At 39.9% G+C, this 72,089-nt stretch overlaps 1 protein-coding gene across 2 annotated transcripts; it reads right to left on the bottom strand.

Annotated features, from left to right (window-relative positions):
- Positions 1–3,168: 3,168 nt before the first annotated feature.
- On the bottom strand, positions 3,169–37,872 carry LOC100673322 (organic anion transporter 7-like). 2 transcript variants are annotated; one of them, XM_010599100.3, is made up of 10 exons: positions 37,461–37,872; positions 36,629–36,732; positions 17,754–17,908; positions 17,499–17,667; positions 15,425–15,548; positions 7,538–7,653; positions 6,748–6,962; positions 4,810–4,918; positions 4,149–4,352; positions 3,169–3,226 (listed from the first exon to the last, which is right to left on the bottom strand). In XM_010599100.3, the coding sequence occupies exons 1-10, from the start codon at positions 37,860–37,862 to the stop codon at positions 3,169–3,171; spliced, it is 1,656 nt and encodes a 551-aa protein (XP_010597402.2). In that variant the 5' UTR covers positions 37,863–37,872. The 2 variants fall into 2 exon arrangements, with proteins under 2 accessions (XP_010597402.2, XP_003419683.2); XM_003419635.3 differs by having other exon boundaries at positions 3,169–3,229.
- Positions 37,873–72,089: the final 34,217 nt, after the last annotated feature.

Below are 72,089 nucleotides of genomic sequence, written 5' to 3' on the forward strand. Positions count from 1 at the left end.
CTTCCAGATAGGAGATGCCAACATAGTCTCAAGTGTTTACTTGATCCAAGAAGCTCATTCTTCACTAGCATCTTTTTCTATCCCATTGTCCAGTCCAATCCCTGTCTGAAGAGTTGGCTTTGGGAGTGGTTCCTGCCTTGGGCTAACAGAAGGTCTGGGGGCCATGACCTCCGCGGTCCTTCTAGTCTCAGTTAGACCATTAAGTCTGCTCTCCTGCTCCCTCAGGTGTTCTCTGTTACATTCCCTGTCAGGGCAGTCATTGGTTGTAGCCGGGCACCATCTGGTTCTTCTGGTCTCAGGCTGAGGTAGTCCCTGATTTATGTGGCCCTTTCTGTCTCTTGAGCTTGTACTTACCTTGTGTCTTTGGTGTTCTTCATTCTCCTTTGATCCAGGTGGGCTGAGACAAACTGATGCATCTGAGATGGCCGCTTGCTAGTGTTTAAGACCCCAGATGCCACTCTCCAAAGTGGCATGCAGAATGTTTTCTGAATAGATTTTATTATGCCAATTGACTTAGATGTTCCCTGAAACCATGGCCCCCAAACCTCCGCCCCTATTACACTGGCCTTTGAAGCATTCAGTTAACTTGGGAAACTTCTTTGCTTTTGGTTTAGTCCAGTTGTGCTGACCTTGCCTATATTGTGTGTTGTCTTTCCCTTTACCTAAAGTAGTTCTTATCTACTATCTAATTAGTGAGTACACCCTCCCTTCCTCCCCCCTCTCAAAACCATCAAAGAATGTTTTCTTCTGTGTTTCAACTTGAGTTCTTATAATAGTGGTCTTATACATATTTGTCCTTTTGCAACTGACTAATTTTGCTCAGTATAACACCTTCCAGATTCCTCCATGTTATGAAATGTTTCAGATTCCTCACTGTTCTTTATCGATGCACAGTATTCCATTGTGTGAATATACCATAATTCATTTATCCATTCATCCATTGATGGACATCTTGGTTGCTTCCATCTTTTTGCTATTGTAATGAGTGTTGCAGTGAATCTGGGTGTGCACATATCTGTTCGTTTAAAGGCTCTTATTTCTCTAGGATATATTCCAAGGACTGGGATTGCTGAATCATATGGTAGTTCTATTTCTAGCTTTTTAAGGAAGAGCCAAATCAAGTTCCAAAGTGGTTATACCATTTTGCATTCCCACCAGCAGTGTATGAGTGTTCCAGTCTCTCCACAACCTCTCCAACAATTATTATTTTGTGATTTTTGGATTAATGCCAGCCTTGTTGGAGTGAGATGGAATCTCATTATAGTTTTGATTTACATTTCTCTGTTGCCTAATGATCATGAGCATTTCCTCATGTATCTGTTAGCTACCTGAATGTCTTCTTTAGTGAAGGGTCTGCTCATATCTTTTGCCTATTTATTAACTGGGTTATTTGTCTTTTTGCAGTGGAGTTTTTGTAGTATCACGTAGATTTTAGAGATCAGGCACTGATGGGAAGTGTCATAGCTAAAAATTTTTTCCCAGTCTCTAGGTTATCTTTTTACTCTTTTGGTGAAGTCTTGAATGAGCATAGGTGTTTGATTTTTAGGAGCTCCCAGTTATCTAGTTTTTCTTCTGCATTGTTAGTAATGTTTTGTATACTGTTTATGCCATGTATTAGGGCTCCTAATGTTGCCTCTATTTTTTCCTCCATGATCTTTATCATTTTAGATTTTTTATTTAGGTCTTTGATCCATTTTCAGCTCTATTTTGTGCATGGTGTGAGATATGGGTCTTGCAGATGTATATCCAGTTATGCCACCACCATTTGTTTAAAAGACTGTCTTTTCCCCATTTAACTGCTTTGGGGCCTTTATCAAATGTCAACAGGTCATATGTGGATGGATTTATGTCTGGATTCTCAATTCTGTTCCATTGGTCTATGTTTCTGTTGTTGTACAAGGACCAGGCTGTTTCGACTACTGTGGTGGTATAAAATGTTCTAAAATCAGGTAAAGTGAAGCCTCCCACTTTGTTCTTCTTTTTTCAGTATGCATTACTTATCCTGGGCCTCGTTCCCTTCCATATGAAGTTGGTGATTTGTTTCTCCATCTCATTAAAGAATGTCGTTAGGATTTGGATTGGAATTGCATTAAACCTATAGATCGCTTTTGGTAGAATAGACCTTTTTACAAGGTTGAGCCTTCCTATCCATGAGCAAGGTATGGTTTCCCACTTATGTAGGTCTGTTTTGGTTTCTTGCAGAAGTGTTTTGTAGTTTTCTTTGTATAAGTCTTTTACATCTCTGGTAAGATTTATTCCTAAGTATTTTATCTCTTGGGGGCTACCATAAGTGGTATTGATTCGGTGATTTCCTCTTCAACGTTCTTTTAGTTGGTGTAGAGGAATCCAATTGATGGTTGTTCAAATCAATTTTTCACTCATAGTGACCTCATGTGACAACATAGAACTGCTCCATAGGATTTTGTAGGCTGTAAATTTTATGGGAGCAAATTGTGAGATCTTTCTCCCATGAAGCATTTATTTCCAAATATTCAGTTAGTGAGGAGCCTTGTTGGTACAGTGGTTAGGTGCTTGGCTGCTAACTGAAAGGTCATCTATTCAAACCCAGCAGCTTATCTACAGGCGAAAAGACCTGATGACCTGCTCCAGTAAAGACTACAGGCTAGGAAACCCAATGGGCAGATGTACTCTGTCACATACAGTCAGCATGAGTTGGAATCGACTCTATGGCAATGGGTTTGGTTTAGGTTTTGTTTACCTTATGCTGTCACTTACATCATCCAGCCGTTTCCTCACTCCATGATCCTTTTTTTTTTTCCTGAATTATCTTGTCTGTTATAAATTTTCAGTTAATTTTGCACTTTGTCAAGTTCTCCCAGTGGTATGGTATACTTCATTGTAAATACTCCACCAATTAATTGTGAAGCATTGATATTTTTAACACAATTTCATTTACCTATCCAAATACATGCTAAGTATATATACAATCATACAAAAAATATTCTCAGTGTTATGGTTTTCTTCATATTTCTTATGATAATTCATAAGTAGTTTATATTTATTAATTAACACAATTGTCACACAGATCCATTTTCCCACTATATCTTTACATTTATTTATTTTCCAAATTTGCATATACATAGGGATGATCTTGCTTTTTTTCTCCCTTTAATTTGCTCTTTGATCAGCAGCATTTCCTGGAATTCCTTAAAACTGCGTCACTTTCACGCAGGTATGGTCCTGCTTTGATTTTCTTAACACTTTTCTCCTGGGACAAATAAAAGGAAACCGACAAACACATAGAAGAAAAGATATGCAATAAACATACATGTCTGCATTCTTTAAGCTAGTTTATCCTCTGTCTACCAGCTTTGGTAAAAAACTATGACTTCTACATGAGAATTCAGGTAAATCTTGTGAAGTAAAACACCAAATTACTAAGGCAGGATTTGGGTAAGTAGCTTGCACAGTTGCTATTTTCAGCTTTGGTCACCATGGCATTGGCCAAAGGAGTCTGTGGAGAAGGTAAAGGAAGCCCAGAAAAATTTTAGAATCCTTTCCCATTGTGTATCATTTTGAATACCCCTTTCCTTACTGTGCCCTTTATTTATTCTCTTAACCTTTTCATTTCCAGTGTAACCAGACTAACTGAATCTCACAGGCAACACAAGAGGGCTCCTGCCTTTGGATATACCGTCATTTGCACCAGAACACTCTTGTCCTCCACATGATCTTCTCCCATTTCTTCAGAATCCAGGGCAGTCATCAGGCCTATAGCTAAGGGCAGTCACAGCCAGCTTGGGGGCACTCACTGCGCTGGGTGGTGCCAAGGGTGGGGGATGAGAATCTGGTGTTTGGGTCTGTGCATATTTGTGAAAAACCATCAGGGGTGTCTGTCTCACACTAGGGAACGGAGGGCAGAGGAGACCCAGTTGTGGTCTCTTTACCACTGAAACTGCTGGTACAACTGGGGAGAGCTGGTCTGTGAAATCTAGAGATTCTCGGATGGAGTCTGCCATCACTGTGGATGGGGATGGGGTTGCCACTGAACTCAAGGCACTGTCACAAATGGAAACAGCCCAGGGCTGAGCCTGCCTAGGGAGACAGTGCCCCTGATGGCTGTTTACCTTCTCCGTCAAACCAATAGCACATAGTGCCCCCAAGGGAGAGGTAGAAGTTTTACTCACTTATTTTCTATATCCTGGATGGTGTCAGGCAGAGGCTGATTCCTGGTTTCTGGAAGGGGAAGGACAACAAGGCCAGCCAGGATGGGGAAGACTCCATAGATGATCCAGGGCAGGGGGACAGAAAACACTGCTAGGGTCATCAAAAGGGGAGCGACGGCTGCCCCACTACAAGCGGCCACTGTGAGGATTCCTGAAATTCTTGCCCTTGGGATATAAATAACAATACAAATAAATCTGATAAAATTCACACATGAAATTTTCATATATTATTTTGCTTTCATTATTGGAGCCACTACAGCAGAGTGTTTGCACACATGGAGATTGGCTGCATTCGCTTGCTTTTAAAATGTGTTTTGTTTGTTGGTTATTAGCTCCAAGCTCCTAAGTACATCAAGACAGAATTTAATCATTTAAAAAATAATGATGCCCATAGCAGCTACCCTTTGAATGGTTGAGAAGATTAGGTGAGATGATGCATTAAAGGGCTCAACATGGTGCCTGACAAAAAGTCAACTTTCAATAAATTTTGGCTATAATTTGTTATTATTATTACTATAAAAGTGGACTGCTTTTGATAACTAACCAGCCTCAGTTTTCTTTCCTCCATGAGGCCCAGTTAGCTGGGAAAGTTCTCTTTTGACCCTGACAGGGCAGTTTGTACCTGATCACCGTGGGGAAAAGTTCATTGGCGTGAGCAATGGAGCAGGTGGTAATGGCAGAAGCAGCGCCCATTCCCAAAGTTGCCAAGACCACATTCAGGGTCTGCATTTCTGGGGAGAGGAAGACCAGTCAGATCAGGAAACCTGAGCTGAAACAATCAGCATCCCCAAAATAAAAGTGAGAAAGCCCCCATCAGAGGTGTTTGCACACATAAAATACATCTTCTAGAAACTGCAGAGAAGCAGAGAATGTGGAGTGGCTGGTAAGCTGAGAAATGTCACTTGTCTACTTATTACATCTGAAATAGTGTGATGGATAATTTTACTTGTCACCTTGGCTAGGCTATGGTTCCCAGTGGTTTGGCCAAACACTAGACAAGTTGCTGTTCCATAATGTAATCTAATGCCAAGTAGTGTTATCACCTTTCACATGGTCTGCCTATTTTTCCAAAGAGTTAATTTGTAAAAAACTGACTCTCTGTCTTGACTCTGCTCTCTTCCCATTGCCTGATCGATGAGTCTTGGGATGCAAGTTTGCAGAAGCCTGCAGCCTGCCACTTGACCTACAGATTTTGAATTGGCCAGTCTCCTCTAATCTCATGAGCCAGGAAGAGGCTCCAGACTGTTACCAGACCTATGAATTTTGGGCTTCCTATCCCCACAATACCATGAGTGAATACCTTGAAGTAATTCTCTCTTTATGTATGTATCAATCTCACTGGTTCTATATTTCTGGAGAACCTTGATGAAGACAAGTAGTGAACAAAAAGACCTGAATAATTATACCAACTCTGCCTGCATATTCAAGATTTTCCAGAGGATGAGAAGGGAGAGTGAGTCTGGCAGGAGTTTCCTCCCATCGTTGTGCCTAGTGCTTCCTATACTCTATAGGACTGTCATGTGGACAAATTCTGAGCAGTCTAAGACTCATCCATGTCCTTGAGGAGTTGAAAACTTAGGTGAAGATACAATATTGACCAGGGACAAGTATGGTACAAGAGAGTAATAAAAGGAGAAGACTTCAATGCTAATGGACAGGATGAAGAATATCTTGACTTAAAATAATTACTCAGCAATCATTAACAATGAACTCTTGGAAGGAAAACAAAGATGTTGTGAACCACAGAAGGGAAGCTTAAGACAATCAGTTTTCTACCCAGCTTAAAAAAAAAAAAAAAAAAAAAGCATGAGAGCTTTGCAACATTGGAGTGCACTCTAGTGTAAGGCAGCCAACTTGCATCACTGCTGACATTCAATAAAATTAGAGCCACCATCTGGTCCTGTAAAATATACTACTCAGCTGGGAAATACATGCAGTATGGTGAGCACGTGGGTCCTCTAATCATTACATACCATCATTTTCTACAGTAAAATTAAAATTCTAAGAGAGGATCTTAATATGCTTAAGCTCTTAATCCCATTGTATAATTCTTCCTCACCTGAGACAAAGGATTTTTACTTCCTTAAAGCCGAAAAGCCTCCCCTAACCCAGGTTTGTAGTCATGGTGACCTAATACCAGTGGTGACCTAATATCAGACACAGAAGTGGACATACAGAGATCAGGGAGTAAGTCGTCACTGAAGCTGTTGTAATGAGAGGCCAGAAAAGGAAACGACAGTATCCTGTCTCCATGCTGGGATACAGTGCAAGATCTAGTCCTTCAATCATTGTGATTGAATGTGTGATTGCAGAAAAGGCAAGTGTCACTATTTTCCAGATATTTCTCAGTGATGAAGAAGACAACCATATGTCTGGGCCGACTTTTGCTGACCTGTGACTCCATTCCTAACAACTTAATGGCAGAATCTGTCCTAAACCTGCAGATTGGTTTCAGGGGATCCTTAGGCTCTTTTACTCCTGACTTAGGTGGGTGTGACAGTACAATCCCGGAGCAACGGGGAGAAGCCACTTCCTTCCTCTGACCTTCATTGTTTCTCACCTTGAGGCATAAATGTGAGGAGCAGAATACAGGCACCCAACAGGAACATGAAAAAAGCCTGGCTTCCTCGACGTCCGGTATGTTTCATGGCCAAAAGTGCCAGACCTTGGCCTGGGAGGGAGACGATGCCAAAAAGAACTTGGATCAGGAAAACATTGCTCCCCAGGAGCTGGATGTTGAGCAACAGGCCAAAAAGGGATATAGTGGTTGCAAATCTTTGGTGAACAAAAGAGGGAAGACACGTTATAAGATTTAGAGCTTATGTTCTACAGCTGACCATGACTTTGGCCCAGTCAACCAGTGACTGGTGGTACAGTATTAAGTCAAAGTTGGTTTGTAAAATATTTACTTTCTTGGTGATGATTTTAAAACTATCATAAAAAAATGTATGATAATGAAGATCAGAATGGCTAAATTTATTTTTTGGATTGTGGGGGGCATGTTGTAGAGGATACATGATGGAATGCCCTAGGAGTTAGAGTGTTTCTATATCTTGATCTAGCTTTTGGTTCAATATTTACTTATGGAAATATTCACTGAACTGTATTTTTTTAATACATTTTACTGTTTTAAGCTGTACCTTTAAGTGATGTGACTTTCTTAACTCCTCATTGTATACTTAGCCTGTGAATCTTTTCATAACCCTTTGACCAACTCCAAACATAGCAATTATCTTGTATGTTTTCCTCACCATTTATCTTCAAGTCTTTGCCCCACAACACTGTTACATCCTTTGAAATAAGAAATAGGCTCACCGTTTTAATATAACCCATGGACTGTGTGAGCCTACCTCATAAAAACCATAAGGGAGATCCATTTACATAGGATGGGTGTGCGGAACACATCACACACAGAAGGTTTGTTCTGTGCTGCCTCCAGCTCCTCCTGCATGGTGGCTCTCAAAACCTGCAACAACAACAGCAACGACAAACTTTTATCAGGTGCCACTAAAGTGCTAGGCTTTGGGAGGCGGACTGGGCACCCAACAGAGGACAAAAGAGACAAGTTCCCTTTCCATAGTGAAATACATAGACAGGGAACATATGTTTACAGGTGGGAGTGGGGCATGATCATTTAATTAGGGAGTTAAAGGAGCCTCAGGGAAATGATGCAGCAAGAAGGACACTTTAAATAGGAACTACAGAAGGCTGTGAGGCATCAAAAAGGCTGCACAGGTTAGAGATTCGGATCAGGAAGTGAAACCAAATGATGAGTTAGTTGGATTATATCAGCCAGGCACGGAAGATTTGGAACTGAGCTTGGTTCTCAACTGGTTGCCCTTGGTAGCAAAACAGTTTGTCTCAAGAAGGAGGAAAATTTCTTGAAAGCCTTGTTTTGGTTCTGGGCTCAGTTTCTTCTAGATGAACACTAGAATATATGTCTTCATGAATGAGATGCCTAGAATTAAATCTGAGGGCAAAAACAGTGAGATCTTGGTGTAGTATGCTTTATATCCAGTCCTGTTTACAACCTGGTGGTATACTATGGCTCTGCCACTTGCTAGCTGTTTTCATGAAGAATAGAACTGAACATCTCTGAAATTAACTTCTTGTCATGTAGAAGAAGGAGAGGAGAGGAAGGAAGAGGATGACAAGCATAAACTGTAGGAAAAAGAAGAAAAGAAGTATTAAAAGAAAGAGAGGGAGAGGTATATGAGGAGGAGAAAAAAAACAATGCTACTCTCAGAAGGCTTTGTAGGCTATACAGGAGATCAAAAAAAATGTGCATATGGAACTCTATGTAGCACAGCTCTGGCACTTATTAACTATTCAAATAACTATTCAAATAATTTTCACTTCATTCTCTTCTCACCTACATAAGTGAAACAATATGTAAAAATCCATTTGAAATTTGAATGATGAAGAGAATTCAGAGGAATGAAAAGCCACTCTAACTGCCAAATCCTACAAAACCTATATCTCCATCTGGCTTTTGGTTCCATATTTACTTTTGGAAATATTCACCAAACTGTATTTTTTTGAACACAGAGCTGTGTCTACCTCTAGAAACTAGGGTACAGGAGGCCTATATTGGGATCATGCTGGAGCTTCACCTGTTTTGTGAATCTTTCTCCTTAATTTTCACATCTTATTCATTAAAAAGTGCTTCAAGTCCTCTTCACTTCCAGCAAGCAAGGTTGTATCATCTGCATAATGCAGGTTGTTAAGAACTCTTCCTCCAATCCTGATGTATATAGTCCAGCTTCTTGGTTTATTTGCTCATCATACAGATTGAATAAGAATGGTGAAAGGATACAACCGTGACACACACATTTCCTGACTTTAAACTATGCAGTATCCCCTTTTTCTGTTCAAAGAACTCTGCCTCTTGATCTACTTTCAGGTTTCTCATGAGCACAATGAAGTGTGTTGAGGAATTCCCATTCTTCCCAATGTTATCCATAATTTGCTATGATCTGCACAGTCGAATGCATCTCTATAGTCAATAAAACACAGGTAAACATCTTTCTGGTATTCTCTGCTTTCAGCCAGGATCCATCTGACACTTACTGACAAAGCACTTGCTGATGAAGATCAAAGACCAGAGCCTTCAGCATGGATTACACCTCAACAAAAACAAAAATCCTCACAACTGGACCAATAGGCAATATCATGAAAATGGAGGAAAGATTGAAGTTGTCAGGATTTCATTTTACCTGGATCCACAATCAACACCCATGGAATCAGCAGTCAAGAAATCAAAGGAGGCATTGCTTTGGGCAAATCTGCTGCAAAGGACCTCTTTAAAAAGCCAAGATGTCACCTTAAGATTAAGATGCACCTGACCTAAGCCATGATGTTTTCAACTGCCTCATATGTGTGCTAAAGCTGAACAATGAATAAGGTGCCATCTTTCGGTTCTGATTCATAGTGATTCTATGTATAACATATCAAAACACTGCCTGGTTTTGCTCCATCCTCACAATCATTGTTTGGTTCAGCCCACTCTTGCAGTCACTGTGTAAATCCATCTTGTTGATGGTCTTCCTCTTTTTCACTGACCTTCTACTTTACCAAGCATGATGTCTTTCTCCAGGGACTGATCCCCTCTGATAACAAGTCTAAAGTATGTGAGACATAGTGTTGCCATCCTTGCTTGTAAGGAGCATTCATCATCCAGCTTTGGCATGCATACGATGGGATTGAAAACATCATGGCTTGGGTCAGATGCACGTTAGTCTTCAAGGTGACGTCTTTGCTTTTCAACATTTTAAATAGGTCTTTTGATCTATGTACCAACAGACTGTCCTGCTTAAACCAGGCCTTTTCCACCTTATTCTCTAAGAGCTATTTTAGATATTGTTACCTCCAAGGTACAACCTGTCTCTCAATTTGTTCTATTTTGGTGACTTATCTGTTGCTACAATGCTGGAAGCTATGCCCTAATATTTCCAGTATCAGCAAGGTAACCCATGGCGGACAGGTTTCAGTGGAGCTTGCAGTCTAAGACATTCTAGGGGAAAAGGACTGGTGATGTATCTGAAAATTAGCCAATGAAAGCCCTATGGATGACAACAGAATATTGTCTGATATAGTGCTGGAAGACGAATGAACCCCCTAGATTGGAAGGCACAACAATCAGCTGCAACAATGGACTCAAACATGCAATGATAATGAAGGTGCTGCAGAACATTTTGTTTTGTTTGACATGGGGTTTCCATAAGTCAGTGCCGACTTGACAACAGCTAACAGTAATGACACCACCTCCAAAAAGCATTAGATGTCTCCATTCCTGCAATCTAGGTTAGAGCGCCCTCCTCCGTGTTCCCATCCACCCTTGCTTTACTTCTCAGAGACTTTATCAAGTCCATTTACCTGTGTGAATACGACCTTCCTGAAGAGAGAAGCTGTGGATGTTTTTTTCCTACTCTCTGTCACAGAATCTGTCACCAAAGGTCATGTAACGAATTTGTAATGGAGGAAGGAAAAAAAAAAAGAGAGAGGAAAAGGAGGAATGGTGGAAGGAACAGATGGGGGTAGAATGCATTAGAAGCTGAAACATATGAAATTCCAGAACCAATAAAGGAAGAAAGCATATAGATTCAGAGAGTTTTCAGAAGATGTTTGAGAATGTGTTGAAAGATAGAAGAAGATTTTTAGGAAAAATAAAACTTATTTATGTTATTTGCATATCAAAATTTATTATTTCAAAGGAGTTGGGAATGTAACAGAAACCTGAAAAGATTCAGTAGAGAATTTTGCACTGCTGTCTCATACTTATGCAGTCACTCACGACCACATAAGTGTGCTATAACTCACTTTCTAAATATATAGTCTGCATTTAGTGCTTTCCTCATGTGATTTGGTGGGGAAATGAGCCTTGGGATTAGGGTGCTTCTAAGAAAGTATATGGAGAATATAACTCAGACTGAGTCTCTGTGAATGAGTTCTAGGGTTTCAGAAACACTTACCAGAATAGAGATGAAGAAAGAAAAAAGGCTGGACAAGTCACAGTGGGATAGGATGAGAGAATAGAGCAGATCAGTGGAGAGATGTGGAGAGAACATGAGGGTGTTTGGTGTATATGGAAATTTAAGCAGACAGGGATAGATGAGACCCTAGTTACATCAATGAGTCAGAAACAACAAACTGTAATGAGCAGAGCAGGAAAGAATATTGTCAGAAGATGCAGAAGGGTTTGCCTCAAGGCTGGAAAGTAGGATCTTCCTAGGGGCTGACTGAAACAAGGCTGGCTTCATAAAATCAACCAAAAAGAAGTCACCTAAGAAATACTGGGGGGGTGGGGGGGCATTTTCTCTCTAATCTTTATGGTTCCATGTCTAAGGACTTTGAATATTAACACTCTCTGCCCTCTCTACTTACCCTAAGGGGCCCACGGAGGACTGTGTTGATGGATTATTAAGTTTGGGAGAACACAACAGGCCTGCTCATACCTCTCAGTCTACATTTTCATGACAGCTCTAGTACATCTTTGGAAAGAGACTGCATTCTCTGGGTCATGCCATGTATTTAGCAAAATAGGCTCTTCTCCTGCGAGGAAAACCTGTGAATGTTTGGGCAAGATCAATTCTGGGACAAAGTGAGAGCAAAGCTATGGCTGCCACCGATTTAAAGTCAGTCTTCACAGTAGTAAAAAATATCAATTTTGATCTCCATCTGCTATGGATTGAATTATATGCCCCCAAAATATGTGTTTTCAGTCCTAACCTCTAAACCCGTGGTTATAATCTCATTCAGGAATGCATTGTCTTTATTATGTTAAGGAAGCAGGACTAGTGTAGGGTGTATCTTGAGTCAATCTCTTCTGAGATATTAAAGAGATTAAATAAACCAGCAGAGTAGACATGGGGGAAGATAGATGCCAAGCCACATGAAGATCACTCAGGAGCAGGAACTAAAAGATACAAGGGCTTTCCTCTAGAGCTGACAGAGAGAAAGCCTTCCCCTGAGTCTGCATTTCTAGCCTCCTGAACTATGAGAAACTACATTTGTGTTTGTTAAAGCCACCCATTTGTGGCATTTCTGTTATAGCAGGTGCCAGATAACTGAGACACAATCTTTCTGCCCAATCACTGCACCTATATCTCAACTATCTGTTACTCGGGCAGAGGAGTTGTGCATTATTTACTTGGCCAACCAAACTCCTATACTGGAACAACCAAAAGATTGATATTTGCATGGATGTGATTTGGAGTAGCTTTCAATTAGACTGTCTGAGCAAGGTGTGTCAGGCAGTCTATAAGATTTAGGTAAAAACAAGACTAAGACCACAAACTTAGTTGATTCAGTAATTGGTCGCAACAGCCATGGCAGTTCTGTTGAACATGAAGCTGAGAAGCAGGTAAGAGCTTTGAAAGGGAAAAAATAGAAACCAGACTGGAAGACCTAATCTTGCCTGGCAGGCTAAATCTGGCCCATGAGTGTGTGAGATTTGATCAGAACAGTGGTCTTAAACAGTTTGACTTAGTTGCCAAATTTTTAAAATACAGTTGTCTGTTTGGAGAACGTCAAGTCACACACACATCGGTGGTCACATGAAGTTATACAAGCAGTCTCCAGACTATGGAACAGTTCTGTTCCTAAACCTGTCTTAAGGTCAGGTTTGTACTTAAGTCGGAACAGTTAGGCACAGTTCGTAGCTAACTTGAGTTAGTCCAATGTTTATCTTAGTATATAGTGTACCTTTCCATGCGTATAAAACATTAAAGAAGCACTTCTGGATAGGCTAAAACATCTTTTATATAATAATACAGTAATTATAATAATGTCCTGATGAGTGTCACAAAGTAGTGCCCGTTTGTTATTACGAACCATTGTTTGTACCTGAAATTTTTGATATAATAGGCTCCACAAGGATCGGTTCATAACTGTGGGTTGTAAGTAAGTTGGATATTCCTAGCCAGGGGACTGCCTGTATATAATATGGTGTCCCCACAACATCTAAATCACATAATGTCCTATTTCAGAGACCATATCAGAGACATTAAGGATGCATGTCTGTCCTTATTTTTGTCATTTAATTATCCTAAAAAGATCAAATATGGCACCAATGAGTACTATATTGGAAACCCTGGTGGCATAGTGGTTAAGGGCTGTGGCTGCTAACCAAAAGGCTGGCAGTTCAAATCCACCAGACGCTCCTTGGAAACTCTATGGGGCAGTCCTACTCTGTGCTATAGGGTCGCTATGAGTTGGAATCGACTCGACGGCAGTGGGTTTGGTTTTTGGTTTTAGTGCTACTGTCACTGAAATACCACAAGTGGGTGGCTTCATCAAACAGAAATTTAGTTTCTCACAGTTTAGGAGGCCAGAAGTTCAAATGCAGGGTGTAGTCTCCAGGCACTGGAGGAAGGTCCTTGTCTCTTCTGAGTTGCTGCTCCTGGGCAATCCTCATGTGGCTTGTTATCTCTCTTCCCCTATCTCCGCTAGCTAGCTTGTTTGTTTAATGCCTTTTATTTCTCAAAAGAGATTGACTCAAGATACACCCTACAGTAATCCTGCTTCATTAACATAACAAAGACAACCCGTTCATAAATGAAATTTCATAAATTATATCAAATTATAACCACGGGCATAAACTCATTGCTATTGAGTCAATTCCAACTCACAGTAACCTATTGCACAGACATTAGGAATTACAACACATATTTTTTTTTTTATTTTTTGGTGGACCCAATTCAATCCATAACAGGTACTCATTCTTGCATAGGATCTATAGCCTAAGCCAAGCTTCAACTGCTCCTCATTTGCAGTGCTCTCTTTCTTCCACCTGACCCTGATGTGATTTTCCATTGTGATAATGCATTATTCTTTCCTAGTATCTGGATTGTTTCACTTGTTTTACTATCTGCTTTTTTCTACTCTGGAAGAATTAAAACTGTCATTCTGTGGATTAGGTCAGCCTGGCAGGCAAGAGGCTAGGTGTGGATTTGGAATCTAAGATATTTCCTGAAACATAGTTTTTCCAATAGGATTTTATATCCATCTGGCATGTAAGAACACAGTCTAAGGCTCCACCTAAATTTAAAATATGTTTAGAGAAAGGCCATGCCATGGTGTCCCGATCAAATCAGTATCCGCAGTGCCACTGACTCTGCAATGACTTCATCTCCGGGGAAACCTTGAATCCTTCCCACCATCTTCAGTGGGATCTAAACTCTCAGGAGCATTTTGGTTCTTCTTCATTGAAATGTTCTTCTAAACGACCTCTGCTTTCTTCTGGGAGTAGATAATCTTTTATCATATGTGCCATTGAACATGATACAAGGAATGTTTTATTTCCTCCTCTTTGACTGGCTAATTCCCTGTCTTCTTCTTTCTCAAGGAATTGAGAGTACATATTTCTTCTCGTGCTCCTTTATAATTCTTGCCGTTGTCTTATTGAATCTGTTTGGATTTAAAATTGTCTATTATTTTTCTCTCTCAAATTACTGTGAAAGCTCCTTGAAGGCTGGGGCCCTGAGCTATTCTGTTATTCATGGTCTAGCCCCCTGCCTGGCACACTATTGTTATATTGTTATTCAATAAATATCTCTAAATGTGCAAGACAGAATGAATAGTAATGGACCATAGCAACAGATTCCTTTTATACCTGGGGTGAAGAAAAAAAGGGAGAAGGTCTTCTTTGAAATATTTCTTTCACAAACTCATGCTCTTAGAATGTGTAACACACAGAATATAAACTCTATAAATAGGAAATTATGGCTGCTGTGGTCACTGTCATATTTCTTGGACTAGAACAGACCTGGCACATGGTAGGCACTCACTAAATATATCTTGAATAAAAGAGTACATGAGTGAATGAAGAAATAAGTGAACCTCTCTTACACTTTCTTCTGTATGGTCACTAACCCTTCTTTTTACTGGACTTAGCATCCTGCGTAAGACCTACAGATTATTAGTTGGAAGGGAATGGATTAGTTTTGGTCACTAGAATTTACACAGTTACAGAGACCAGTACATAGTCTCTCCATTTGTAAATACTTAGTGCTTTTTTTTCTGTTGAGTCAAAATATCTGCGTTCAGTCTTGTCAGCATATTCTCCTTCAATGCCAGCCCAAACAATGTCGACACCCTTTGATAACTAGGGCAGTGAGGGAGGAAGACCCATAACCATGCCTGCACTCTACCCTCTGTTCGCCTTCTGGACACTGACTAGTGTAGAGGTCAGGCATGTCTTCCCTACTTCCCCTCATCAGCTTCCCTTTCTAGCTCACCTCCATGGTCAGAGTTTCTCCAGCATTCTTTATTCCATTCATGTGTGCAGCTTTTCTAAGTTCCTTTAAGCCCTCCTCTGGTTTATTGCTGACAATCAGCCATCGAGCAGACTCTGCTAGCCACCTGAGCAAAGTAGAGGACACAGGTGCAATCTCTCAGTTGCTTATTATTCATATAACATCTGTTCTGCCAGCCCTTCCCACTAACATCTACTACCCACCACTTTTTCGAACATGACCTACCTTCTCTTGTAACATAACTAAGGAAATATGAGGCTGACCCTCATGCACTACACCTTCACTACTGGGAATGCAAACTTGGAGTCAAAATGTCTGCCCCCTTACTCAGATGCAAATTTACCACGAAGCTCATGACGCTAAAGTCTGACTTCCCCTCCTGTGCATAGACCCCTTCCAAGGTCTTTACAGAGGCCAAGTAAATACATATTCATAGTATATGGTCATTTTATGAAAGAAGGACCATCAAGTTATTTATGTACACTCACAGCCTCGCTCCTGCTCCTACCAGCTATGGTGCAAACTTGTTATACAAGTAAGGTACTTATTAAATCTGCCCCAGTTTTCTCATTTATGGAATTAGGACAGTAGTGCCACATACCTTGTAGGGTTCTTATGAATATGAGTTGAGATAATGGATGAGCCTGACATGGAATAAACACTTCCCTGTATTTAAAATCATCTCCTTGTGTTAAATCTATCATCATTGCTCTGAGATACAGTCATTTCTAACTGAATAGGCTTCCTCCACTGAACCAGTTTTTTTAAAGAGAGGGGCATATTTAGCCATCCTTAATGCTTATTAAAAATATCAAAGAGAAGAGGAGCATAGAAAAGAGATGCAAACCATCTGATCTGCCTTCAGTTATTAGAACTGGAGAAACCATGCTACTCTTTCTTTGGGTGGCTATAGAGGCAAATTTGCTGCCCCTTCATTTCATCCAATAAACCAAAAGCCTACTGCCATGGAGTGAATTCCTACTCATAGTGACCCCAAAGGGTTTTTTCTGAGGTTGTAAATCTTTATGGAAGTAGATTGCCAAATCTTACTTCTGCAGAGCTGCTGGTAGTATTGACTCGCCAACCTTTTGGTAAGCAGTTGATCACTATAACCACTGTGGGGCTCCTTATATCGTCCAATTGTACCTATAAAACTGAAAAGCACTGAAACTTCTTCAGTATATGATTCTTTCTAAAGTCACACATAGAAACACAGACAATAACAAAGGATATCTCCTCTTGAAATTCCTGGGTGTATACTTTTTTAATTAAGGACAATCATTCTGTATAATTATGTGTCCACAACATCTGTTAAGGCTTAATTGTAAGGATGGGTAGAAAGATGCAGAATTTCCAGGCAGAGGATCCCATGAGACTTCCTCTTCTTAGGTAGCTGGTTGTCAGAAATAACAATACTGTGCACTCAGTTATTTGAATTTCAAATAAACGTGAATAATTTTGTAGCATAACTATGTCCCATGCAGAACTTCAGAAATACTTTCACTAAAAAATGAATTGTTGTTTAGTAAAATTCAAATTTAATGAGACATGCAGTATTTTATCCAGTTTGCAAATATAGAGAGCTAGTTAAATAGAATTTTTATAGAAACAATGAACGATTTTTACCATCACTATGTCCTGTTCAATACTTCAGACATATTTTCACTAAAAGTCATTTGTTGCTTATTGAAATTCAGATTTTATGGGACATCTTGTATTTTATCCAGTTAGCAAATAAAAATAAGAACTCTTAGTTAAGCAGAAATTTCATGTAAACAAAATATAATTGTTAGCATTGTCATGTCCTGTGCAAGTTTTGAGATATAATTATACAAAAAATATTGTTGTTTAGATAAAATTCGAATTTAACTGTGTGTCCTCAATATTACCGAAAAACCCCTCTGTTCTGCCTTCGAATTGCACAGGAGAGACAGATTAGGAGATCATGTATTCACATCTTGACCAAAACCAAAACAGAATCCATGTGTCCTGATTCTATGTATATTTCATCCTAGGATCCTCTAAGACAAAGGGAGAAAAAAAAAAAAGCTCATACCTTGAGGACAGAAAGAGGACAAATAATGGTACAGACACCACCAGCTGAAGCGTATGCCACTCTCGAAAGGCAAAAGCCATGCCTCCCAGGGTTATATAACCAACACTATAGGAAAAGGTTGCCAGTGTCACCCCCATGGCTTGGAATTTGAGCGCTGACCATTCTATTACTGAAAGGAAACAGAAACAAAATTTTAACTTAAAAAAGTGAAATTTCTAGGTCAAAGCAAAACCAAAAAAAAAAAAATTGACTTACTGAGCAAAATAATATTTGTCATGATGCCTGTGTTAGAAATCCCAGCCAAGAAGCGCAGTGAGCAGTAAACGAGGAAGGAAGGAGCAAAGACCACACATGTGTCAGCAATGGCCATCAGGAGGAAACAGCATCTGAGAATCACCCTCCTCCCAAACCTGAGAAACAGAGAGGTTAGATTATGGGAACATTAATAATGTTGCAAGATTTAGTAAAAAGAAAGCACAGTTGGAAATTTGGAGGATGTTTTAGCAACTGAAACTTTGCACTTGAGACTTGCAGAATCAATAAGGAAATTGACCATCAATATTCTCAGAAGGAACATTTCCTGTTTGTAATTGGATATTGAGTATATAAATCTGTTCTTCAATCTGTTACCAGTAGGTCTTTGATAGGCTGTAATACTGGAAGTTTTAACATGTTGTAAATGTCCCTGTTCTAACACTTGCATTTAACATAACAGAGAGCCTGTATAGTTTCTAGAACAGAAGGAAGCTAAATTTGTACTTGGGCCTCTAACACCATGCAGTCCAAGGCTAACTCATGTGAAAGGAACACCCATGGAGCAATGCTTCAAAGTGGACGATGGGTTGTACAATACCCCTCTATTGTGTCTGCATTTCTAGAATTTGGGCAACCTGCTTCTTCTAGAATATAAGAGTTCTACAACAAGAGAGAGGAATCTATAGAAAATTCTCAAAAGAAGGAATTTATTGATTGTAGGGTAGGAATGGGAAAGGGGTTGTTGTTACTAATGAAGGGTAAAAGAGCCACTGGTAAATGGTTAACAACAACCATAATTCTACATCTAATATACTCAACAGTGAAAGACTCAATGCATTCTACATACGATCAGGAAGAAGGCAGGTATCACCACTTTCATTTACAACTGCACTGAAGGTCTTAGCTACAGTTAGAAACAGAATAAAAGACAAAAGATGGGAAAGTAATAAGTAAAATTGTCTCTACTTGCAGATGGCATGATAATAGATGAATTGCTCAAGGTAGCAAGATGCAAGGTGAATATACACACATCAGGGCACTTCTATATGCTACCAGTAAGTAGTTATAAATTAAATTTATAATTCAGGATTCTATAGCATCAGAAACTAATTAGTAATAAATTTAATGTAAAAAATATATGACTGCTCTTATAAGTTAAAAAAAAATTACAAAGCATAAAAAGAGAAATGAAAGAAAACCTAAATTAGCGGAGTGACACACCATGTTCATAGATCACAACATCCAATTTTGGAAAATGGCATTTTTACCCAAACTGATCTATACATCCAGTGCAATCTCAATAAATATTCTTCAGAGAATCCGTTTCCTAACTTCCAACACTATATAGAGTAGTTTGCCTGTTTTTGGCCTTTATGTAAGGGGAATTGTATAGTATGTGATCATTTATGAATTTTTTGTATTGATTTCAGATGGCTCGTGGCTGCAAGCAGAGAATACCAGAAAGGTGTTTACCTGTGTTTTATTGACAATGAGAAGCATTCAACTCTGTGGATCATAACAAATTATGGATGACATCATGAAAATGGGAATTCCAGAACACTTCATTGTGCTCATGAGGAATCAGTACACAGACAAAGAGGCAGTTATTTGACAGAACGAGGGGATGCTGCGTGGTGTGAAGTCAAGAAAAGTGTGCATCAGGGCTGTGTCCTTTCACCATACTTATTCAATCTGTATGCTGAGCAAATAATCCATGAAGCTGGACTATTTGAAGAATGGGGCATCAAGATTAGAGAAAGACTCATTAACAACCTGTGTTATGCAGATGGCACAATTTTGATTGCTGAAAGTGAAGAGGACTTGAAGCACTTACTGATGAAGATCAAAGACTACGGCCTTCAATATGAATTTCATCTCAACATAAAGAAAACAAATATCCTCACAACTGGACCAATAAATGACATCATTGAAGTTGTCAGGGATTTCATTTTACTTGTATCCACAATCAATGTCCATGGAAACAACAGTCAAGAAATCAAAAAACAGATTGCATTGGGCAAATCTGCTTTAATAAGATTTCTTTAAAGTGTTAAAAAGCAAAGATGTCACTTTAAGGACTAAGGTATGCCTAACCCAAACCACAGTATTTCCAGTCCCCTCATAAGCCCTCAAAATCTGCAGGAGGAATAAGGAAGACTGAGGAAGAATTGACACCTTTGAATTCTGGTGTTGGTGAAGAATATTGACTGTACCACAAAGTGCCAGAAGAACAAACAAATCTGTCTTGGAAGAAATACATCCAGGGTGCTCCTTGGAACTGAGGATGGTGAGACTTTGTCTCATGTACTTTGGACATGTTATCAGGAGGACCAGTCCCTGGAGAAGGACATCATGCTTGGGAAAGTAAAGGGTCAGTGAAAAAGGGGAAGACCCTCAACAAGATGGATTGACATAGTGTCTGTAACAATGGGCTCAAGCATAACAACCATCTCGAGGATGGAGCAAGACCAGGAAGTGTTTTGTTTTGTTGTACACGGGGTCACTGTGAGTCAGAAACAACTCAACGACAGCACCTAACAACTATCCAACAGCATCATTTGTATTGGGCATGTCCTACTCAACATAAGGGTATCATATTTATCTATATCACTGCATGTTATTGTTTTTTCGTTCCCTTTACTCTGTAGTATTCTGTTATATGAATATTCTGCATCTTATTTGTCCATTCTATTTTTTTTATGTTTCCAATTGTGGGATATTACGAATAGTGAGTGTGCTATTTCAAAAATGTCATTTTCACCATGGACTTTCTCTACACATAATCCTTTTGTGTTTCCCCTTAGTTTTCTGATGAAGTTCAAAATCCTTAGATTAGTGTGTCAGGTCCCTCTCAACCTCATGTAATTCTCCACTGTCTTGCTCTTCCATTGACCCTTCTCCCCTTTTCTACCACATTATGCTCCACTAAAACTTACCAATGGGCTGCTGAGGGAGGGCCAAGATGGCACAGTAGTCAGATGCTTCCGCTGACCCCTCTTACAACAAAGACCCAAAAAAACAAGTGAAATGATTATATTTATGATAAGCTAGGAGCCCTGAACATCAATGGCAAAGTTAGAAAATGGACTGAGTGGCATGGGAGGCAAAGACAGTTCAGAAGCAGAAAGGAGTTGCCAGACCTGAATCCCCAATAACCCTCCAGCACCATTCCCTGGAGCACACGCAGTGGGGCTGATGGTAGAGTTCGGAATGCCGTTTTCTCAGGGAGAGACAGCAAACCACACAGCATACCCACACTTCCAGAATCAAAGAAGAATGGTGTGGTTGGCAAAATCTAAGTATTTGTGTTTATTTTACCACAGCCCAAGCCTCCAAGCCAGCTTCAGTGGCTGTCAATTTCCCTGGGCCTGAGATTGGCCCTGATGTATTCCCTGAGCCATTCTCCTGACCCTGAAGAAGGAATAAATTCACAATTGGGAGAAGAGATAATCTGCCAGCTCCACTAACCTTGGAGCTCAAGACAGAAGGATCTCCAGTCCAACCACAAATGTTCCATGGACTTTGAACACCTTACACCCCCTCATGAACCTGTGTGGGCCCATTTCAGGAAAATAGGCCCTGGTTGACCGACTGCAACTGTTTCACCTGTGCAGTGGAAAGGCGGGTATTTCATGTTTAACATCACTTTGCCTATTAAACAGGGTCATCATCTACCCACATCAGGGACCTAAAGACTGGTGGCTTCACCCACGTCACCTAGCAACCCACAACAGGGGTCCTAAGACTAGTGGTACCTCATAGTACTTACAACCAAAAGTATTGGGTGCCCATTGCTTGGTGGCAGAACCCACCCACCTGTGCATGCTAGGGAACAGGGAGGCGTTTTCCTCACAGAAATTCAGGAAATGGTTGTGAGTCCTCTGCCTTGTTCAGAGCATAGCCCTCTGCTGCAACCAGATACCTGTACCTACACCAATCACCCCTGCCCCTCTAAGACTGTAGGACAGAACCTGTAGCACACACTTGATGACCAACTACCTGGACACCTGAGCTGAATACATACAAAAAAATAAATGGACTCCTAGGCCCATATAGCCTGTAACAGCTCTGGCCATCTGGTGACAGGACGTTAGAGCATCAAAAGCTTCAAAGCTATCTCACTCAAGCAGGGTATTTGGGCACAGGAAAATGAAACAAACAAGAAGCTAGGATACAGTAAGCAAACATAAAATAAACTAATACGATAACTTATAGATGGCTCAGAGACAACAGTCGATATCAAGTCACATAAAGAAACAGGGCACGATCGCCTCAACAAGCTCTCAAAACAGAGTCAAGGGGTCTTCTAGATAAAAGTGCCATCCTGGAATTACCAGATGCAGAATACAAAAGAATAGTATACAGAACCCTTCAAGACATCAGGAAGGAAATCAGGCAAATTGCAGGACAAGACAAGGAACACACAGATAAAGCAGTTGAAGAAATTAAAAAGATTATTCAGGAACATAATGAAAAATTTCATAAGCTGGAAAAATCCACAGACAGACGGCAATTAGCATTTCAGAAGATTAACAATAAAATTACAGAAGTAGACAACTCAATAGAAAGTCAGGAGCAGAACTGAGAAAGTGGGAGGCAGAATTTTTGAACTTGAAGATAAAGCACTTGGCACCAATGTATTTAAAGAAAAATCAGATAAAAGAATTAAAAAAAATGAAGAAACCTTAAGAATCATGTGGGATTCTATCAAGAGAAATAACCTACGAGCGATTGGAGTACCAGAACAGGGAGGGATAACAAAAAAAGCAGACACAATTGTTGAAGATTCTTTGGGAGAAAACTTCCCTGATATTGTAAAAGATGAGAAGATATCTCTCCAAGGTGCTCATTGAACTGCACATAAGGTAGATCTTAGAAGAATGTCAGCAAGACATATTATAATCAAACTTGCCAAAACCAAAGACAGAATTTTAAGAGCAGCTAGGAATAAACAAAAAGCCACCTACAAAGGAGAGCCAACAAGAACAAGCTTGGACTACTTGGCAGAAACCATGCAGGCAAGAAGGCAATGGGATGAGTTATATAAAAAATCGAAGGAAAAATTGCCAACCAAGAATCATATATCCAGCAAAACTGTCTCTCAAACATGAAGGTGAAATTAGGACATTTCCAGGGAAACAGAAATTTAGGGAATTTGTAAAAACCAAACCAAAAGTACAAGAAATATTAAAGGGAGTCCTTTGATTAGAAAATCAATAGTATCAGGTATCAACCTGCGACTGGAACACTGGACAGAGCAATCAGGAGTCAACCCAGACAGGAAAATCACAAAAATAAATCAAGGTAAAAAAGTGCTCAAAACAGGTAAAAAGCAATGTTGTTATGAAAAAGAACATTAAAACAATAAAAAGGGACAAAGAAAAGTAGTCATAGATCTTCCATATGGAGAGGAAGACAAGGCAATACAAAGAAATAAAAGTTAGGTTTCAATTTAGAAAGCTGAAGGTAAATACTGAAATAACCACAGAGGAGACAAATTATCCTACAAATCAAAATAAAATACAAGAAAAAAACAGAGACTCAGCAGAAACAAAATGAACAACAAAGAATATGAGGAAAGAGGCGGGGCCAAGATGGCGGACTAGGTGGACGCTGCCGCGGATCCCTCTTGCAACAAAGACTTGGAAAAACAAGGGAATCGATCACATACATAACAATCTACGAACTCTGAACAACAAGCACAGACTTAGAGACGGAAAACGAACAAATACGGGCAGACAGCGACCGTTTACAGAACTAGGAGCCAGCGTACCAGCTGATTACCTGGAAAATCTAGTTTCCCAGTGATGGCTTGGAGACAGCAGTCCATATCAAACCACATAAAGAAACAGACCATGACAGCTTCTCCAACCCCTCAAACAAAAGAATCAAAATCCTTCCCAAATGAAGATACAATCCTGGAATTATCAGATAAAGAATATAAAAAACTAATTTACAGAATGCTTAAAGATATCACAAATGAAATTAGGATAAATGCAGAAAAAGCCAAGGAACACACTGACAAAACTGTTGAAGAACTCAAAAAGATTATTCAAGAACATAGTGGAAAAATTTATAAGTTGCAAGAATCCATAGAGAGACAGCATGTAGAAATCCAAAAGATTAACAATAAAATTACAGAATTTGACAACGCAATAGAAAGTCAGAGGAGCAGACTCGAGCAATTAGAATGCAGACTGGGACTACTGGAGGACCAGGGAATCAACACCAACATAGCTGAAAAAAAATCAGATAAAAGAATTAAAAAAAATGAAGAAACCCTAAGAATCATGTGGGACTCTATCAAGAAGGATAACTTGCGAGTGATTGGAGTCCCAGAACAGGGAGGGGGGACAGAAAACACAGAGAAAATAGTTGAAGAACTCCTGACACAAAACTTCCCTGACATCATGAAAGACGAAAGGATATCTATCCAAGATGCTCATCGAACCCCATTTAAGACTGATCCAAAAAGAAAAACACCAAGACATATTATCATCAAACTTGCCAAAACCAAAGACAAACAGAAAATTTTAAAAGCAGCCAGGGAGAAAAGAAAGGTCTCCTTCAAGGGAGAATCAATAAGAATAAGTTCAGACTACTCAGCAAAAACCATGCAGGCAAGAAGGGAATGGGACGACGTATACAGAGCACTGAACGAGAAAAACTGCCAACCAAGGATTATATATCCAGCAAAACTCTCTCTGAAATATGAAGGCGAAATTAAGATATTTACAGATAAACACAAGTTTAGAGAATTTGCAAAAACTAAACCAAGACTGCAAGAAGTGCTAAAGGAGATTGTTTGGCCTGATGACCAATAATATCAGGTACCAGCACAATACAAGGTCACAAAACAGAACGTCCTGATATCAACGCAACTCAAATAGGGAAAGCACAAAAACAAACAAATTAAGACTAATTCTAAAAAATAAATAAATAAACAAAATAATACACATAACAGGAAATCATGGAAATCAATAGATAAACGATCACAATAATCAAAAAGAGGGACTAAATATAGGAGGCATTGAACTGCCAGATGGAGAGGGATACAAGGCGATATAGAAGGATACAAGTTAGGTTTTTAATTAGAAAAATAGGGGTAAATAATAAGGTAACCACAAAAAGGAATATCAATTCCATAACTCAAGAAAAAAGCCAAGAAAAACGTAACGACTCAACAAACACAAAGTTAAACATTACGAAAATGAGGATCTCACAAGCTACTAAGAAAAACGTCTCTGCACAAAAAAGCATGTGGAAAAAAGAAATGGCCAACAACACACATGAAAAGGCATCAAAATGACAGCACTAAAAACTTATTTATCTATAATTACCCTGAATGTGAATGGACTAAATACACCAATAAAGAGACAGAGAGTCACGGACTGGATAAAGAAACACGATCCATCTATATGCTGCCTACAAAAGACACACCTTAGACTTAGAGACACAAACAAACTAAAACTCAAAGGATGGAAAAAAATATATCAAGCAAACAATAAGCAAAAAAGAAGAGGAGTAGCAATATTAATTTCTGACAAAATAGACTTTAGACTTAAATCCGCCACAAAAGATAAAGGAGGACAGTATATAATGATAAAAGGGACAATTGATCAGGAAGACATAACCATATTAAATATTTACGCACCCAATGACAGGGCTGCAAGATACATAAATCAAATTTTAACAGAATTGAAAAGTGAGATAGACACCTCCACATTTATAGTAGGAGATTGCAACACACCACTTTCGGATAAGGACAGGACATCCAGTAAGAAGCTCAATAGAGACACAGAAGACCTACTTACAACAATCAACCAACTTGACCTCGTTGACTTACACAGAACTCTCCACCCAACTGCTGCAAAATATACTTTTTTTTCTAGCGCACATGGAACATTCTCTAGAATAGACCACATATTAGGTCATAAAACAAACCTTTGCAGAGTCCAAAACATCGAAATATTACAAAGCATCTTCTCAGACCACAAGGCCATAAAAGTGGAAATCAATAACAGAAAAATTAGGGAAAAGAAATCAAATACTTGGAAAATGAACAATACCCTCCTGAAAAAAGACTGGGTTATAGAAGACATCAAGGAGGGAATAAGGAAATTCTTAGAAAGCAACGAGAATGAAAATACTTCCTATCAAAACCTCTGGGACACAGCAAAAGCAGTGCTCAGAGGCCAATTTATATCAATAAATACACACATACAAAAAGAAGAAAGAGCCAAAATCAGAGAACTGTCCCAACAACTTGAACAAATAGAAAGTGAGCAACAAAAGAACCCATCAGGCACCAGAAGAAAACAAATAATAAAAATTAGAGCTGAACTAAATGAATTAGAGAACAGAAAAACAATTGAAAGAATTGACAAAGCCAAAAGCTGGTTCTTTGAAAAAATTAACAAAATTGATAAACCATTGGCTAGACTGACTAAAGAAAAACAGGAAAGGAAACAAATAACCCGAATAAGAAACGAGAAGGACCACATCACAACAGAACCAAATGAAATTAAAAGAATCATTTCAGATTACTACGAAAAATTGTACTCTAACAAATTTGAAAACCTAGAAGAAATGGATAAATTCTTGGAACAATACTACCTACCTAAACTAACACATTCAGAAGTAGAACAACTAAATAGACCCATAACAAAAAAAGAGATTGAAACGGTAATTAAAAAACTTCCAACAAAAAAAAGTCCTGGCCCAGACGGCTACACTGCAGAGTTCCACCAAACCTTCAGAGAAGACTTAACACCATTACTATTGAAGGTATTTCAAAGCATAGAAAAAGACGGAATACTACCCAACTCATTCTATGAAGCTACCATCTCCCTGATACCAAAACCAGGTAAAGACATTAAAAAAAAAGAAAATTTTAGACCTATATCCCTCATGAACACAGATGCAAAAATCCTCAACAAAATTCTAGCCAATAGAATCCAACACCACATCAAAAAAATAATTCACCCTGATCAAGTGGGATTTATACCAGGTATGCAAGGCTGGCTTAATATCAGAAAAACCATTAATGTAATCCATTACATAAATAAAACAAAAGATAAAAACCACATGATCTTATCAATAGATGCAGAAAAGGCATTTGACAAAGTTCAACACCCATTTATGATAAAACCTCTTACCAAAATAGGAATAGAAGAAAAATTCCTCAACATAATAAAGGGCATCTATGCAAAGCCAACAGCCAATATCACTCTAAATGGAGAGAACCTGAAAGCATTTCCCTTGAGAATGGGAACCAGACAAGGATGCCCTTTATCACCGCTCTTATTCAACATCGTACTTGAAGTCCTAGCCGGGGCAATTAGGCTAGACAAAGAAATAAAGGGTGTCCAGATTGGCAAGGAGGAAGTAAAGCTATCACTATTTGCAGATGCCATGATCGTATACATGGAAAACCCTAAGGAATCCTCTAGAAAACTACTGAAACTAATAGAAGAGTTTGGAAGTGTCTCAGGATACAAAATAAACATACAAAAATCACTTGGATTCCTCTACATCATCAAAAAGGATACCGAAGAGGAAATAACCAAATCAATACCATTCACAGTAGCCCCCAAGAAGATAAAATACTTAGGAATAAATCTTACCAAGGTTGTAAAAGACCTATACAAAGAAAACTATAAAACTCTGCTACAAGAAATTCAAAAGGACATACTTAAGTGGAAGAACATACCCTGCTCATGGATAGGAAGACTTAACATAGTAAAAATGTCTATTCTACCAAAAGCCATCTATACATATAACGCACTTCCAATCCAAATACCAATGTCATACTTTAAGGGGATAGAGAAACAAATCACTAATTTCATATGGAAGGGAAAGAACCCCCGGATAAGCAAAGCATTACTGAAAAAGAAGAAGAAAGTGGGAGGCCTCACTCTACCTGATTTCAGAACCTATTATACAGCTACAGTAGTCAAAACAGCCTGGTACTGGTACAACAACAGGCACATAGACCAATGGAACAGAATTGAGAATCCAGATATAAATCCATCCACGTATGAGCATCTGATATTTGACAAAGGACCAGTGTCAGTCAATTGGGGAAATGATAGCCTTTTTAACAAATGGTGCTGGCATACCTGGATATCCATTTGCAAAAGAATGAAACAGGACCCATACCTCACACCATGCACAAAAACTAACTCCAAGTGGATCAAAGACCTAAACATAAAGGCTAAAACGATAAAGATCATGGAAGAAAAAATAGGACCAACCCTAGAAGCCCTAATACAGGGTATAAACAGAATACAAAACATTACCAAAAATGATGAAGAGAAACCCGATAACTGGGAGCTCCTAAAAATCAAACACCTATGCTCATCTAAAGACTTCACCAAAAGAGTAAAAAAGACCACCTACAGACTGGGAAAGAATATTCAGCTATGACATCTCAGACCAGCGCCTGATCTCTAAAATCTACATGATTCTGTCAAAACTCAACCACAAAAAGACAAACAACCCAATCAAGAAGTGGGCAAAGGAGATGAACACACATTTCACTAAAGAAGATATTCAGGCAGCCAACAGATACATGAGAAAATGCTCCCGATCAATAGCCCTTAGAGAAATGCAAATTAAAACTACGATGAGATTCCATCTCACACCAACTAGACTGGCATTAATCCAAAAAACACAAAATAATAAATGTTGGAGAGGCTGCGGAGAGATTGGAACTCTCATACACTGCTGGTGGGATTGTAAAATGGTACAACCACTTTGGAAATCCATCTGGCGTTATCTTAAACAGTTAGAAATAGAACTACCATACAACCCAGAAATCCCACTCCTCGGAATATACCCTAGAGATACAAGAGCCTTCACACAAACAGATATATGCACACCCATGTTTATTGCAGCTCTGTTTACAATAGCAAAAAGCTGGAAGCAACCAAAATGTCCGTCAACGGATGAATGGGTAAATAAATTGTGGTATATTCACACAATGGAATACTACGCATTGATAAAGAACAGTGACGAATCTCTGAAACATTTCATAACATGGAGGAATCTGGAAGGCATTATGCTGAGTGAAATGAGTCAGAGGCAAAAGGACAAATATTGTATAAGACCACTATTATAAGATCTTGAGAAATAGAAAAAACGGAGAAGAATACATACTTTTGTGGTTACAAAGGGGGGAGGGAGGGAGGGAGGGAGGGAGAGGGCTTTTTATTGATCAATCAGTAGATAAGAACTGCTTTGGGTGAAGGGAAAGACAACACTCAATACAAGGAAGGTCAGCCTAATTGGACTGGACTAAAAGCAAAGAGGTTTCCGGGATAAAATGAAAGCTTCAAAGATCAGCGGAGCAGGGGCTGGGGTCTGGGGAACTTGGTTTGAGGGGACTTCTAAGTCAATGGGCAAAATAATTCTATTATGAAAACATTCTGCATCCCACTTTGAATTGTGGCGCCTGGGGTCCTAAATGCTAACAAGCAGCCATCTAAGATACATCACTTGGTCTCAACCCACCTGGAGCAAAGGCAAAGGAAGAACACCAAGGTCACACGACAACTAAGAACCCAAGAGACAGAAAGGGCCACATGAACCAGAGACCTACATTATCCTGAGACCAGAAGAACTAGTTGGTGCCCGGCCACAATCGATGTCTGCCCTGTCAGGGAACACAACAGACAACTCCTGAGGGAGCAGGAGGCCAATGGGATACAGACCCCAAATTCTCATGAAAAGAACATACCTAATGGTAGGATTGAGACTAGAGGAATCCCAGAGACAATGCTCCCCAGGACGTCTGATGACACAGGACAGGAACCATCCCCGAAGACAAATCATCAGGCATGAAAAGGACTGGTCAGTGGTTGGGAGAGAGATGCCGATGAAGAGAGAGCTAATTAAATCAGGTGGACACTGGAGAGTGTGTTGGCCACTCTTGACTGGAGGGGGATCGGAAGATAGAGAGAGAGGGAAGATGGCAAAATTGGCACGAAACGAGAGACTGTAAGGGCTGACTCAATAGGGGGAGAGCAAGTGGGAGAAGGGAGTAAGATGTATGTAAACCTACATGTGACAGACTGATTGGAATGGTAAATGTTCACTTGAAGCTTAAAAAAAAAAAAAAAAAAGAATATGAGGAAAGGACAATATATAATCTACTCGGCACATAAAATTCAGTGGGAAAAAGAAACTGTCAAGAACACACAAAAACAGACATCAAAATGATAGCACTAAATCCATACCTATCCATAATTTCACTCATTGTAAATGGACTAAATACACCAATAAAGAGTCAGAGAGTGGCAGAATGGATTAGAAAATACAATCCTTCTGTATGCTGCCTACAAGAGACACACCTTAGGCTTAGAAACACAAACAAACTACAACTCAAAGGATGGATAAAAATATACCAAGCAAACAACAATCAAAAAAGAGCAGGAGTGACAATATGAAGTTTTGACAAAATAGACTTGAAAGTTAAATCCATTAGAAAGGATAAGGAAGGACACTATATAATAAAGGGACAATATACCAGGAGGATATAACCACATTAAATATTTATGCACCCAATGACAGGGCTGCAAGATACATAAAACAAACTCTATCGGCATTGAAAAGTGAGATAGACAGCTCCACGATAATACCAGGAGACTTCAACACACCACTTCTGGTGAAGGACAGGACATCCAAAAAGAAGCTCAATAAAGACATGCAAGATCTAAATGACACAATCAACCAACTTGACCTCATGGACATATACAGAACATTCCATTCAAGATCAGTCAAGTACATCTTTTTTGCTGCACATGGAATATTCTCTAGAATAGACCACATATTAGGTCATAAAGCAAGCCTTAGCAGAATCCAAAACACGGAAATATTACAAAGCATTTTCTCTGATCATAATGCCATAAAAGTAGAAATCAATAACAGAAAAAGTAGGGAAAAGAAATCAAACACTTGGAAATTAAACAATACCCTGCTCAAGAAAGACTGGATTATAAAAGACATTAAGAAGGGAATAAAGAAATTCATAGAATCCAATGAGAATGAAAACAATTCCTATCAGAACTTTTGGGACACAGCTAAAGCAGTGCTCAGAGGTCAATTGATATCAATAAATGCACACATCCAAAAAGAAGAAAGGCCCCAAATCAAAGAATTATCCCTACAACCTGAACAAATAGAAAGAGAGCAACAAAAGAAACCCTCAGGTACCAGAAGAAAATAAATAATAAAAATTAGAGCAGAATTAAATGAAATAGAGAACAGAAATCAATGGAAATAGTCAACAAGACCAAAAGCTAGTTCTTGGAAAAAATCAACAAAATTGATAAACCACTGGCCAAACTGACGAAAGAAAAACAGGAGAGGAAGAAAATAACCCAAATAAGAAATGAGATGGGCGATATTACAACAGACCCAACTGAAATCAATAGAATCATATCAGATTACTTTGAAAAACTCTACTCTCACAAATTTGAAAACCTAGAAGAAATCGATGAATTCCTAGAAACACACTACCTACCTAAACTAACACAAACAGAAGTAGAACAATTAAATAAACCCATAACAAAAGAAGAGATTGTAAAGATAATCAAAAAAACTCCCAATAAACAAACAAAGCCCTGGCCCAGATGGCTTCGCTGCAGAGTTCTACCAAACTTTCAGAGAAAAATTAACACCACTACTATCAAAGGTATTTCAGAGCATAGAAAAGGACAGAATACTCCCAATCTCATTCTACAAAGCCAGCGTATCCCTGATACCAAAGCCAGGTAAATACACCACAAGAAAAGAAAACTATAGACCTATATCCCTCATGAACTTAGATGCAAAAATCCTCAACAAAATTCTAGCCAATAGAATTCAATGACATATCAAAATAATAATTCACCATGACCAAGTGGGATTCACACCAGGTATGCAGGGATGGGTCAACATTTGAAAAGCAATTAATGTAATCCATTATATAAATAAAACAAAAGATAAGAATCACATGATTTTATCAATCGATGCAGAAAAGGCATTTGAAAATGTTCCACATCCATTCATGATAAAAATTCTCAGCAAAATAAGAACAGAAGGAAAATCCCTCACATAGTAAAGGGCATTTTTACAAAGCCAATAGCCAACATCATTCTAAATGCAGAAAGCCTGAAAGCATTCCCCTTGAGATCGGGAACCAGACAAGGATGCCCTTTATCACCACTCTTACTCAACATTGTGCTGGAGGTCCTATCCAGAGCAATTAGGCTAAATAAAGAAATAAAGGGTACCCGGATTGGCAAGGAAGAAGTATCTCCATTTGCAGATGACATGATCTTACACACAGAAATCGCTAAGGAATCCTCCAGAAAACTACTGAAACTAATAGAAGAGTTCAGCACAATATCAGGATACAGGATAAACATACAAAAATCAGTCAGATTCCTCTACACCAACAAAAAGAATATCGAAGAGGAAATCACCAAATCAATAGCATTTACAGTAGCCCCCAAGAAGATAAAATACTTGGGAATAAACCTTACCAGAGATGTAAAAGACTTATACAAAGAAAACTACAAAACACTTCTGCAAGAAACCAAAAGAGACCCATGTAACTGGAAAAACATACCTTGCTCATGGATAGGAAGACTTAACATTATAAAAATGTCTATTCTACCAAAACCGATCTATAGATTTTAAAGCAATTCCGATCCAAATCCCAATGACATTCTTTAATGAGATGGAGAAACAAATCACCAACTTCATATGGAAGGGAAAGAGGCCCTGGATAAGTAAAGCATTACTGAAAAAGAAGAACAAAGTGGGAGGCCTCACTCCACCAGATTTTATAATCTATTATACCACCACAGTAGTCAAAACAGCCTGGTACTGGTACAAAAACAGATACATAGACCAATAGAACAGAATTGAGAATCCAGACATAAATCCATCTACATATGAGCAGTTGATATTTGACAAATGCCCCAAAGCAATTAAATGGGGGAAAAGACAGTCTTTTTAGCAAATGGTGCTGGCATAACTGGATATCCATCTGCAAAAAAATGAAACTAGACTCATACCTCACGCCATGCACTAGAATGAACTTAAAATGGATCAAAGACCTAAATATAAAATCTAAAACGATAAAGACCCTGGAAGAAAAAATAGAGACAATGTTAGGAGCCCTAATACATGGCATAAATAGTATACAAAACATTACTAACAATGCAGAAGAAAAAACTAGATAACTGGGAGCTCCTAAAAATCAAAAACCTATGCTCACCCAAAAAAAAAAAAAGACGTCACCAAAAGCGTAAAAAGGTTCCTTACAGACTGGGAAAAAGTTTTTAGCTATGACATTTCTGATCAGCATCTGATCTTTAAAATCTACATTAAACTGCAAAAACTCAACTAGAAAAAGAAAAATAACCCAATGAAGAACGGTGATGAATCTGTGAAACATTTCATAACATGGAGGAATCTGGAAGGCATTATGCTGAGTGAAATTCGTCAGTTGCAAGAGGACAAATATTGTATAAGACCACTATTATAATAATTGGAGAAATAGTTTAAACAGAGAAGGAAAAATTCTTTGATGTTACAAGGCAGGGAGGGAGGGTGGAAAAGTGGTATTCACTAATTAGGTAGTCGATAAGAACTACTTTAGGTGAAGGGGAAAGACAACACACAATACAGGTGGTGTCAGCACAGCTGGACTAAACCAAAAGCAAAGAAGTTTCCTGAATAAACTGAATGCTTCAAAGGCAGGGGCGGGTGTTTGGGGACCATGGTTTCAGGGGATATCTAACTCAACTGGCATAATAAAATCTGTTAAGAAAACATTCTACATCCCACTTTGGAGAATGGCGCCTGGGGCCTTAAACGCTAGCAAGCAGCCATCTAAGATGCATCAGTTTGTTTCAACCCACCTGGAGCAAAGGAGAATGAAGAACACCAAAGACACAAGGTAATTAGGAGCCCAAGAGACAGAAAGGGGCCCATAAACCAGAGACTACATCAGCCTGAGACTAGATGGTGCCTGGCTACAACCGATGACTGCCCTGACAGGGAACACAACAGAGAATCCCTGAGGGAGCAGGAGAGCAGTGGGCTGCAGAGTCCAACTTGTTGTAAAAAGACCAGACTTAATGGTCTGACTGAGACTAGAAGGATCCCAGTGGTCATGGCCCCCAGATCTTCTGTTGGCCCAGGACAGGAACCATTCCCAAAGGCAAGTCTTCAGACAGGGATTGGACTGGACAACGGGAAGGAAAGCGATGCTGGTGAGGAGTGAGCTTCTTGGATCAGGTGGACACTTGAGACTATGTTGGCATCTCCTGTCTGGAACGGAGATGAGAAGGCAGAGGGGGACAGAATCTGGCTGAATGGACACAGAAAGAGAGGGTAGAGAGAAAGAATGTGCTGTCTCATTAGAGGAAGAGCAACTAGGTGTATATCTTGTTGTTGTTAGGTGCCGTGGACTCGGTTCCGACTCACAGCAACCCTATGCACAATAGAATGAAACCCTGTCTGGTCCTGAGCCATCCTTACTATTGTTGCTACGCTTGAGCTCATTGTTGAAGCCACTGTGTCAATCCACCTCGTTGAGGGTCTTCCTCTTTTCCACTGACCCTGTACTCTGCCAAGCCTGATGTCCTTCTCCAGGGACTGATTCCTCCTGACAACATGTCCAAAGTATGTAAGACGCAGTCTCGCCATACCTGCTTCTGAGGAGCATTCTGGTTGTACTTCTTCTAAGACAGATTAGTTCATTCTTCTGGCAGTCCATGGTGTATTCAATATTCTTTGCCAACACCACAGTTCAAAGGCGTCAACTCTTCCTCGGTCTGCCTTATTCATTGTCCAGCTCTCACATACATATGATGCAATCAAAAATACCATGGATTGGATCAAGCGCACCTTAGTCTTCAGGGTGATATCTTTGCTTTTCAAAACTTTGAAGAGGTCCTTTGCAGCAGATTTGCCCAATGCAATGCGTCTTTTGATTTCTTGGCTGCTGCTTCCATGCTTGTTGATTGTGGATCCAAGTAAAACGAAATCCTTGACAACTTCAATCCTTTCTCTGTTTATCATGATGTTGCTCATTGGTCTAGTTGTGAGGATTTTTGTTTTCTTTATGTTGAGGTGTAATCCATACTGAAGGCTGTGGTCTTGATCTTCATTAATAAGTGCTTCAAGTCCTCTTCACTTTCCGCAAGCAAGGTTGTATCATCTGCATAACGCAGGTTGTTAATGAGTCTTCCTCCAATCCTGATGCCCCGTTCTTCTTTATATAGTCCAGCTTCTCCGATTATTTGGTCAGCATACCGATTGAATAGGTATGGTGAAAGAATACAACCCTGACGCATATCCTTCCTGACTTTAAACCAATCAGTATCCCCTTGTTCTGTCCAAACAATTGCCTCTTGATCTATGTGAAGGTTCCTCATGAGCACAATTAAGTGTTCTGGAATTCCCATTCTTCGCAATGTTATCCATAATTTGTTATGATCCACACTGTGGAATGCCTTTGCATAGTCAATAAAACACAGGTAAGCATCCTTCTGGTATTCTCTGCTTTCAGCCAGGATCCATCTGACATCAGCAATGATGTCCCCGGTTCCACTTCCTCTTCTGAAACTGGCCTGAATTTCTGGCAGTTCCCTGTCACAATATACTGCTACAGCCGTTTTTGAATGATCTTCAGCAAAATTTTGCTTGTGTGTGATATTAATGATGTTGTTCTATAATTTCCACATTCGGTTGGATCACCTTTCTTGGGAATAGGCATCACAGCAACACGCAAGCCCCCACAGTAGGTCAAACACACAGACATGTGCGGGAGGTGTATATAGCATGGTGTATTTTTTTATATATATATATATATATAAATTTTTGGCTTGATTTGTAAACATTCACTTAAAGTATACTAAAACTTAAAAAAAAAAAACTTACCTATGTACATTGTCTCATGACACCATCAGAGAGTACTGGGCTACAGGACTGGATGAAAGAAACACTCCTACTTTGAAATCTTGTGTAAGTTACATTTACTTTTATTCACTCACAGTTCACAGTTTTTGCCTGAGAACACAGTTGACATTATGATGGTGGACGTAAAGAGCACCTCAAGTCCCCCACTTCCCTCATGGGTGATAGGCCTGAGTGGTGGCGATGGTTGCCTGTCTATTTCAGAAGAGGTACTGCCAGGCATGGGATACCCCAAATTTCTCACACCACAAACTATGAGAGGAAATATTCTTCAATGAATTATCTCATGTGGTAATAAAATTTACCTTTAAAAGCTGTTTTGGCAGGAACAAAGATGAAGGCTACTAGTACAAGTTTTTATATAACACTAACGACACCTTGCCCCACCCCCACAAATTTTACATAGGAATGCCTACCCAGCAGACTGCGGCAACTATCGCACGATAACCAGCCTGTAGGTGACCATAAGCATTTATCTAACAAGGTCCAGGAGCAACTAAACATGACAGCCTGGCCAAGGCCTCCAATGCTTTTCTCCATATCTGTGTTCTTCAAATAGACTGAATCCCCTGTTGTGAAAATTCTCCCTCTCTGTTGCCAAGGGTAACTCTGTCTCATTTATAAACCACATGCCATGTACCTCGTCTCTGAAGCCTGTCCTGAAACACCTCCAGGTCTGCTGAAGACATCCTTTGTCTGTCCTCCTCTATATAGCACTCAATGCTGACAAGCACACTTGCCATGCTACTTTCACTTTCCCTTTGTGTGTCTAGATCCCTGGGTGCAAAAGTCATCCCCAGGAAGGTGTAATTTGCGATAAAGGTCACTTGTTGAAAGTTGGAGGCATAAGCAATGAAAATACCCCAGAGAAAAGAAAGCCGTGATCCAGAAATACTCACCTGTCTGAGAGAGGGCCACATACAACACCTCCCAGCAGCATTCCAAACATGAATAGGAATTGAGACACTGATTTCAGTGGCTGAGATTCACATACCAGGTCCCACTGGAAAACAAGGAAACCGACACTCTAGAGCTTCACAGCAGCTTACAACACCTCAGTGGAAACCTGCCCCAAACACCTTACCCCGACTTGCAAGTTTCAGTATATCAGGCCCCTATCTTCCCATCCAGCTTTGCTTTCCTGCATTAAAAAAATTTAGCTGAACTTTATCGATCAGCTCTCAGCTTAAGCATAATTTTCTCTAGTAAGGCTCACTGAAACCAGAGGGGTCATATTATTTTCCTGTCTCTGTATTCATTTTGTACTTGGTACTAAGCAGTCCTCAATCTTGGCTACACAGTGAAATCAGTAGACAGCTTTAAAAAATTAGTGATGACTGATTTTTACCCCCAAGCATTTCTTAAAACTCCTCTGAGTTGCAGTCTGAGCATGGAGGTTTGGTCAGTCTCCCCTGATGTTTCTAATTTGCAGAAAAGGTTGGCATGACCCACTTAGCGAATCATTTTTCATACATTATATAAGTGATTTGTTTAAACATTGGTCTCCTCAAGAATAAAAGCACTGTGATAGGAGAGTTTATGACTCTTTTTAAATTCATTAGTCTGGTTATCTGCGCATGTCTGACATGTAATAGATAAGCAACAGATACTTAATGAAAGAATGAAAAATTCAACTTTCATAGCAACTGAGGGTTTGAAGCATGTTCATTACTTGTGTTACCTCTAAACACCCAGATCATGCCCTCAAAGGAGGAAAATGGTGCCTCTTACCTTAGCCACAGTGGTTGAGGGGAAGGTGCCTTTGTCGTACACCCAGCCGTCCACACAGGGCTCTGTGTCTGGCTCACTTGTGTTGAGGGAAGACTCATTGAAATGAAGGAGCTGCCACTGGGGGTGGAGGAAGCGACGACACTTCTCTGGCTTCAGATTTGAGTCCAGTGGGATGGAGATTCTCAGGAGGGCATCATGGCTGAAGATCCCAGTGCCATTATCAGAGACAGTGTCATTGTCAAGGATGGGGACCCAGCAGCGATGATCAGGGGTGGCAGCAGTGAAGTTCTCCAATGGAATATGCATTTGCACTATGACATTGGAGATAAGAAGAAAAACCATCTGAAGGATCTGGAATCTCCCCTGGCCACCAACTTGATGCAGAAGGTCCTGAAATCCCATTGAGGCTGAGTTCGTGATCCCCGAGAAGAGGCAAAATGACTCTATGTAGATAAGTTTAAAGGGAGGAAATGTCTGTTTTTAGTAAGTCCACTAAGTTAGTGTTGATGTTGACAGTCCTTTCTCCTCGATGGGCCCAATGTCACCAGTGCAGCAGAGCAGTGGAAGCAGCTTCCTCAAGTTGTTTTGGGATCAAGCATCCAGCTCTTTTCAGAGTTAATAATTCATCAGAGAGAATTAAAGTGTTTCAGTTAAATCTGTTTAAAGATCTACTCTGCGAAAATCTTTGTCCTCAGAAACACTCAGTTGTCAATATTGGACTTTGATCTGCAACATGTTCCTTATCAAATTAAGATAAAGTTGCAGTTGATTTGCAGTAGTTTCCCAAAACATAAATTGTTGCACCGAAAAAAGCCAACTATTTTGTGTTTTCCTTGGAAAGAGCGAAATGTGTTTTTCTTGTGTAATAGTGAATTTTGACTATAAAATTTAATGAAAACAATCCTAGGTTAAATTTAAAGAAGTGGAATGTGGTATAATCATTGATTTATAGCATCATACACTCGATTTCAGTTCAAATCATACGAAGAATATACATTGATATAGGGTCAGCATAATGGGGACGGGTCGGTAGAGATGTAGGGAAGAGAGGGCAGCCAGGGCTAAGCTCATGTAAGGGTTTATTTTCCCAGTTTCTTCATTATTTGTATCCCATTTGTGATCATCTTTTCTGTGCCAGTTCCTGGAATAGAGCAACGTGTAAAACAAAGTCTGCAAGTGTTTTATAGTCCAGTAAGTAAGGGAATGGAAACCCTGGTGGCACAGCGGTTAAGTGCTATGGCTGCTAGCCAAAAGGCCGGCAGTTCAAATCTACCAGGCGGTCCTTGGAACCTCTATGGGGCAGTTCTACTCTGTCCTATAGGGCCGCTATGAGTCGGACCTGACTTGACGGCAATGCGTTTATAAGTAAGGGAAACATACATAATAACACTTTGATGTTTAAGATACATAAACAGCATATGCACAATGTGCTGTGGAATAAAAGGAGAAAATATCACCTTGATTAACGCTACATCTTCCATTAAAAAAATTTTTTTACAATGTTATTGAGGTATAACATTTGTCCTGTGAAAGTTTGTCCCGTGAAAGTGTATGATTACATGGGTTTAGTCTATCACAGATTATGCAACCAGGGTTGTTGCTCTTGTGTACCAGCGAGTCTATTTTGACTCATTGCAAGGTCATGTGACAGAGTAGAGCTGCCCAGTAGGGTTTTCTAGGCTGTAATCTTTATGGGGGTAGATCTCCATGTCTTTATCACCTGTGCAGCCTCTGGGTGGGTTTGAAACGCCAGCCTTTGAATTACCAGCCAAGCACTTAAACTTTGCATCGCCAGGGCTCCTTGTACAACCATTACAAATATCCAATTACAGAAAAATTTTCATCACCACAAAGACAAATCTGTACACGTTAGCAATCACTTCTCCTCATTCCCCATTCTCTAGCCCTTGGCAACCTCTAATCTAATTTCTGGCTCCATGAGTTTGCCTACTGTTTCATGTAGTTGATATAAATGTGTCTGGCTTCTTTCACTTAACATCACGTTTTCAAGGTTCGTCCATGTTGTAGCATGTATCAGTATTTCATTCTTTTTCAGGGCTGAATAATTCTCCATTGTACAAATATACTGCATTGTTGTTCACCTTTCATTAGTGGATGGATGTTTGTTTGGGAATTATGTTGCTATGACCATTTGTGTCCCTGTTTTTGGGTGAACATAAGTTTCAAATTCTCTTGGGTATCTAGGAAAGAAATAGCTGGGACGTAGGTTACGTCTAGGTTTAACGCTTTGAGGATCTGCCAAACTCTTTTCCATGGTGGCTGCACCAGTTTTTAATCCCACTAGCAATCCAGGATGCTCTTACTTTTTCCACAGCCCTGCCAACACTTGTTATTATCTTTGTTTTTTATTATACTCATACCCTGGTTCATGCAAACAGTTTGCACACTGAGCTGCTAACCTAAAGTTTGGAGGTTTGAGTCCAACTAGAGGGGCCTAGAAAGACAGGCCTGGAAATCTACATCTGAAAAATCAGCCCTTGAAAGCCCCGCAGAGCACAGTACTATTCTGACACACAAGAGCTCGCCACGAGTTGGACTCTACTCAATGCAACTGTTAGAGTGTGTGCAGCCATTCATCGATAGGAAACTGCAGAAGTTTGAGCTGGATTCAGAAGTGGCTTTGGAACAAGGGATATCACTGCAGTTGTTGGACGGATCCTGGCTGAAAACAGAGAAAACAAGAAAGATGATCTTCTGTGTTTCATCACACAAATGCATTTTAATCAAATCATGGGTAACACTGCAAAGAAAGAGAATTTCAGAAGACTTAATTGTGCTCACATGGAACCTGTACATAGATCAAGAGACAGTTATTCATACAGAATAGGGGGATATGTGTGGTTCAAAATTAGAAAAGGCGTGCAGCATGATTGTATCCTTTCACCTTACTTATTCAGTCCGTATGCACAACAAACAACACGGCATCAGGATTGAAGGAAGACTTATTAACAACGTGTGATATTCAGGTGGTGTAACCTTGCCTGCCAAAAATGAACATGACATAAAGCACTTACTGATGAAGGTCAAACACTACAGTCATCAGTATGGATTACACCTGAATGTGAAGAAAACTTTTCTTACAACTAGATCAAAACACTTCGTGAGAAATGGAGGGAAAAAGTGAAGTTCATTCCACTTGGATCAATAATCAACGTCCATGGAAGCAGCCGTCAAGAAATCAAACCACATATTGCACTGGGCATTCCATGTCTGCTGCAAAAGACATCTCTAACGTTTTAAAAAGCTAATATGTTACTTTGATAACTAAGGTGCATCAGCCACCAAGAAAGACCAATTGCTAGAAAGGACATCATTTTGGTAAAGTCGAGGGCCAGTGAAAATAAGGGAAACCCTCAATGTGATGGATTGACACAAGAGCCACAAAAAATGAACTCTAACACGCCAACGGTCATGAAGTTGGTGCAAGTCTGGGCAATGTCTGTCCTGTGGATTAGAAGTCCTCGTTCATTCTTTGCAAGTGGATGTTTAGTTTTCTCAGCACCATTTGTTGCAAAGACTTTTCTTTCTACTAATGAACTGTCTTGATATCATCAAAAATCAATTGGCCATAAATATCAGGGTTTACTTCTGGACTCTTTCTTCTATTCTTTTACCTCTAAATCTATCCTTTTACCAGAAGTCACACTTTCTTGATTACTGTAGCTTGTAGTTTTGAAGCAAATCATTGTGAGTCCACCAAGGAAGTTCTGTTTTAAGGTTATTTTGGGCATTTTAGGTCTCTTGCAGTTCCATGTGAACACTGACGAAAACTTGTCAATTTCCGCAGAAATCTGTTGGGATTTGAGAGGGAGTTTGAATCTGTAGATCGATTTGGGGAGTGTTGCCATCTTATCAATATTATTTTTAATCCAAGGAAATGAGATGGCTAGCAAATTATTTGGAACTGTGATTTTTAAAACAGTTTGTGTAGTTTTCAGTATACAAATTTTATACTTCTTTTATTAAAATTATTCTCAATATTTTAATATTTTGATGCCATTAGAAATATTGTTTTCTTAATTTCATTTTGGATTGCTTACTGCTTTTTTTTAGTGCTTAGAAGTAAAGTTGATTTTTGTAATTTACCTTGCATCCTGCAATATCGCTGAACTTATTTCTTAATTCCAATTGATTTTAGTTGATACAGTGTTAGTTCTTCCTGTCTAATCTAGATGCTGTCAATTTCTTGTTCTTACCTAGTTGCCCTGACTAGAGCCAGAACAATTCTGAATAGAAGTGGCAAAAATGGACATCTCTGCGTTGTTCCTGAACTTTGGGCAGAGCGTTAGGTCTTTCACCATTTAGTATGATTATCACTCTTTTTACATGCTCTCTTCATTTTTCTTCATTCTTTTCTCTTTCTGGTCTTCATGTTTCATAATCTCTATCTCTCTAGCTTCACATTTACTGATCATTGTGCCAACTCAAATCTTACTGTTGAGTACATTAGTGAATTTAGCCCTCCAAGCACTGTGGTTTTAAGTCTCAAATTTCCATAAAGTTCTTCTTAAAATCTCTGTTTATTAATATTCTCTATATGATGAGTCAGGTTATTATGCCTTTCTTTAATTCTTATGCCTGTTGGACAAATGGTCTGGCGAGGGCAACTGACCTCCTCTACCTTCACCCGGTGGAGAGAGAATCACCATCATCATCAGTCCAACGCTGATTCCTATGCGGTGGAGGTCAGACATACCTCCTGCCTCCAAACTTTTTATCCATTCTGACACCAGTCATTCCTCCCACTGTACTCTCTACCCTCTGTTGGGTTTTATAATTTGTTGCAACGTCCAGACCATATTCATGATTACGGGGTTTATTAGGGAAGTAACAGGTTACAATTTAGGATCAGGAATGAGTGAGGATACAGTTCTTTGGTCCTGACAGCTTTTTAGCCATGCACACAGGCAGTCCTCTCCCTCTGTCCCTGGGCCACTGGGGCCAGCTGCTGCCGTGATCAGGCAAGTGCTACAAAGTTCTTTAGCTTTACCAACAAGTGACTGGGGACACCCCACTCCACCAGGAAACCTCTTGCCCAAAGGCACTCAGCTGTCCAGCTTCTTGGATCAACACACTCCTTGTAACTTCCTTGCTCCCTGGGCCAGGAAGCTCACTGCACCATCTTGCTCTGGTTTCCTGGTTCTGCTGCCACCGTTTTTCTGCTGCTGCTTCTTGACATCTTGCACCATCTCTGGTGTTATAGCTTTTCCTCAGTCATTAACAATTATTCCTTCAGTAGGGCAAGAGTCCTCAGGGTGAATTTACTCAGGTACCAGCCATTCACATCTGCTGCAGGTATCCATCTGATCTAGTCAGGTTATCCAAAAGTCATCCTGGTTTCACCTTTTTTGATGTCTAATAAAATTGAACTGAGAGAGGGTTATGCCCTTGCTCTGAGCTTCACAAGGTATCAGCATAGCAAAACCTTTAAGGGACTTTAGATTTGGCCATTGTACTCCTGCCTCCAGCAGTGCCCCCCCTTAGTCCACTCTTTCACACTTACAGCTTTTACAATTACAGTTTTTACAATCAACACTCACAACTGAACCGTATAATCCTAACAGCATCTTCCCCACCGCTCTTCCCCAGATCCATCAGGTAAAGAAGCATCTATACAGAGGGAACTCTCCCTTGTCCTCTACGTTTTGAGTGTATTCATACCCAAAAAGTGTGTAAGCCAGCAACTTCATGTCTTTATTTCCCTTTTTTTTTTTTTTTTATTTTAGACAGTCAATATTTAAATTGCCTGTCACTATCAAACCAGTCCCCCACAGGACTGTCACTTTGTGATAACATGGGGGTTTGTGTGTTGCTGTGATGCTGAGAGCTATGCCACCAGTATTTTTTTTTACCAGCAGAGTCGTCAGTGATGGACAGGTTTCAGCTGAGCTTCCAGACTAAGACAGATTAGGAAGAAAGACCTGGCAGCCTACTTCTTTTCCTTTTCTTTTTTAATAATTTTTATTGTGCTTTAAGTGAAAGTTAAGAAATCAAGTCAGTCTCTCATACAAAAATTTATATACACCTTGCTATATACTCCTAGTTGCTCTTCCCCTAATGAGACAGCGCACTCATTCCCTTCATTCTCTATTTTTGTGTCCATTTGGCCAGCTTCTGACCCCCTCTGCTCTCTCTTCTCCCCTCTAGGTAGGAGATGCCAACATAGTCTCATGTGTCTACTTGATCCAAGAAGCTCATTCTTTACCAGTGTCATTGTCTATCCCATAATCCAGTCCAATCCCTGTCAGAAGAGTTGGCTTTGGGAATGGATCCTGTCTTGGGCTAACAGAAGGTCTGGGGACCATGACCTCCAGGGTTCTTCTAGCCTCAATCAGAACATTAAGTCCCGTCTCTTATGAGAATTTGGGGTCTGCATCCCACTGCTCTCTTGCTCCCTCAGGGGCTCTCCATTGTGCTCCCTGTCAGGGCAGTCATCAGTTGTAGCTGGGCACCATCTAGCTCTTCTGGTCTCAGGCCGATGCAGTCTCTGGTTCATGTGGACCTTTCTGTCTCCTGGGGTCATAATTACCTTATATCTTTGGTGTTCTTCTTTCTCCTTTGGTCCAGGTGGGTTGAGACCCATTGATGCATCTTAGATGGCTGCTTGCTAGTATTTAAGACCCCAGAAGCCATTCTCCAAAGTGGGATGCAGAATGTTTTCTTAATAGATTTTATTATGCCAATTGACTTAGATGTCCTCTGAAACCATGGTCCGCAAATCCCCGCCCCAGCTATGCTGGTCTTTGAAGCATTCAGTTTATTCAGGAAACTTCTTTGGTTTTATTTTAGTCCAGTTGTGCTGACCTCACCTGCATTGTGTGTTGTCTTTCTCTTCACCTAAAATAATTCTCATCTACTATCTAATTAGTGAAAACCCCTCGCCCTCCCATTGCCTTCTTCCCTGCAAGGTTTCTGCTGAGTAGTCTGAGCTTATTCTTATTGACTCTCCTTTGTAGATGACTTTTCATTTATCCCTAGCTACTCTTAAAATTCTCTCTTTATCATTGGTTTTTGCAAGTTTGATTATAATATGTCTTGATGACTTTCTTTTAAAATGTTCAATGAGCAAATTGGATAGATGTCTTCTCATCTTTCATGATATCAGGGAACTTTTCTGCCAACAAATTTTCAACAATTTTCTCTGTGTTTTCTGTTATCCCTCCCTGTTCTGGCACTCCAACCACTTGTAGGTTATTTTTCTTGATAGAGTCCCACATGATTCTTCAGTTTTCTTGATTTTTTTAAAAAATTATTTTCTGTGATTTTTCTTCAAATATGTTGGTGCCAAGTGCTTTATCTTCAGGCTCACCAATTCTTCCTTCTCCTTGCTCAATTCTGCTCCTCTGACTTTTTGTTGAGTTGTCTAATTTTGTGATTTTATTGTTAATTTTTTGAATTTCTGATTGCTATCTCTCTATGGATTCTTGCAGTGTATTAAACTTTTCATTTTGTTCTTGAATAACCTTTTTTTTAATTTCTTCAACTGCTTTATCTGTGAGTTCCTTGGCTTGTTCCTCGATTTGCCTGATCTCCTTCCTAATCTCATTCCTGATGTTTTGAAGAATTCTGTACATTAATCTTTTGAATTCTTAATCTGGTAATTCCAGGAAAGCACCTTCATTCAGAAGATCAATTGATTCTTTGTTTTGAGAGTTTGTTGAGGCAATCACATTCTGTTCCATTATGTCACTTTATATTGACTGTTGCCTCCGATCCATGTATAAGTTACTGTATTAATTTACTTTATATTTGCTTACTGTATCCTGGCTTATTGCTTTGTTTTCTTTTGATATGCCCAAATGGGCTGTGTATAGGCTTTGTCCTACAGTCTTAGAGGAGCAGGGCTGATTGGCGTAGGTACAGGTATCTGGTTCCAGCAGGGGGTCACACTGTGAATGAGGCAGGGGGCTGAGAACCATCCCCCAGGTGTCTGTGATGAAACTGTGTCACTGTTCCCTAGAGAGTACAAGTGGGTAGATTCTGACATGGACCTTGGGCACCCAGTGGTTTTTGTTGTAAGGACTGGAGGTAGCAGTTAACCTCAGACTCCTTTTGCAGGTGGCTGGGTGACCTGAGTGGAACCACCAGTCCTTATGCCCCTGATGTGGGTAGGTGAGGGCCCGTTTAATAGGCAAAGCTGTGTCAAATGTCAAACACCCACCTCTTCACCACACAGCTGAAACAATTGCAGCCTGCCAACAAAGGCCTATTCTCCTGAAATAGGCCCACATAGGACCATGCAAGGGGAAAAGTTATTTCAAAGTCCGCAGACTGTTTGTGCCTGGACAGGAGCCACTTCTGTCCTGATCTCCCCCAGTTAGTGGAGCTGGTTAATTATCTTTTTCCCAAGTTGTGAATTTCTTCCTACTCCAAGGCCAGGAGGATTGCTCAGGGCACCCAAGAGGGCCTGTCTCAGGCCCAGGGAAATCAACAGTCACTGAAGCCTGCTTGGGGGTGGGGGCATTAAAATATATGCAAGTACTTAGCTTTTGACGAGAACGTCTTTCTTCTTTGGTTCCGGAGGTGTGAGCAAGCTGTGCAGCTGGCTCCTTCTCCCTGAGGAAACTACAGCCAAATGCTACTACCAGTCAGCCATAACCACTCCTGGGAATGGTGTCTAAGGGACCATGGTGATTCAGGTCTGGCAACTCCTCTACACTTCGGAACTGTCTCTCCCTCCCGCTGCCGCTCAGTCCATTTTCTACCCTTGCCTTTGATGTTCAGAGCTCCTAACTTTTCATAAATATAATCGTTTCACTTGCTTTTTCAGGTCTTTCTTGTAAGAGGGATCACAGGAAGCTTCTGGCTATTCTGCCATCTTGGCCCCACCTCCCAGCAGTCTACTTCTGAAAAGAATTAGCCAGTGAAAATCTTATGACTAGCAGCAGATGATTGTCTAATACAGTGCCAGAAATGAGTCTCTCAGGTTGGAAGGCACTCAAAATACAAATGGGAAAGGGCTGCCTCCTCAAAATAGAGCCACCCTTAATGACGTGCATGGATTCAAGCTTTCAAGACCTTTATTTGCTAATGTGGCACAACTCAAAATAAGAAGAAACAGCTGCAAGCATCCATTAATGATGGGAACCTGGAATGTAGAAAGTATGAATCTAGGAAATTTGGAAATCATCAAAAATGAAATGGTATGAATGAAGGTATCCTAGGCATTAGTGAGCAGAAATGGACAGGTATTGGTCATTTTGAATCAGACAATCATGTGGTCTACTATGCCAGGAATGACAACTTGAAGAGGAATGGGGCTGCATTCGTTGCCAAAAAGAACATTTCAAGATCTATCCTGAAGCACAATGCTGTCAGTGATAGGATAATATCCATATGCCTACAAAGAAGACCAGTTGATACAACTATCATTCAAGTTTATGCCCCAACCACTAAGGCCAGAGATGAAGAAACTGAAGTTTCTACCAACTTCTGCAGTCTGAAATTGATTAAACATGCAATCAGGATGCACTGCTAATTACTGGTGATTGGAATGTGGAAGTTGGAAACAAAGAAGGATTGGGAGTTGGAATATATTGTCTTGGTGATAGAAATGATGCCAGAGATCACATGATTGAATTTTGCAAGACCAGCGACTTCTTCATTGCAAATACCTTTCTTCACCAACATACACATGGACCTTGCCAGATGGAATACACAGGAATCAAATCGACTACATCTGTGGAAAGAGATGATGGAAAAGCTCAATATCATCAGTCAGAACAAGGCCAGGGGCCGACTGTGGATCAGACCATCAGTCACATGAAAGTTCAAACTGAAACTGAAGAAAATTAAAACAAGTCCATGAGAGCCAAAGTACGCCCTTGAGTATACCCTACCTGAATTTAGAGACCACTTTTTCAAGAATAGCTTTGATGCATTGAGCACAAATGCAGAAGGCCAGATGAGTTGTGGAATGACATCAAGGACATCATACGTGAAGAAAGCAAGTGGTCATTAAAAATTCAGGAGAGAAAGAAAAGGCCTAAATGGATGTCAGAAGAGATTCTGGAACTTGCATTTGAATGTTGAATAGCTAAAGCAAAAGAAGAAAATGATGAAGTAAAAGAGCTGAACAGAATATTTCAAAGTGCAGCTCAGAAGACAAAGTAAAGTGTTATGATGATATATGTAGAGACCTGGAGATAGAAAACCAAAAGGGAAGAACACACTTGGCATTTGTTAAGCTGAAAGAACTGAAGAAAACGTTCAAGCCTCGAGTAGCAATACTGGATTCTATGGCGAAAATATTAAATGATGCAGGAGGGATCAAAAGAAGATGGAAGGAATACACAGTCACTATACCAAAAATAGTTGGCTGACGTTCACCCCTATCAAGGGTAGAATATGATCAGGAACCAATGGTGCTGTAAGAAGAAGTCTTCTGCCATCTCCAGTGTTACAGTTCTCTCTCTCTTTTCTCCTGGGTCTAGGAGGTCCTCGACATAGGGACCCACTTCAAAGGAAGTACACTGCTGCTGTCTCTTGTTCTTCGTTGTACAGAAGTCCCCCTGTCTACTTCTGGGGTGGCTCATTTTAAGCCTACTGGGATGGTAAAATTGACCACTTCCTTTGTTACAGTTCCATACACCTTATTTGCATGCTCCTATTCCCACAAGAGTGCCACGCATGTTATTTGCATTATTAGCAAGCTTTCCAATCCCCTTAGTGGGCCATAAGCACCTTATTTGCATAGGCACAACCAATTGTTTGGTGGGAGTTACAAGACCTTGATGAGAAAGATCATGTAAAAATGATGCGTCACACCACACATGTTCTTTGAACATATTTAAAATAACTAATTTGAAGTCTTTGTCTCCTAAGTCCAATCCGGGAAAATTTCTTGCAACTGTAATTATGTAATTTTTTTACATTTTAATAACCCCCAAAAGAAACACTGCTCTCAATAGCTTGCTATCTTGATTGCATCCACCCAAATGTTGGGAACCACTAAGTTTTCTACCTCTTTGAATTTTTGTATTAAGAGAAATTAAACGTCATGGGAACTCCCTCTAATTTTCATTTGGTGTCTGTCATTAATTTTGGAACATTCTCAGTCGTTTTTACTTCAAACGTTTCTTCTGCTTCTTTTTTCTCTTTTCCTTTCTTCTCTTCCTTTCCTTCCTCCCAGTAGTCTCATAGAGGCATGTCATAACTTTTGCAGTTGTTCCACAGTTCTTGGATGTTCTATTCCCTGTTTTTCTTTTATTTTTTCTCTTTGCATTTAATTTTGGGGGTAGTTTCTATTGACATATCGTCAACCTCACTGACTCTTTTCTTGACCCTGCCTAGGGTACTGGTGAGCCCATCAAAGTCAATTATCATTTCTGTTACAGTGTTTCTGATTTCTAGCATTTTTGAAATTCTTTCTTAGAGTTTTAATCTCCTTCCTTACATTCCTCACCTGTTCTTGCATGTTGTCCAGTTTTTCTTTTAGAGCCATTATCCTATCATTAATGGTTATTTGAAATTCCTAGTCTGAAAATTCCAATATCCCTGGTATGTCTGTATCTGTTTCTGATGCTTGCTTTATTTCTCCAGATTGTGTCTTTTTCTTGCCTGTTAGCATGCTTTGGATAGTTTTGTCAAAAGCCAGGCATAATGTACCAGATAATAAGAACCTTGGTGGCACAGTGGTTAAGAGTTTGGCTACTAACCAAAAGGTCTGCAGTTCTAACCCACCAGCTGCTCCTGGGAAACACTATGGGGCATGAGATGGCAGCAGCACAGGACTGGCAGGCTGGGCTCGTTGACCCACAGAACAAGACAGCTGAGGACTTTTGGGCAGGAGGCTTCCTGGAGGACTAGGGTGCCTCTGGGCACTTATTAGGAGAGCTAAAGAGTTTTCTTTAACACTTACCCAAGCAGGGCAAGAGTCCAGCTGAGAGTCAGGGCCGAGAGCCAAGTTTCCAGGGTTAAGAGAGAGACCTGACTGTGGGCATGTTGAGAAAAAGCTGTCCTGATCCAAGAACTGTATCCTGAGTTGTTTCTGTTACCCTCAAGTTGATCCTGATCCTGGATTGTAACCTGTCACTTCCCTAATAAACCCATAATGATGAGTATAGTCTGTGAGTTCTGTGTGGACATTGCAACTAACTGTTGAACCCAGTAGAGAAGTAAGGAGCGCCATGGGAGAGACATTTGGTTTCAGAATTGGTGAGAAGGTTGGAGAGTGGAGGTATATTTGACCTCCACATCATAGTCTCGCCATCCTTGCATCCAAGGAACATTCTAGTTGTACTTCTTCCAAGACAGATTTCTACATTCTTTTGGCCGTCCATGGTGTATTCAATATTCTTTGTCCACACCACCATTCAAAGGCATCAATTCTTCTGCAGTCTTCCTTTTTCATTGTCCAGCTTTCCCATGTATATAAGGTGATTGAAAACATCATAGCAGGGAGGCGGAGCCAAGATGGCAGAATAGACAGATGCTTCCGGTGAAGCATCTTACAACAAAAACAAAAAAAAATTGAAGCAATTATATTTATGACAAAGTAGGAGCCCTGAATATCAAAGGCAATAGATTGAACGGCAAGAGGAGGATGAGACAGTTCAGAAGCATAGATGAGGTGCCAGACCTGATCACCGGGAGCCCTCAGGCAGCATTCCCAGGAGCAGCGGCAGAGGAGTGGTAGTACTGTTCGGTTGCAGTTTCTTCTGGGAGAAGCAGCCAGCCTCCCAGCCAACTCACACCTCTGGAACCAGAGAAAACAGGGCTCTCGGTAAAAGCTAAGTACTTGCGTATATTTTAATGTCCCCCATCCCCAAGCCGGCTTCAGTGGCTATTGATTTTCCTGGGCCTGAGATAGGCCCTGTTGAGCTCAGAAACCATGCAGGCAAGAAAGCAATGGGATGACATATATATAAGGCATTGAAGGAAAAAAAAAACTGCCAGCCAAAAATCACGTATTCAGCAGAACTGTCTCTCAAATAAAAAAAAAAGAAAATTTTTCTTTTTTTTTTTGAAATTAGGACATTTCCAGATAAACAGAAATTTAGGGAATTTGTAAAAACCAAACCAAAACTACAAGAAATACTAAAGGGAGTTCTTTGGTTAGAAGATGAATAATATCAGCTATCAACCCAAGACTAGAACACTGGACAGAGCAATCAGAGGTCAACCCAGACAGGGAAATCACAAAAATAAATCAAGATTAAAAAACACTCAGAACAAGGAAACAGCGATGCCATTATGTAAAAGAAGACAACATTAAATCAATGAAGAGGGACTAGAAACGTAGTCATAGATCTTTCATATGGAGATGAAGACAAGGTGATATAAAGAAATAAAAGTTAGGTTAAAACATAGAAAAATAGGGGTAAGTATTGAGATAATCACAAAGGAGACTAACTATTCTACTCATCAAAATAAAACACAAGAAAAAAATAGAGACTCAACAGAAACAAAAAAAATAACAACAAAGAAGAGGAAAAGACAATATCTAAAGGTGAACTACTCAGCACAAACAATTAAGTGGGAAAAAGAAACTGTCAGCAACACACACACACACAAAAGGACATCAAAATGACAGCACTAAACTCATACCTAATCAGGATAGATCTTGAAATGTTCTTCTTGATGATGAAAGCGACTCCATTCCTCTTCAAATTTGTCCTCCCTGGCATAGTAGACCATATAATTATCTGAGTCAAAATGGCCAGTACCAGTCCATTTCAGCTCACTAATGCCTAGGAAATTGATTTTTATGCATTCCTTTTCATTTTTCATGATTTCCATTTTTCCTAGATTCACTCTTCTTACATTACACATTCCTTTTAATAGTGGATGTTTGCAGCTGTTTCTTCTTATTTTGAGTCTTGCCACATCAGGAAACGCAGGTCTCAAAAGCCGGATTCTATCCACATCATTAAGGGTCAGCTTTACTTTGTTTTTACTTTGAAGAGGCAGCTCTTCCTCAGTCATCTTTTGAGTGCTTTCCAATCTGAGGGGCTCTTCTGCTGGCACTGTATCAGACAATGTTCTGCTGCTATTTATAAGATTTTCACTGGTTAAAAATGTCTCAGAAGTAGACCACTGGGTCCTTCTTTCTACTCTGTGTTAGTATGGAAGCTCAGCTGACACCTGTCCACCCTGGGTGATGCTACTGGCATTTGAGTACTGGTGGCATATCTTCCTGCATCGCAACAACATACAAGTCCCCACAGTACGCCAAAATGACAGATGCATGGGAGCACACCATGTAGGATATAACAAATAGAGTTACAAACCAAAAATACAATAAAACTTCTATATTTGCCTTGAAATGACCTTTACCATGCATCTTTATTTCTTATTGCTCTGAATTACTGTCTGGAGTCTTTTCATTTCCACCTGAAAGACTCCCTTTACCATTTCTTTTAGGGTAAGTGTGATGCTAACATACTCCTTCTGGTTTTGTTTATCTGGGAATGTTTTAATTTTGCCCTAAATTTTGAGGGATACTTTTGCCAGATACAGAATTTTAGAAGAGAGTTTTTTTTTCCCCCTCTCAGTGGTTTAATTATGTTATACCATTGCCTTTTAATCTCCATGGATCCTAATGAGAAAGTGGCATTAAATATTATTGAGCATCTCTTATACGTCCATCTTCTCTCTTGTTACTTTCAAGGTTCTCTCTTAGTCTTTGGTATTTGTTTGATTGTATTGTACTTCTGTGTGGATCGCTTTGAATTTACCCTACCCGTAGTTCATTGAGCTTCTTGGTGGTGAATATTCATTTATTTTTATCAAATTTACTAAATTTTCAACCATTATTCCTTTAAATATTCTTCCTTCCCTGATATGGATTAAATTGCGTCCCCAAAAGGTTATGTTGAAGTTCTGAGTCCTGTATTTATGAATATAACCTTGTTTGGAAACAAGAATGTTCTTTTGTTAATGAGTGTAGAGTATGGTGCATCATAAACGTAATCACTTCGGAGTGGTGTCTTATAATAAGAGCAGCAGAGACACAGACACACATTGGCAGAAGATAGATGTCATGTGAGTACCCGTCTACAGGCAAAGGAATGCTTGTCAGCTGACAACAGAAACAAGGGCACAAAAGGAGCTGACTCAGACAAGTCCTTCATTTGGACCTTTTGCCTCCAGAACTGTGAGAAAACAAATCTTTGTTATTTAAAGCCACTCTTTTGTGATATTTCTTGTTAGCGCAGCACTAGATAATGCCTATATTTCTGCGGGTTCCTTGTTTAATTGCTATCTTTCTATTGATATTTTCATTTTGTTCATGTATAATTTTCTTGATTTCTTTTAGTTCTTTCTTCATGTTTTAAGTCTGTAAGGATATTTAAAAGATTTTTTAAAAAGTCTTTGTCTAGTCAGTCCATTGCCTTCAGGGACAGTTTCTGTCCCTTTATTTTGTTCTATTAAATGAGTTGCCTTTTCCTGTCTCTTAGAATGCTTGGTGATTTTTGTTGAAAATTTGATACTTAAATATTATACTGTGACAACTTTTGAAATCAGTTTCTCCTCCTTCTCCAGCATTTCCTGTTTTTTTTTTTTTTTTTTTTTGGCTGTTGAAGGATGTAGTAGTCTGTTTGTCTAGTGACTCCCCCTAAATATATTTGCAAAGACTGCCTTCTGTTTCTGTGTGAGCACCAAAGTTTCTGTTCTTTAGCTTCTTTTCAGCTAGTGTTTTGATACAAATTTCCTTGAATGCAGGGGAAAGAGAAGAGCAAACACACACAAAAAAACCTCTCCCAGTCTTTGCAGATTGTCTCTGTGTGGGGAAATCTTCTAAGACTTAACCAGGCTTGAAGAGGTGGGCAAGATGGCAGAATGAAGAGTCACTCCTATTGATCCCCTACAACTAAATTACTGAGCAATGAATAAAAACAGATACAGCCTGAGATCTCAGAGCTCTGGATGACAGTTGAAGTGTTAGAGAGCTGAGGTGAGTTTTGAAATAGGGCAGTGAAGGAGCGAGGTCATCCGAGAAGCTGAGAGTTTTGGGCCACTGGTATCTACTGGACTTTGCTCACTGCAGCCATTTTGGGACTGGGACAGGCAACACCCTGAATGAAGAACTCAGGATGGGAGCTAAATGGAGCAAAACGTAGTCTGATTATTGTGGCACATACTGGCTATGGGAATTCACAAGCCACACACTTGGGAAAGGACACAGGGAAGCCAAGACTCTGAGTGAGTATACTGAAAATCCTTAAGCCCCGGGGATGGGGGGCACTGAGAAACTGAGACACTGAAGGGCTATGAGACCCTTCCAAAAGTCGGGCAAGAAAAATACATCAAAGAGGCAACACAGCAGGAAATAACTGGTTCCCTATCCACAACTAGGCACTGCAAGAGAGCCTGCTTAGGGTTGCCCATAAGGAAAGGATATAAAGCTCTCACCACTGTCACCTCAGGAAAACTGAGCACCCCTGTTGCCACCTGCAGCTGGCTGAAAAGTCCTGTGCATTCAAAATTAGCCACAGAGGGAAAACCTTGAACCAATCCTACAAAGAGAAGTGAAGGAGCCCAGCCCCAGGAGTGCAGGCACCCAGGGAAGGCTACAGCCAAATCCACAGAAAACAGAGGGACCTTCACACACCGGTAGCCAGCCACCTTAGGGAAAACTAGCCAGAGTAAGCACCCAGAGACATAAAACTTTACAAAACACTTAAAACCTGTGAGATAGACTAGAACCTGATAGTTACAGAGGTAAAACCTCAGACAGAACTGCTAACTCAGCACTGAGAGAACCAAAGAGCTATAATTCCCTCTAGTGGGACCCAGGAGGAAATTGTTGTTGTTGTTGTTGTTAGGTGCCCTAGAGTTGACTGGGACTCATAGCGACCATATATACCACAGAAGAAAACACTGCCTGGTCCTGAACCATCCTTACAATTGTTGTTATGCTTTAGTGCATTGTTGCAGCCACTGTGTCAATCCATCTTGTAAGGGTCATCTTCTTTTTCACTGACCCTGTCTTTACCAAGCATGATGTCCTTCTCCAGGGACTGATCCCTTTTGACAACATGTCCAAAGTATATAAGATGCAGTCTCATCATCCTTGCTTCTAAGGAGAATTCTGGCTTTACTTCTTCCAAGACGGATTTGTTCATTCTTTTGGCAGTCCACAGTATATTCGAGATTCTTTCCCGACACCATAATTTAAAGGCGTGAATTCTTCTCTGGTCTTCCTTATTCATTGTCTAGCTTTTGCATGCATACGAGGCAATTGAAGATACCATGGGTTGGGTCAGGGGCAACTTAGTCTTCAAGGTGATATCTTTGTTTTTCAACACTTTAAAGAGGTTCTTTGCAGCAGATTTGCCCAATGCAAGGCCCCTTTTCATTTCTTGACTGCTTCTTCCATCGGTGTTGATTCTAGATCCAAGTAAATGAAATCCTTGACAACTTTAATCTTTTTCCATTTATCATGATGTGTTTCATTGGCCCAGTTGTGAGGATTTTTGCTTTCTTTATGTTGAGGTGTAATCCATACTGAAGGCTATGGTCTTTGATCTTCATCATAAGTGCTTTGAGTTCTTTTCACTTTCAGCAAAGAAGGTTGTGTCATCTGCATAATGCAGGTTGTTAATGAATCTTCCTCTAATCCTGATGGCCCACTCTTCTTCAGGCAGTCCAGCTTCTCAGATTATTTCCTCAGCATAAAGATTGAGTAAGTATGGTGAAAAGATACAACCGTGATGCACACCTTTCCTGAATTTGAACCACTCAGTACCCCCTTGTTCTGTCCAAACAACTGCCTCTTGATCTATGTACAGGTTCCTCATGAGCACAGTTACATGTTTTGTAAGTGGAATGACACAAAGGACATCATACATGAAGAAAGCAAGAAATCATTGAAAAGACAGGAAAGAAAAAAAGACCAAGATGGATGTCAGAGGAGAGTCTGTAACTTGCTCTTCAACGTCAAGCAGCTAAAGCAAAAGGAAGAAATGATGAAATAAAAGAACTGAACAGAAGATTTCAAAGGGTGGCTCGAGAAGAGAAAGTAAAGTATTATAACGACATGTGCAAAGAGCTGGAAATAGAAAACCAAAAGGGAAGAACACGCTCAGTGTTTCTCAAGCTGAAAGAACTGAAGAAAAAATTCAAGCCTCAACTTACAGTAGTGAAGGACTATGGAAGGAATACATAGTGTCATCATACCAAAAAGAATTAGTTGACATTCAAGAATTTTAAGAGGTGGCATATGATCAGGTACTGATGGTACTGAAGGAGCAAGTCCAAGCTGCACTGAAGGCATTGGTGAAAAACAAGGCTCCAGGAATTGACGGAATATCAACTGAGATGTTTCAACAAATGGATGCAGGGCTGGAAGAGCTCACTCATTTATGCACAGAAATTTGGAAGGTAGTTACCTGGCCAACCCACTGGAAGTGATCCATGTTTATGTCTATTCCCAGGTAAGGTGATCCAACAAATTGCAGAAATTATCAAAAAAAAATCATTAATACTACACGCAAGCAAAATTTTGCTGAAGATCATTCAAAAGCAGCTGCAGCAGTGTATCCACAGGGAATTGCCAGTAATTCCGGCTGGATTCAGAAGAGAATGTGGAACCAGGAATATCATTCCTGATGGATCCTGGCTGAAAGCAGAGAATATCAGAAGGATGTTTACCAGAAGGAGGAAATTGCGGAGGTAAATGTAAGAAAAATAATTTCTTGAAACACAGAAAATTCCAAATATCACAATAAGATACTAAAATGTCCCACTTCAGCAAAATAAAACATACAGGATCAGAAGAGAAAAATGGCTCAATCAAAACAAAAATATGAAGAAGCAGAAATTCTCCTATGGAGACCAGATAGTGGAAAAAATAGAAGAATTCCAGACAATAAAGTAAATATGTTTAAAGAAAGCAAACGACACACAGAAAGCAAACTAATGGACACCAGGAAACAAAATAAGAAACTCAATAAGGAAATGGAAAACATTCTAAAAAAGAGAAAGAGAGAAATACTGAAACTGATGAATAAAATAGTTGAATTTGAAAATACAAGAGAAACGTTCATTCAGAGATTTGAGCAGACAGAAGATAGAATAAGTGAACTTGAAGACAGAGTAATTGAATTTATTAAGTTCCAAGAGAAATCAGAACAAAGAAAAGTGAACAATGTCGCATGGAAATGAAGAATTCAATTAAGAAATCTAACATTAGGATTTCTGGAATTCCAGCGCATCATGGTAGTAATAACAGCATACAAAGAATTATCAAGAGATAATCAGAGTGAATTTCCCAGAAGTGAGTAAGGAACCAAGCCTGCAAATACAGGAAGCTAAGCAAACTCCAAACAGAAGAAATACAAAGAGATCTACCCCACGACACATTGCAATAAAGTTCTTGAAAAAAAGAGAGGAGAGAATTCTGAAAGCAGCAAGAGAAAAACATAATATATTGCATCAAAGGTCCACCATAAGAATTAGTATGGATTTCTCCCTGGAAACCTTAGAGACCAGAAGACAACAGAGAAACAAATCTAAAATAGTGAAGGAAAGAAATTGCCAACCAAGAATTCTTTACCTAGCAAAGGAGTCATTCAAAAATGAGAGGAAATCAAGACATTCCAAAATAAACAGAAACTCTGGGGATTTGTTACTACTAGACCTGCTCTGCAAGTATTTCTTAAGGGAATTCTCCAAAAGAAAAGGAAAGAACAGTAAACATATGCTTTAATCAACATAGGAAGTAGCAATAATAAAAAAAAAAAAGAAAAGAGAGAGAGATAGATCTCCAAAAATGAAACAACGTGTGCAAATATGAGTGCCAAGTATACAATATTTCCACAAGCAATAAAACATCAAGTGCTTAAGAAATAAGTACAAATCAAAACTATCAGACTTAGGAAGTCAAATGATGTCAATGGAGACTCACCAACAGAAAAGAGGGAGGGAGGAGCAAAACAGGAAGAGTTTTAATGTGTGAGTGTTGTATATCACTTTCTGTCTGTATGTTAAATATTTTTGCAGTTGCAAGTTGTGCAATGTAATATTTGTGATACCCACTAGGAAATCATCTAGAAAAAATACACGCAAGAAAGGAAGGAAGATTTAAAGAAAAAGACTCATGATAAAGGAGCAGCTGAACGTGCACACAATATGGAAAAGTGAGAATAAATGCTCAAGATATAAGACAAACAATAAGCTAAATGAATGAAATAGATACTTCGTTTTCAGTAATAATGTTACGGGTAAAGGGTCTAAAGTGCCCATACAAGAGGCAGAGAGTGACAGAATTGTTAAAAAGAGATGATCCATCCTTTTACTGCCTACAAGAAACAGAACATATTCATAAGGAAACAAACAGATCGAAAACAAAAGGATGGAAAAAAATATTCCATCCAACCATTAAACAATAAAAGAGCAGGGGTGTTTAGAGTGTTATCAGACAAAATAGGCTAAAAATCAAAATATATTAGGAGAGGTAAAGTAGGACATTCCATAACAATAAAATGTTCAAACCATCAAGAAAGCATAACAATTATAAGTATTTACACACCTAACGCCAATGCTCCAAAATACAGGAAACAAATACTGTCTAATATGAAGGAGATATACGTAGTTGTTGTTGTTAGGTGCTGTCGAGTCGGTTCTGACTCATAGCTACCCTATGAAGAATAGAATGAAACACTGCCCAGTCCTGTGCCATCCTTACAATTGTTGTTATGCTTGAGCTCCTTGTTGCAGCCACTGTGTCAATCCACCTTGCTGAGGGTCTTCCTCTTTTCCACTGACCCTGTACTCTGCCAAGCATGATGTCCTTCTCCAGGGACTGATTCCTCCTGACAACATGTCCAAAGTATTTAAGATGCAGTCTGGCCATCCTTGCCTCTAAGGAGCATTCTGGCCACACTTCTTCCAAGACAGGTTTGTTCGCTCTTTTGGCAGTCCACGGTATATTCAATATTCTTTGCCAACACCACAATTCAAAGGCGTCAGCTCTTCTTCGGCCTTCCTTATTCATTGTCCAGCTTTCACATGCATATGATGTGATTGAAAATACCATGGCTTGGGTCAAGCGCACCTTTGTCTTCAGGGTGACATCTTTGCTCTTGAACACTTTGAAGAGGTTCTTTGCAGCAGATTTGCTCAATGCAATGCTTCTTTTGATTTCTTGCCTGCTGCTTCCATGGCTGTTGATTGTGGAGTCAAGTAAAATGAAATCCTTGACAACTTCAATCTTTTCTCCATTTATCATGATGTTGTTCATTGGTCCAGTTGTGAGGATTTTTGTTTTCTTTATGTTGAGGTGCAATCCATACTGAAGGCTGTGGTCTTTGATCTTCTTCAGTAAGTGCTTCAAGTCCTCTTCACTTTCCGCAAGCAAGGTTGTGTCATCTGCATAACGCAGGTTGTTAATGAGTCTTCCTCCAATCCTGATGCCCCAATCTTCTTCATATAGTCCAGCCTCTCACATTATTTGTTCAGCATACAGATTAAATAGGTGTGGTGAAAGAATACAACCCTGATGCACACCTTTCCTGACTTTAAACCAATCAGTATCCCCTTGTTCTGGCTGAACAACTGCCTCTTGATCTGTGTAAAAGTTCCTCATGAGCACAATTAAGTGTTCGGGAATTCCCATTCTTTGCAGTGTTATCCATAATTTGTTATTATCTACACAGTTGAATGACTTTGCGTAGTCAATAAAACACAGGTAAACATCCTTCTGGTATTCTCTCCTTTCAGCCAGGATCCATCTGACATCAGCAATGATATCCCTGGTTCCACGACCTCTTCTGAAACCAGCCTGAAGAGCAGCTTTCTCAAAGTAGAGTTGACCTTAATAATGTGGATGGAATAAAGCTTTCGGGACCTTCATTTGCTGATGTGGCACGACTCAAAATGACAAGAAAGAGCTGCAAACATCCATTCATAATCGCAACCTGGAATGAACGAAGTATGAATCTAGGAAATTGGAAATCATCGAAAATGAAATGGAACACATAAACATCGATATCCTAGGCATTAGTGAGCTGAAATGGGCTGGTATTGGCCATTTTGAATCAGATAATCGTATAGTCTACTATTTTGGGATTGACAAATTGTAGAGGAATGGCGTTGCATTCATCGTCAAAAAGAACGTTTCAAGATCTATCCTGAAGTACAATGCTGTCAGTGATAGGATAATATCCATATGCCTACAAGGAAGACCAGATAATACGACTATTACTGAAATTTACGCACCAACCACTAGGGCCAAAGATGAAGAAATAGAAGATTTTTATCAGCTGCTACAGTCTGAAATTGATCAAACATGCAATCAAGATGCATTGATAATTACTGGCGATAGGAATGTGAAAGTTGGAAACAAAGAAGATCAGTCATTGGACATATGGCCTTGGTGATAGAAACGCCAGAGATCAAATGATAGAATTTTTCAAGACCAACGACTTCTTCATTTCAAATATCTTCTTTCACCAACATAAACAGCAACTATACACATGGACCTCACCAGATGGAACACACAGAAATCAAATTGAGTACATCTGTGGAAAGAGACGATGGAAAAGCTCAATATGATCAGTCAGAACAAGGCCAGGGGCCGACTGGGGAACAGACTATCAATTGCTCCTAAGTAAGTTCAAGGTGAAACTGGAGAAAATCAGAGCAAGTCCACGAGAGCCAAAATATGACCTTGAGTATATCCCACCTGAATTTAGAGACCATCTGAAGAACATATTTGATGCATTGAGCACTGATGACCGAAGACCAGACGAGTTGTGGAATGCCATCAAGGAGGTCATCCATGAGAAAGCAAGAGGTCATTGAAAAGATAGGAAAGAAAGAAAAGGCCAAGATGGATGTCAGACGATACACTGAAACTCGCTCTCGAATGCTAAGCAGCTAAAACAAAAGGAAGATTTGATGAAGTAAAAGACATGAACAGAAGATTTCAAGGGACATCTCAAGAAAACAAAGTAAAGTATTATAATGACATGTGCAAAGAGCTGGAGATGAAAAACCAAAAGGAAAGAACATGCTCGGTGCTTCTCAAGCTGCAAGAACTGAAGAAAAACTTCAAACCTCAAGTTGCAATAGTGAAGGATTCCATGGGGAAAATATTAAACCATGCAGGAAGCATCAAAAGAAGATGGAAGGAATACACAGAGTCATTATACCAAAAAGAATTAGTTGATGTTCAATCATTTCAAGAGGTGGCATATGATCAGGAACCGGTGGTACTGAAGGAAAAAGTCCAAGCTGCTCTGAAGGCATCGGAGAAAAACAAGGCTGCAGGAATTGATGGAATATCAATTGTGATGTTTTAACAAACAGATGCAGCACTGGAGGTGCTCACTCATCTATGCTAAGAAATATAGAGGAGAGCTTCCTGACTAACTAAGTGGAAGAGATCCATAGTTATACCTATTACCAAGAAAGGTCATCCAACCGAATGTGGAAATTATAGAACAATATCATTAATATCACACGCAAGCAAAATTTTGCTAAAGATCATTCAAAAGCAGCTGTAGCAGTATATCGACAGGGAAATGCCCGAAATTCAGGCTGGTTTCAGAAGAGGACGTGGAAACAGGGACATCATTGCTGATGTCAGATGGATCCTGGCTGAAAGCAGAGAATACCAGAAGGATGTTTACCTGTGTTTTATTGACTACGCAAAGTCATTCAACTGTGTAGATAATAACAAATTATGGATAACATTGCGAAGAATGGGAATTTCAGAACACTTAACTGTGCTGATGAGTAACCTTTACATAGATGAAGATGAAGTTGTTCAGACAGAACAAGGGGATACTGATTGGTTTAAAGTCAGGAAAGGTGTGCGTCAGAGGTGTATTCTTTCGCCACACCTATTTAATCTGTATGGTGAACACATAATGTGAGAAGCTGGACTATATGAAGAAGAATGGGGCATCAGGATTGGAGGAAGACTCATTAACAACCTGCGTTATGCGGATGACACAACCTTGCTTGCGGAAAGTGAAGAGGACTTGAAGCACTTACTGAAGAAGATCAAAGACCACAGCCTTCAGTATGGATTGCACCTCAACATAAAGAAAACAAAAATCCTCACAACTGGACCAATGAGCAACATCATGATAAATGGAGAAAAGACTGAAGTTGTCAAGGATTTCATTTTACTTGACTCCACAATCAACAGCCATGGAAGCAGCAGTCAAGAAATCAAAAGACGCATTGCATTGAGCAAATCTGCTGCAAAGGACCTCTTCAAAGTGTGGAAGAGCAAAGATGTCACCCTGAAGACTAAGGTGCGCCAGACCCAAGCCATGGTATTTTCAATTGCATCGTATGTATGTGAAAGCTGGACAATGAATAAGGAAGACTGAGAAGAATTGATGCCTTAGAATTGTGGTGTTGGCAAACAATATTGAATATACCATGGACTGCCAAAGGAACGAACAAATCTGTCTTAGAAGATGTACAACCGGAATTTTTCCTTAGAAGCAAGGATGGCGAGAATGGGTCTTACATACTTTGGACATGTTGTCGGGAGGGATCTGTTCCTGGAGAAGAACATCATGCTTGGCAGAGTACCGGGTCAGCCGAAAAGAGGAAGACCCTCAGTGAGGTGGATTGGCACAGTGGCTGTAACAAGGAGCTCAAACATAACAACGATTGTAAGGATGGTGCAGGACCTGACAGTGTTTCATTCTGTTGTGCATAGGGTCGCTATGAGTCAGAACTGACTCGACGGCACCTAGCGACAACAACAATAATGAAAGGAGAAATGGATAACTTCACTAATATTTGATGACTTCAGCACACCGCTTTCAGTTCTAGACAGAACTTCTAAAAAAGACCTGTAAGGACATTGAGGAACTTAAATAAAACTATAAGCTAATTTGACCTAATGAACATACACAGAACATACCACACATCAACAGAACACATATTCCCCAGTGCACGTGAATCATTTTCCAGAATACATATCACACACAAGTAAAATTTGGCTGAAGATCGTTCAAAAGTAGCTGCAGTAATACATTGACACGGAACTGCCAAAAGTTCAAGCTGGACTCAGAAGAGTGGAATGAGGGATGTTATTGCTAATGTAAGATGGATCATGGCTGAAAGCAGAGAATACCGGAAAGATGTTCACCTGTGTTTCATTGACTATGCAAAGGCATTCGACTGTGTGGATCATAACAAGTTATGGACAACGTTGCGAAGAACGGGAATTCCAGAATACTTAATTGTGCTCATAAGGAACCTGTACTTAGACCAAGAGGCAGTCATTTGAACAGAACAAGGGGATACAGTGTGGTTTAAAGTCAGAAAAGGTGTGCGTCAGGGTAGTATCCTCTCACCATACTTATTCAATCTGTATGCTGAGCAAATAATCTGAGAAGCTGGACTATATGAAGAAGAATGCAGCATCAGAATTGGAGGAAGACTTATTAACAACCTGCAATATGCAGATGACACAACCTTGTTTGCCAAAAGTGAAGAGGACTGGAAGCACTTACTGATGAGGATGAAAGACCACAGCCTTCAGTGTGGATTACGTGTCAACATAAAGAGAACAAAAATCCTCAAAGCTGGACCAATAAGCAGCATCATGATAAATGGAGAAAAGATTAATGTTGTAAAGGATTTAATTTTGCTTGAATCCCTAATCAACGCCCATGGAAACAGCAGTGAAGAAATCAAATCATTGCATTGGTCGAATCACCTGTAAAAGAACATTTTAAAGTGTTAAAAAGCAAATATGTCACTTTGAAAACTAACCTATGCCTGATCCAAGCCATGGCATCCTCAGTTGCCTCATATGCACATGAAAGCTGGACAATGAATGAGGAAGACTGCAGAAGAATTGAAGCCTTTTAATCAAAGTGTTGGCAAAGAATATTTAAGATATCATGGACTGCCAGAAGAATGAACAAGTCTTTCTTGGAAGATGTACAGCCAGAGTGCTCATTAGAAGTGAGGATGAGGAGACTTTGTCTCATATACTTTGGAAAGGTTATTAGGAGGGACCAGTCCCTGGAGGAGGCCATCATGACTGATAGAGTAGAGGGTCAGCAAAAAAGAGGAAGGCCTTCAATGAGATGGATTGACACATTGCTGCAACGATGAGCTCAAGCACAACAAGGATTGTGAGGATGGTGCAGAAGCAAGTAGTGTTTTGTTTTGTTGTGCATAGGGTTACTATGAGTCGAAACTGGCTCAATGGCACCTAACAACAACAGACCATATGCGAGGCCACAGTTCAAGTCTCAAAAATTTAAGAAAATTGAAATCATACAAAGCATCTTCTCTGACGAAAACAGTATGAAGCTAGAAATGAACAACAGGAAGAACAAGGGAAAATATTATATGGAAACTAAATAATACACTACTAAAATACTTTTGGGTCATACAAGAAATGAGAAGTAGAATTACAAAAAAAATACTTAGAATCATGCAAATATGAAAACACTATATCAAAAACTTGGGACACAGCAAAGCAGTGCTCAGAGGGAAATGCATAGCAATGAATGCCTACATTAAAAATACAAGAAAGCTCCAAAAGCAATGACTTTAACTGACAACTTAAGCAAATATAAAAGGAAAAGTGAAAGAAGCTCAAACCTATCAGAAGAAAGAAAATAATGACCAAAGCAGAAAAAAATGAAATAGAAAACAGAAAAACACTAAAAAACATAAAAAAAAACCAGATGTTGATTCTTTGAAAGGATGAGTAGAATAGACAAACTACAGACTACACTGACAAAAGAAAAAAAAAAGAAGAAGAGCGAAATAACCAAAATAAGAAATGAAATTGGGGACATTACAACACACCGCACTGAGGTATGAAAAACTGTACTCTAACAAATTTAAAACCTAGATGAAGTGAACAAATTCCTAGAAACACACTAGCTACCAAAATAAACACAAATAAGAGGTAGAAAATCTAAAGAGATCCATAGTAAAGATGTAGGAGAGGTTATTGGTGGGGGGGCGGGGGGCAGGAAACTGCCAACAAAAAAAGCCCAGGACCAGATGGAGTCGCTCAGGAATTTTACAAACATTCAGAAAAAAACTGACACCAATTCTACTCAAACTGCTCAAAACATAGAAGAGAAAGTAATACAGCCTAACTCATTCTATGAAGCTAGCATCACCCTGATACCAAAATCAGGCAAAAAAATCTCGCACACAGAAAAAATAAATAAAAAAACCAATGTCCCTCATGAATATAGATGCAAACATTTTCAACAGAATTCTAGCCAACAGAATTCAACAATGTATCAAAAATATTATACGCCATGATGAAGCAGGATTCGTACCAGGAATGCAAGGGTGATTCAACATTAGAAAATCAATCAGTGTAATTCACCAATCAAACAAAGGAAAAGAACCACATGATCATATCAATTGATGCAGACTGGGCATTTGATAAAATCCGACACCCTTTTCTGTTCAAAATGCTCAACAAAATAGGAACAGGAGGGAAATTTCTCAACATAATTAAGGGCATATATGCAAAACCAACGTTCAACACTTATTCTCAATGGAGAAAGACTAAGAGCCCTTCCACCTGAGAACAAGAATGAAACAAGGATGCCCATTAAGACCACTCTTATTCAGTATTGTACTGGAAGTCCTAGCCAGGTCAATAAGGCAAGAAAGAGAAATAAAATTACCCATATTGTAAGGAAGAAGTAAAACTATCTCGATTCGCAGATAACACGATCCTATACATGTAAATCCCTAAAGATTCTACAAAAAACAACCAAAAACTGCTGGATGTAACAGAAGAATTCAGCAACATTGCAGGGTACAAGATCAAAACACAAAATTCAGTTGGATTCCTTTACAAGGAGTATTCTGAAAGGGAAATCAAGAAGATAATAGCATTTAAAGTACCTGTCAAAATGAATTAACCTAAGGAGGGACATAAAAGACTTACGTAATTCACTTTATTAAAACACTACTACAAAACACTACCATAAGAGACTAAAAGAGACCTGTATAAATGGAAGGACATTCTGTGCTCATGGACTGGAAGACTTAATGTAGTGAAAATGTCCATACTACTTCAAGCGATCTACAGATACAATGCAATTCTGATAAAAAATCCCAACAACATACTTTAGTGAAATGGAAAAACTAATGACCAACTTTATATGGAAAGGAAAGAGGCTTTACTGAAATGGAAAAATTAATGACCAACTTTATATGGAAAAGAAAGAGGCCCCAAACAGCTAAAGCACTATTGAAGAAGATGAACAAAATAAGAGGCCTCTCAATTCCTGATATCAAAACATACTATAGAGCCACTCAAATCAAAACAGCCTAGTATTGATTCAATGATAGACACATAGACCAGTGGAATAGAATTGGGAACCCAGAAATAAATCCACCCATTTATGGACAATTGACTTTCACCAGGGTGTCAAAATCCATTCAATGGGTAAGAAAGAGTCTCAGTAATAAATGGTGCTGGCAAACTTGGATATCTACTTGCAGAAAAATGAAACAGGATCCATACCTCACACCATACACAAAAACCAACTCAAAATGTATCAAAGACTTTAATGTTAAAGCTAAAACTATAACGTTCCTGCAAGAAAATGCAGGGAGAAATACATGGGACCTATTTAAAAAAAAAAAAAAAGCTAACAATCACTACAAATATATGAATAATGGCAGATAAATGAGATAATTGGGACCCCTGATCCTTAAGGTTGTGTGTCAACTTGTCAGGGCCGTGATTCTCAATGGTTTGGCGGTTATGTTGCTGTTTGGCAGTCTTATAATGATGTAATCACCTCCATGATGAGATCTAATATAATGTGATCATGGCCATGATGGGATCTGCTGTGAGTAGCCAATCAGCTGAAGAAAGTTTCCCTGGGGGTGTGGCCTGTATCAAATGTAGGCGGACTTTCTGGCAGGGCTCATGAGCTCTGACTCACTCTGGATGCTGCAGCTCGATCCTGCTGTCTTGCCTGCCGATATTGGGATTCGTTGGTTTCTGCAGCCTGTGAGCCAGAACCCTGCAGCCTGACCTGCTAATCTTGTGTTCGCCAGCCCCCGAGGCTATGTGAGTCAGGAGAAGCCTCCAGTCTGGCCCACGGACTTGGAATTTTCTAGCCGCTACAACTATGTGACCATTTCCTTGATATAAATCTCTCTTCGCCGAGTTTTCTAAATTGGTTCTCAAGTCTGGTTAGTCTTAAAGATGTTGATGACTCTGCTTCCAGTAGTAAAGAAGGCAGTGCTGATCCATGGTGCGAGGTGGCAATAGAAATACAAAAACAATCACCACCAACTGATCAGGTATTGATGAGAGGTGAGACTCCAGGTGATCGCCTGTTTCATACCTTTCTACAAATTTTGTCATAACAAGAAGTATAAGGAAGCTGGTGGGTTGGTATTACTTTTATTAGACAAAGCAGTAAAAGAGATGAGCGCAAGGCTTCAGAGTCAAAGCTCAAGTACCACATAAATGACTTCAAAGTTTCCACTTGTGCCTTGAAAGAAAGCCTTATTTCTTATAGTAGCAGAGCTTATGTTGCCAAAAACCAAACTCAGGGTCTTATTGTAAGAGTAGCTGAATTACAATGCCAACTCAATTTCAAACCTCATGTGGTATCTGAAGTTCAAGGGAGGGCATTGATTGGGGAGAAATGGGATCCTGAAACTTGGATTGGGGACATATGGGCAGATAATCAGGAAGCTGGGGACACTGAGCCCCTAAGTTCTACTGAATCACTCCTGCCAGCAGAACCAGCCCTCTCACTCCCATCTGAAGAGATTATTCCATTTTTGTTTGCTAAGCTACCCTCTCCATTAAAACCAGTAAAAAAATTTATACCTTTAATCTTTCTCCCAGCTTCACCAAAGGGATCTACAGCCTTTCACTAGAATGATGGTTCATTGGGGAAAAGGAAACAGACACCTTTTGGGGATTACTGGATACTGGCTCTGAACTGACACTAATTCCAGAAAACCCGAAATTCCACTGTGGTCCACCAGTCAGAGTGGGGGCATATGAAGGTCAGGTTATTAATGGATTCTTCACTCATGTCCATTTCACGGTAGGTCCAGTGGGTCCTGAAACCCATCCGGTAGTGATTTCCCCAGTTCTAGAATGCATAACTAGAATAGATATTCTCAGCAACTAGTGGAACCCCCACATTGAATTACTGACTAGTGATGCAGCTACTGATCTGGCTAGTGCCTTTTTCTTCATACCTGTTTCAAAGCAGCACCAGAAGCATTTTGTCTTCAGCTGACAAGGCCAACAATACATCATCACAGGCCTGCCTCACAGCTATATCAACTTTCCAGCCCTAGGTCATAATTTAGTCCTCAGGGACGTTGATCGCCTTTCCCTCCTAAGACATCACACTGGTCCATTACACTGATGGCATCATGCTTGCTGAAACTAGTAGGAAGAAGGGTCAATAACTCTGGACTTACTGGTAAAAGATTTGCATGCTAGTGAGTGGGGAATTAATCCATCAAGAATTCAGGCCCCTTCTACCTCAGTGAAATTTCTAGGGGTCCAGTGGTATGGTGCATGTTGAGATATTCCTTCTAAAGTGGAGGGTAAGTTATTGTATCTGGCTACTTCCACAATTAAAAAGGAGGCACAATGCCTAGTGGCACTCTTTGGATTTTGGAGACAACACATTCCTCATTTAGGTGTGCTACTCCAGCCTATTTATCAAGTGATTTGAAAAGCTCCTAGTTTCGAGTGGGGCCCAAAACAACAGAAGCCTCTGCATCAGGTTCAGGCTGCCGAGCAAGCCACTTTGTCACTTGGGCCATATGATCCAGCTGATCCAATGGGGTCTGAAGTGTCAGTGGCAGATAGAGGTGCTGTTTGGAGTCTTTGGCAGACCCCTATTGGTGAATCACAGTGCAGACCCTTAGGATTTTGGAGGAAAGCCCTGCCATCCTTGCAGATAACTACTCTCCTTTGAGAAACAGCTTTTGGCTTGTTACTGAGCCTTAGTAGAGACTGAATGCTTAACCACGTGCCACCAAGTCACCATGTGGCCTGAGCTGCCCATCATGATCTGGATGTTGACTGGCCCACAGAGTCATAAAGTTGGGCACACACAGCAGTACTCCATCATGAAATGGAAGTGGTATATTTGAGATCAGGCCTGAGCAGTACCTGAGGACACAAGTAAGTTGCATGCAGAAGTGACCCAAAAGCCCAAGGTCTCTACTCCTGCCACATTACTTTCCATCTCCCAGTCTGCACCTATGGCCTCATGGGGAGTTCCTTATGATCAATTGACTGAAGAAGAGAAAACTTGTGCCTGGTTTAAATATGGTTCCTTACAATATGTAGACACCACTCAAAAATGGACAGCTGCAGCATTGCAGGCCTTTTCTGGGACCTCCCTGAAAGATAGTGGTAAAAGGAAATCCTCCCAATGGACAGAACTTCAACCATTGCACCTGGTTGTTCACTTCGCTTGGAACAAGAAGTGGCCAGATATGAGATTGTATACTGATTCGTGGGCTGTGGCCAATGGTTTCACTGGATGGTCACGGATTTCAAGGAACATCATTAAAAAATTGGCAACAAGGAGGCATGGGGAAGAGGTATCTGGATAGACTTCTCTAAGTGAGCCTAAGAAGTGAAGATATTTGCATCTCATGTGAATGCTCATCAAAGGGTGTCCTCAGCAGAGGAGGATTTTAACAATCAAGTGGATAGGGCAACACGTTCTGTGGGAACCACTCACCCTCTTTCCCTAGCCACTCCTGTGATTGCCCAATGGGCTCATGAACAAAGTGGCCATGGTGGCAGAGATGGAGATTATACATGGGCTCATCAACATGGACTTCCACTCACCAAGGCTGACTTGGCTATAGCCGCTGCTGAGTGCCCAATCTGCCAGCAGCAGGGACCAACACTGAGTTCCTGATATGGTACCATTCCTTAACGTGATCAGCCAGCAACCTGGTGACAAGTTTATTACACTGGACAGCTTCTGTCATGGAAAGGGTTGTGTTTTATTCTTACTGGAATGGAGACTTACTCTGAATATGGATTTGCCTTCCGTGTACACAATGCTTCTGCTAAAACTACCATCCATGGACTTACAGAATCCCTGGTCCACCTTCATGGCATCCTCCACAGCATTGCCATAGATCAAGGGACTCACTTCACAACAAATGAAGCATGGAAGTGGACCTATGCTCGTGGAATTCACTGGTCTTACCATGTTCTTCCCCATCATCCTGAAGTAGATGCGTTGATAGAATGATGGAATGGCCTTCTAAAGACACAATTACAGTGCCAGCTAGGTGGCTATACCTTGTAGGGTTGGGGCAATGTTCTCCAGAATGCTGCATAGGCTCTAAATTAGTGTCCAATACATGGTGCCATTTCTCTCATAGCCAGGATTCATGGGTCCAGAAATCAAGGGGCAGAAATGGGAGTGGCTTCACTCATTATTATCCCAAATGATCTACTCGAAAAATGATTGCTTCCTGTCTCTACAATCCTATGCTCTTCAGGTCTAGAGGTCTTAGTTCCAAAGGGAGGAGTCCTCTCACCTGGAGACACATCACTGTTTCCATGGAACTGGAAGTTAAGAATGCCACCTGACCACTTCGGGCTTCTTATGCCTCTGGATCAACAGGAAAAGAAAGGGAGTTATCATACTGAAGGGGGTGATTGTTCCTGATTACCAAGAGGAAATCGGGTTGATATTACATAATGGAGACAAAGAAGAGTATGTCTGGAATGCAGGTGATCCCTTAGAGCATCTCTTAATATGACTTTATGATTGCCTTTATTCAGAGATTATGTATGGTTTAAGGACATGTGTATAGGTACTCAGTTCGCAAAGAGTGGACTATGATGGTTAAGATTGTGTGTCAACCTGGCTGGGCCATGATTTTCGGTGGTTTGGCAGTTATGATACAGTTTGGCAGTCATGTAATGTTGTAAGCACTTCCATGATGAGATCTGATATACTGTGATCACCTCCATGATTGGATCTGGTGTGAGAGGCGAATCAGTTGAAAGGGAGTTTTCATGGGGATGTGGCCTGCATCTGATGTAAGTGGACTTTGTGGCATGGCTCATGGGCTTTTACTCGCTCTGGATCCTGCAGCTAGCTCCTTCTCATTTGACCTCAGGTCCTTGGGACTTGAGATAGCAGCTTTTCTGCCATCTTGCCTGCTGGTCTTGAGATTTGTTGGTCTACGCAGGCTAGGTACCAGAGCCTTGCAGTCTGACCTACTGATTGTGGGTTCACCACCCTCTGTGGCTATGTGAGTCAGGAAGAGCCTCAAGCCTGAACCACAGACTTGGGATTTTGCAGCCTCTATGACTGCGTGAGCCATTTCCTTGATATAAATCTCTCTGTATATATATTCATATGCTTTAGTGGTTTTGCTTCTCCAGAGAAACCAGCCTAAGACAGAACCTCATAAAAATTAAACACTTATGCTTACCCAAAGACTTTATCAAAAGAGTAAAATATAACCTGTGGATTGTGAAAAAGATCTTCAGAAACTACATATCTGATACCAGTCTAATCTCTGAAATACGTAGAAAACTTCAACAACTCAACAATAAAAAGACAAACAATCCAATTTAAAAAAATGGACAAAGGATATTAACAGATACTTCACCAAAGTGGACATCGAAGAGGCCAAGAAACACATGAAAAAATGTTCAAAGTCATTAGTCATTACCTGTTGCCATTGAGTAGATTCTGACTCCTATAATGACCCTATACTACAGAGTGTAACTGCCCCATAGGGTTTCCAAGGAGTGGCTGGTGGATTGAAACTGATGACCTTTTGGATAGAAGCCAAGCTCTTAACCACTGCACCACAAGGGTTCCCATTAGCCATCGGAGAGATGCAAATCAAAACTGCAGTGAGATACCATCTCACCCTGGCTAAAATGGCAGTGATAGAAACAAACAAACAAATAACAATTGTTGGTAAGGACGTGGGGAGATTGAAACACTTATCTGTTGCTGGTGGAAGTGTAAAATGGTACAACCACTATAGAAAATGGTATGGTGCTTACTCCAAAGATTAGAAAGAGAACTACCCTAGGATCCAGCAATTCCACTTCTAGGTATATACCCTGGAGTCCTTATGGAAGTGGCACAAACATACATATGCAAACCTATGCTCCTTGCAGCATTATTCACAATAGCAAAAAAAATGAAAACAGCCCAAGTGCCCTACGAAGGATGAATGGATAAGCAAAATGTGGTGCATACATACGATGGAATACTATGCAACTGTAAAGGACAATGATGAATCTGCTAAACATTTTAAAACATAAATGGGTCTGGAGGGCATAATGCTGAGTGAAACAAGGCAATCACAAAAGGAATCACATAAAAAGACAAGGATATACATACATCCATATATAAAGAGAGATAGAAGAGAGGGGCCAACACTTAATGTTCATTTGTGGTTGGTTACCAGGGATTGGGGGTGGGGAGAAAATCACTCTCTAGAGTGTAGATACTTGTTATTTTTGGTGACAGGAAAAGTAGCACAGAACGTGTTGTAATGAGCACAGCTTCGTGAAATTCAATGATGCCACTAAGAAGCACACAAAAGGACGTTTGTGCTAAAGAATATGATATATATAATTTGGCAACAAAACCAACAATAGCCAAGAAAACAAATGTATGGTCATAAAGCAGATGTATA

The sequence above is a fragment of the Loxodonta africana genome, chromosome 7, assembly GCF_030014295.1.
Source record: "Loxodonta africana isolate mLoxAfr1 chromosome 7, mLoxAfr1.hap2, whole genome shotgun sequence".
In the NCBI taxonomy this organism is placed as follows: Eukaryota; Metazoa; Chordata; class Mammalia; order Proboscidea; family Elephantidae; genus Loxodonta; species Loxodonta africana.

Coding starts and splice junctions, on each gene's coding strand:
- LOC100673322 (XM_003419635.3), bottom strand. CDS start 37,862: ATGGGATTTCAGGACCTTCTGCATCAAGTTGGTGGCCAGGGGAGATTC. Junction 4,919..6,747: donor CCTCACATTTATGCCTCAAG/GTGAGAAACAAT, acceptor TCCTCTCCCCAG/AAATGCAGACCCTGAATGTG. Junction 3,230..4,148: donor ATCCAGGATATAGAAAATAA/GTGAGTAAAACT, acceptor TATTTGTCCCAG/GAGAAAAGTGTTAAGAAAAT.